At 40.1% G+C, this 72089-nt stretch overlaps 4 protein-coding genes across 5 annotated transcripts; 1 reads left to right on the forward strand and 3 right to left on the reverse strand.

The window, feature by feature from the left end:
- Nucleotides 1-15696: 15696 nt before the first annotated feature.
- LOC139213215 (claudin-7-B-like) lies at nt 15697-20002 on the forward strand. Its single transcript, XM_070843862.1, has 4 exons — nt 15697-16117; nt 18296-18460; nt 18555-18639; nt 18967-20002. Exons 1-4 carry the CDS (start codon nt 15895-15897, stop codon nt 19115-19117), a joined length of 624 nt encoding a protein of 207 aa, XP_070699963.1. The 5' UTR covers nt 15697-15894; the 3' UTR covers nt 19118-20002.
- A 3375-nt stretch (nt 20003-23377) lies between these two features.
- On the reverse strand, nt 23378-29782 carry npm1a (nucleophosmin 1a). The gene is made up of 11 exons (XM_070843861.1): nt 29646-29782; nt 28396-28475; nt 27789-27908; nt 27395-27488; nt 27086-27207; nt 26921-26991; nt 25989-26043; nt 25827-25904; nt 25527-25637; nt 25339-25413; nt 23378-24610 (listed from the first exon to the last, which is right to left on the reverse strand). The coding sequence occupies exons 1-11, from the start codon at nt 29692-29694 to the stop codon at nt 24560-24562; spliced, it is 906 nt and encodes a 301-aa protein (XP_070699962.1). The 5' UTR covers nt 29695-29782; the 3' UTR covers nt 23378-24559.
- A 2781-nt stretch (nt 29783-32563) lies between these two features.
- Nucleotides 32564-47457, reverse strand: kcnip1b (Kv channel interacting protein 1 b). Of its 2 annotated transcripts, none has more exons than XM_070843529.1 (8): nt 47370-47457; nt 34352-34476; nt 33989-34058; nt 33827-33897; nt 33595-33702; nt 33408-33512; nt 33057-33119; nt 32564-32628 (listed from the first exon to the last, which is right to left on the reverse strand). In XM_070843529.1, the coding sequence occupies exons 1-8, from the start codon at nt 47455-47457 to the stop codon at nt 32581-32583; spliced, it is 678 nt and encodes a 225-aa protein (XP_070699630.1). In that variant the 3' UTR covers nt 32564-32580. The 2 variants fall into 2 exon arrangements, with proteins under 2 accessions (XP_070699630.1, XP_070699631.1); XM_070843530.1 differs by lacking the exon at nt 47370-47457 and adding an exon at nt 38514-38571.
- An 11903-nt stretch (nt 47458-59360) lies between these two features.
- Nucleotides 59361-61478, reverse strand: hrh2b (histamine receptor H2b). The gene is made up of 2 exons (XM_070843959.1): nt 60858-61478; nt 59361-60603 (listed from the first exon to the last, which is right to left on the reverse strand). Exons 1-2 carry the CDS (start codon nt 61476-61478, stop codon nt 60124-60126), a joined length of 1101 nt encoding a protein of 366 aa, XP_070700060.1. The 3' UTR covers nt 59361-60123.
- Nucleotides 61479-72089: the final 10611 nt, after the last annotated feature.

Here is a 72089-nt window from a genome sequence, read left to right on the forward strand (position 1 = left end):
ACTCAGCATCTGCTGTCAGCATAAAGCCAGGTTTGAAGCCAAACATCAAAGCCAGAGGAGCCTCTGAGCTGGAGCACTTGTTATTCTGAGGACGTCTGGCAGCTTATCCACTCACTAGCTTTATCAAATCACCTTGGAAGAATCGCCCTCAAAAATGTAGCTGTCTGAGTGGATGTCGTTGGTGTGGTTGTGTTTTAACCCCCGTGTGCTGATGTCTTCTACAGTATGGATGCACTGTAAGATTGGGTGTGTGAATGAGCGCCCGCGCAGAGGATGAATAGGGATGCGGTGGGTAACCTCTACCACGTCCTTCAGATGGGACACGACATAGTGTCTTTGATATGTCTGTGAATAGGTGACGCTTGGGAGAACATCCGTCTTGCTTACCATTTTCACTGACTTCAGACAGACGTGTAAATTTGAAAACAGCAGGTGGGAGGATCTCTGCGTAACCGCAAGGGCACTGAACCCACAGAGGGAGCTTCATTTATTTAATATTTTGAGATGCAATCAAGTACTGTTTTCATTTGCACTGGGTCTTCTAATCAGATGCAATTTTAGAGAAAAAAAATATGGTACTACCTGAGAGAAGCTGAGGCTTCTAAATGGGAGCTGTCAGGATATTGGCTGTTGTCATGTCAGTGCTCTCTGCTCTGGTTCCCCTCTGAGAGGAAAAAAGTTCCACCACAGTGTTCAGTCAAAGTGAATGTCTGTTGCTATATCAGGAAGAGCAACGCTAGGAGACGTGGAACGCAAACTGTAAAAAAAAAAAAAAAATGCTCATTATATGGTAGCTAAAAAATCACAGATAATCTCTGGGAGGTTTAAAGCGGCGGGATGGTGTCTAATTTTAATGGCAACAGAATGTGAAGAAGGGTTACAGAATGTGAAACAGAGGCTTTCTGAATGTGTCGTGTTGAGGGTGAGAGGAAGTCTGAAATAGGAAATAGGGTGTTGAATTGTAAAGAGGTCAGAGCACGGAGGCAGTTATTTAGAAAAAGTGAAGGATTAGCAGGTGTATTCTTGAGGAATGTTGATAAGGAATTTCTGCAGTAAAGTAAGCAAAATTCTTGGCAGGGTTTTATGCGGCATGTGGATATGATAATTAATGTAAGACAAAGAGGCATGTAAGGCACTGTGCGCTATTTATGACAGGGGGTCTATGGAGGAAATTAGTCGGAAGGCTTTGCATTTTTTTTTTTTCATTAAGGCTTTAATTTTCTGGGCATTTCCAGAGGGAACAGCATTCAGTTCACATTTGGATTTTTTTGTCCTTGTAGCAGATTTTGCCAACAAATCTCTATTTTTGACAAGTCAATGCTCCCTCTCCCTGGTGAATCTGCTACAGCCTGGTATGGTTTCTAACTGCGCATTACCATCTTTTGTACGATATCAGAATGTTAGTATACCATGCTATAGGCTCCTTTTAGCTGTCAGGACTCATACAGTTCTAAATATTTGTGTTTCCCATCTGGGAGCGATTTCATGCCAGTTCACATTTCAGATTTGATTGTAAGTCCGGTCTATAAAAGGAAAGCACTTGGAGGTGCAAAGCAGTGGCTGAGTGACGGTAAGGGGATCTAGCATGCTAAAATGAGGCGCATTGGCAGTTTGTCGTCTCTTAGTCTATACAGTAGGGCTTCAACTAATAATATATCATTTTATTTGAGTTGATTTGTTCAGAAAATGGTGAAAATGTGTGTAATAGTTTCTCATAGCCTAAATGGACATCTTCAAATGCCTTATTTTGTCTGAAGCTTTTACATTTTCAGTTTACAACAATATAAAACAGAGAAAAGCAACAAATCATCACATTCCTGAAGCTGGAGCCAGATACATTTTGGGCATTTCTGCTTGAAAAATGACTAAAACAATTAATTATCAAAACAAAATGTTTCAGTTCTACTATAGAAAATAGATAGAAAATGACTTAAATGCCTGTTTGTCACTTTATCACTATATTATGTTAAACGTCAGAGAGATTAAAGTCCTCCATAGACTTCTGTCATCAAAAGCAACCAGCCCTTACTATCGTAACACTTAAGAACGCCGCGGTAAGTTGTCCGACTGTGATACTGCAAGTAGACGGACAGGAACACAGAATGTTAAGCAGTTTGATGTTGAATGTGAAGTGAAAGACGCAGTGGAATGTAAATCAGGCATCTTAGAACGGAACAGTACGTTTTTATGACGAATGTGAAGTAAGAAGGATGTCAAGTGGTTAAAGGACAAGTAAATGCAATTGAAGGCAAAAGAATGTAGGATGTTGGCCATGCAGCTATGAAGTGAACCTAGTTCTGTTGTTGAATGTAAAAGCTCTGGGAGAGAATGGTCACGTGAGGTCGGTAGAAAAAGCCAGCCATGGGGCGAAAGAGGTATTTAGAAGATCATTGTTCCAGCAGTTGAAAGATGTCAGATACTGTTCTGTTTTCCCATTGAAAACCCATTTGTTGTGCAAAGCTAACAGCGAGGTGGTAACACGGAAAATAAAAATACAGATATAGTGTGTGTGCCCACACATGAGAGATTTAAAGTCGTAATCCCTTTCCTACCCACAGCTTACAGCATCTACAACCCATTACTTCCCTCTTAACACTAAGTTGCCTGTGCAGGTGTATACTTACAGTGTGTTTGTGTTTCTGTGTGTGTGTTTGTGTGTGTGTGTGTGTGCATCTATGACTAAGAGTAAGGTAAGACAAGACAGAGGCAAGGAGAAAAAGAAAGGGCACGAGATTGAAACAGTGATCGATAAGACTCAATAAAACACGAACCAGAGAACAGCCACCCTTAGATGGGTGCAAAACTTTCCCCAAGGTCTGCCAGAGACAGCAAAATCCATTTGTTCATAATAAACTCAGAGGCCTGTTGTTTGATTTCTACCTGTAAACTCAGCAAAGAACCCAGTTGGACGACAACAGAAGGAACAGGTTTTCCTCGGGGTGGGGGGGGGGCTCTGCGCTGGGCCTGACAAACACTTTCCTTCTCGCTTGAAACAGTGCGAGCATCAGCAGCCGTGCCTATCCTGTGAGACAAGGATCTGCTAAAGGCGGTGAAGCTGCGTAACATAAACCACGACCCTAAACATGGCCCACTACGGTAAAAGCTACTGGAGAACTGGAAAGCACGTTGCACCTTACAAGCACTGGGCAATGCTTGAAACATTTAAAAGAGAACTCGCCGTCTTGGGAGGTTTTAAGAGGTTATAACAAAAACCAGGTAACTCCTCTGCTTTGTCAGAGTTAGTGGGTAATAAAACAGGCAATAATGAACATGAAACTGCAGCTAAGTCGTCGCAATCGTGTTTGAGCAGTGCAGTAGAGACTTAAAGCCTTGATTTCATATTTACCTTGGTATTTGACGTGTATTATAAAGAACCAACAAGGCATTTTTAACAGTGCAGAGCAATACCATGTTAGCATAAATTAATGTGTACAACACAAGACCATTTTGAGCTCTGCATCTTCTACTTTTGAATTTTTACAGAGTCAGCATGCGGGGATAGGTTTTTTAATCGAGATGGGAAAATGCAGTAATTTCAAATGACACTCTGGTACTTTTGTGAATTACCCACAAATCCACAGGATAATTCAACTTCAAATCAAACCCTTGTGATCATACAGAAGCTCATCCCTGTCCCACATCACACTTACATTTTATTTTCTCACCCATCAGTACATTGTCCCACATAATGCTGTGCCAACATGTTCTAACCAAAATGCATACTGAAATGTGTACCATGCAGTTTGTCAATTTATAGAAAACAAATCTGTGCATTACCTGCCCCCTCTAATGGAAGCACTTGGCTGTTCAAAGGTAACACTGTTAATGAGGAGCACGGAGAAACACGGTCTGGTTTGTGGGCATAATTTTCCAAAAACATCAAATCCACTCTAAGCTGCTGTGCTGTGCTGAGATGCACTGCTAAACATTTACACACAGGATTCAACAGCACACCGCTTTGCTCTTTGATTTGCTACGATTTACGACGAGCTTCTGTTGTTTACATCCTGCTGTAATATGACTGTATAACGCGCGCATTATGGCTTCCTGATGTGGTTGTGATGCCTTGTTATGCTTTATGTGCAACTCTTCCAAATGCAACCCTTCCGTACACTTGATTGGTGCTCTCCTATTGAATTATTTTATTTATTACAACTAAAATTTCACTGTTAGCTACTGATGGTACACGACAGTATTCCGTACAGAAGATATTTACCTTGTAAACATATAACAGCGAATTGGATGAACAAAACAGTGCTTAACATTATGAAATACAACTGGCAACTGAATGATACAATCCAATGAAAAATAAAATTGAAACCCTTAAATTACAGTATAGTAGTCACTATTTCTATTTTAAAAATTGAAAGCATTATACGGTTGAGTCTTGGCAGCAACACTGTGTTCCCATATAATTAAATAAGCATTTTTATCTATCTGGGCACAGCCCAGAAGCCATTTATTTTGTATTTGTAGAGTATTTTTGCTGCTGCAGCATCATATTTATCCTGTTTAAGTAAGCGGTGTCATTGAGGATTGCTAAAAATGTAATGGGTGTAAAAATGTCCCCCTTGATCTCTATACAGCACGTTTCCAGACAACAAAACCTGTCTGGATGGCCTAAATGTACGGAGTGCTGCCAGTTTACATGTATGTTTTGTCAATAATACAAATAGTGTATATCTGATGTACTATGTCCGGTCCGTTTTTTTCAGATATGTACCTAAAATAGTTGGTGTTGATTTCTTTATTGTCTTTCAGTTCTACCTTGTCATGTTTCCTTTTAACTGCAAACTCCTCAAAAGGAGGAAGAATTGTTGTTGCTCTCCAAATGTTCCCCCCTATTTGGTGTGTTTTTGTCTTTGGTCGGCACTGTTGTATCCACACTGATGTGTCCCCTGAGTGAACTTGACCCAAACTGAATCCCACTGTGCGACTGAGTTGTGTGTTCGTGAAAGATGCAATGTATTCAAGTTAAAAAAAAAAAAAAACAGCAGCACTGCAGCTCCTAAAGCCAACATGTGTCCTGTCATACACAGCAATGACCTTGGTGGTCTCAGAGTTACGGTCACGCAAGTCTTCCAGTAAGTTCCCACAACGTCTCTCTCTTGCTCTCATGGACTCTTGGTTTAATCCCAATCTTCTCGTCTTCCGAAAAAACTGACAATGAAAAAAAGAACAAAAAAAAGCCATAAATAAAAAAATGGGCCTTTGCACTGATTAGCCACAGAGAGAAGGCCTGAATCCTCAGGCACCTCCCGAGTGTTACCAGGGATTTAGACACACGTTGGACTCCCTACAGTAAGAGCCAAAGCAAGCGGCAGGTTTTTTTGACCACTTTGAGAAGCAGCAACAGCAATGAAGACCAGCAATATGCAATGAGAACTACCAGCCTGCACTCAAGGAAGGGAAACAAACTCACAGGCTAACAAACTACAATCAGGATTTGCGGGCTACAAAGGCAACCAGTGGTCTGCAATAATAACTGCTAAGCGTCTAGACTGACATGGGAATTTTTTTGCAAAGCATGCATACGTCACTGTTCTTTGGCTCATTAGGGATGACTCCCTCTCAGTACCTACAGACACAAGCCCTCGATTCACCCTCTCTCCATGTTTGCCATCAGACCTGTGTACATTTCTACAATAACTCCTACATGGATTGAAAGGAGATGTCTTATTCTGGAATATTATTCAATAAAATAACATATATTTGTATGATTGCAAGCAGTGTCCTTTGGTGTTTTTGTCTTCTTTTGCCCATTTCCTTTGTCCGTGCAGTCACCTAATGAGCTGCATGCTTTTATAAATGTAGTCGAGGCTGTATGACATCACAAAAAATATATCTGTTGAAATGGGGAAATATATTTTAGAGGTTATTACACCGAAGTCAAAGCTTTGATGGTTACCAAAAAGTTTTTCAGTGTTTTTGAAATAAGTGACCGTGAGCTGAGCTAAGAGAGACAGGTGACATAGACCGGTGGTTCTGCAGGTCCCAGCGGGGCAGGCCGAGCCATCTGACCTGCCCCGAGTCTCTCCTTCCTTCCTCTGTCTTTAAAGGGCGTGTGGGATTGTACTTTGTCCCTGACGTCCCTGAGTCAAATAAACTGCGCCATTTCATGCCTGTATGAGCAGTTTTAAAGAGGTTTAATAGTGAGCCAAGCAGTGCTCGTTTCAGGAGGTTTTGACTGCGGCAGCTGTGGCCACCTGAGAGAGAAGCTCATAGGTTTCAAGCAAAAATGAACTTGCATTCATTATCTCAATTACACCTAATTAAATGATCATTTTATTCAAAATCAATATTACAAATGTTCTTGAGAACTCGACGAGAGGCTCACTTGCCTGTACACACTGCTCAAATCACATTAATTAAAACGATAAACCAATCCAACAACCTTTCAGTGAACACGCTGATGTTTACACAGCTCCCTTTCTACACACAGTGTATTTGATTATCAGTCCATTCAAATTAGCCTTCTGAATTTATAATGCTGACACTCAACAGTAACACTATAATAATTCCTTACCTCTGGTTATGATTAAATAAAACTACACGACCAAGAGTGTCCACACACTGTAAATACAGTATCTATAGTCAAAAATGATACATAAGTGCTTAACATTATAAAAGCAGGAAATGCGGATCATTCTGTTTAGTGTGATGTAATCTGAGGATAGTAGAATAATCTGCTGTCACACACAACTATTGCAAAAAAAAAACCCACAAACGTCTATTTAATGTCCATTTCATGTCAGAGTTGGCTAGTAAGAGGTAAAGTTGAGATGAGCCACAGATTAAGACTACAGAGGCCTGCAACGCTGGGAGCATTCTGGAATTCATGCTGTTTCCCAACAAAACCCTGTGTATCTACATTTACATATGGAACCCAAAAGCTCATACAGTAATATTAGATGGCTGCATTACACGCACGGTTTTACTCATCGTCACCTGTGTGTCAATTAAGGGTTTAATCAGGGAAAGAAAAACAACTGTCAGTTGTAGAGGGACATGGAAACTGAGTTACACTAACACGCGCCTGCGAGTCATTCACTCGCAGTAAACTGTACAGAAGTTGGCAAAGCGTTGGTCAAACGACCTATGGCAACGTGAATAAAACCAGCAGTCATTTAGCATTAGCATAGTAGCAGAGCGAGCTGTCTTACCTTAGCCCAGGTGCTTGTTCTTACTTCAGCGCAGACGCATTGGCCACAGTGAGGCGCTAACATGCTAGCTAAACTTCTGCAGGCTAGCTGCTGTCACAGCTCATCTGAATGCTAGCATAATTATGCTAACATTAGCATCAGCTCCAAAATCGTGTCACCGTGTGAGACTTGTATTACATATTTACTCCCACTGCCTCCTCCTCAGAGTTTGTGCTTTCACTAACTGTGGATGTTGAAGCTTTCTTTTTCTTCCTTTATTTCTTTCCTACAAACATATGTCTCATTTCCACCTGCTTGTGTTTGGCTAGCCACCATCTAAAATGTGCCCTTAGAGATAGGCCTACAGGATATGTGCCACCCTATAGCAGAGAGGGTAACAGAAGAGGATGTGGCACACTTTACATGTTTGGGGGCGTTTAAACTACATAGGCCTACTTATTTATACTCAGTCTGGCATGTGTTTAGGACAGCCTATAAAAAAGCATGGTGGGAGTTAACTTAAACTCATGGCTGTTATGATTCATCCACTTTATTACCTTCCTTATTGTTTATACATGTTTCAGTGTAAAAAAAACCCTCCTTTGTCAGTCGGCCTTGAGACTCTGTCTGTAAGCCACCTGTAAGCCGCTACATCTTCATGTCAGTGTGTTCAGACAGCTCAAAGGGATGGATGGTGAGAGCCTCAAGAACTAAAGACAGATCCCAAGATGGTGGAAACATCTTGGAGATGAATAATAGTCTCTGCACTGCTTTCTTGAACTGACAAACCAGGGTATTCCCCTCTGCCATTTTTCTACCATATAGTCCATAAAATAAAATACCAACTGAACAGTGCAACGGAACATCCTGTTCCTCAACTCAGTGCTGTTACGGATGATGCTCTGACATTTTAATACAACTCTGCCATAGCCTGGCAGCCATAAGCCATAAAGGCAGGCCACACAGAGGAGCTGCCTCGCTTCCACTAGCCAATTCATGGACGGCCAGTGAGGAGCGATTAAAATCATGGCCATATAATTCTTTGGAACACTGGAAATATGGGTCGTTCTCACAGTACACGATGAAGTGTTGTAGTGCTGGAAAAAAGTGCTAATAGCTCCAGATAGTTGATATGGATGCATTGGAGATGTCTGCTCCATGGTTGTTGTGAGGAGAGTGAGCACCTTCAGATTTCCACTCCTGCTAAGACTAAGTCTTAGGCAGTCTCTCTGGGGGTCCTTAAGACCTTCTACTTTAGTGCAGTGGAAAGCATCCCTATAGTGGGCCTCAACAACTGGTAGCCAATAGGAACTACTCTGCTGAGGACCTTGGAGCCCCACAGGGAGTGGTAAGGTCAGCGGGTCATATCATCCACACTCACCACCCTACAGAACTCATACATCAGAAGGTGCATAAGCAGAGCTAGTAGGATTGTGAAGGATCCTCATCACCCCTGCAGTGGACTATTCCTTCATCCTATTTCAGTCTTTACACTTCTTTTGACCTATTCCTTATTTTTCACTCTTATTCTAATCAAGCATCATTGCACATTGGCCCTTTAGCACACCCCATTGAGTATACCACAACATTAAGAATATGAGTATATGACGAATAAATCTTTGAATCTTGTATCCTCCCTATCTAACTGGCGCCTTATAAGCTCTTACAGTCACGGTAGGCTGAGAATCTTGGGTGGAGGTGGGCTGTCACCAATGGGTCCGTAGACTGCTTGTCCATCCTTTCAAAATCCCTAGAAGACACTCTTTGAATAGGGATCTTGCTGGACTATGAGTTATTTTTCTGAGAGATGGTGTTTCCATCTTAGCTCGGGGCAGTTTCTTCACTGGTGGACCACGGAGGCTGTCAGGAAGATAATGTGCTGCAATGATGAGTGAAAGGAGCCCCTCTGGTTCTGCATCATATCTGTAAAACATGGTTCCGCATGGCCTGAAGGAAACCCATGTATTTCTCTTAAGAAAGAAAGTAGACTCTCTGTCCAGTCTACTGTACATAAACAACAAAGCGAGTGCCAGTGAGTTCCAGCAGGGTGAAAATGTTGAAAAAGGGCAAAATGCACAATCTTGGCTTTTATAATTAGCTTTGACAATGATGGGCCAGCAGTTTCTCTCTGTTTCATGTCTTTTAGCCCAGTTAGACTAAACACTTCCTTATCTCTGCACTGGAAGCAATCATTCGTAATGATTGTCATTACGTAGTGTCATGTGCAATTAATATGGCCTGATGGGATTTTCAGTCACGCTGCATACAGGCAGCGATCACCTCTAGAGGGGGGGTCCCCTCTGGTGAGGTTTCTTCCTTTTTTCCCCCCTATTAACGCATTCAAAACCATGGAAATGTATCATCCTGGACTTGTTGGATGTGCAGCTCTTGGTTTATCCTTTTTACATACAGATCAGTCTGATCTGGCCACCAAGGACGAGAAGAGTTAAAGCTACAATGAACAATTAGGAAAAGAGATTATTAGCGTTTACCTGCCCACCCACTATCAGGCATTATTGTGTAAAAATACTCCTTCTTACTGGCGTATTTATGTCTAGTGAGTGTAGCGTACTGCGTACCACTATTTGTGGAACAGTGGGGCTTACAAGTGTCACAGCATCCATAAGCTTGCCTGACAAAAATAAAACCCTACAAAAAAAATAAACGTAACATTAGAGACAAACTTGTTTTAAAGCTGCTTGTCACCAGCTTTAAAAAAGTGGGCTCAAATCTGGCTCATGACCTTTTTACAATTTCCATACCATCTTTCCCTCCTCTTTGCATCACCTTTGTAGATATCAACCATGAAATTAAAGCTCTTTAGCAGTAATATAAATGTCTAAACACAAATGCAGATGGGTCATCTGTCAGATAATTCCATGTTAAGCATGAAAGTGTTAAGCTCCATTAGCATATTTTACATTTTTCAACACACACATACAGAAAATGGCATGATGTATGAAAAAGTCGATGTAAAAAAACATCCAGCCCAGCGAATATTCATTGTTCATCTGGTCTGAGATTAACAAACTAGCATCCGTCTGATCTACTGAAGAGTCTTTTCAAACAACCAGGATTATTTAACCGAAACGTATCAGATGGATTAATTGCCGCAATTACTTCTAGTTCACAACCCAGCAGTCAATTAGACATTACAGTCTCTCAGTGATAACCGTGGTAAATGGATGATGGCTCATGTCCCACAGATTGGGATAATTAAGCTACAAGTCATACTCTAGAACAAGCTGAAGTTGAGCAGCATCTGATCACAGCAGATTATCGCGTGCTCTGGGCTGTCGCCGACTTTCACTACCAGTTCCCCTTTGAGACGTGACCTCGGTCAGGGTCAGACGGCCCTCTCTCCTCCTCTGATCCTCCTGGTGCTTTACTGGGGCATCTCAAATCTCATGGAAGCATGACTTGTGCATTTATATAAGATTATTCTCTGTAAACCCACACAGAGAGGAGCAGTCTGTGCTCAGACTGAATGGAGCTTTATATTTCTTAATGCAGCAAATAAGGATTAAGGCATTAAACCAAATATAGTTCTCACGATAGCTGGAGGAACCAATTACCCTCACTGTGAGCATGTTTCCATTATAGGCATCTACATGCTAAATTTGAACAGACGTGGGAAAATTGCAACCTTGGAGGTTTTATGTGCATGTGTTGCATTTAATTATGTTTTTCCAAGCACTGAATGCCAATGCTCTAATTCCTGCAGTCTTTCTTTGATATTAATATCAATAGCACAGTATCAGATGGAAAAACAATGACGAAAGAGTCACCAGGAGTGCATGCGGGTGAGGATAACAAATATGAAAATTATATCTCCGTATCCAAAATGAAAAACTACTGCAATACAAAGTTGAACAATTGACAGTTGAGATAATGAACAAAAGCCATTTGATATTTCATCATTTCTACATTTTCCAGAGAAATTACTGCAAGAAATATTGCCGTGAAAATGAACATTCATTATTCATGATTTGATTGATTCACATAAAATGAATGCCGTGTATCTTAAAGAGTGTGTAAAATAATTCACACGTCACATGGCTGTCAAGCTTTAAATTATATCGTGTTCCTGCAACACTGTGTATGATCGTCCTCTACAGCTGAAATGCTATTTGAGCTACAAAACAAGCAAAGCATCATTACAGGCACTTCACTGCTGCAGCTTTAATCAAGCCATTACACGCAATATAATCTAAGTTTAATGTCAATTTGGACATAATTCAAACTCTTGTAACTGTGAGATAATTGTTGATTAGATCCCATAGCTTACAATTGAAATGTATTTATTTATTTATTTATTTTTATTTACAAGTTTGTTTGTTTTTCATGCGTGACATGACTGTTGACAAGAGGAATGCATTGTTTGATCTTTTCACAATATTTCACTGTTTTGTCTTATTTGAAATGTAATAACCAGTTTCAGTATATAAAAAAGTTAGGAAGTTAGTCAATGTTAAGTGCATTTTTTTATTTTCATTCATATATTCATTATTGTCATGTTATTCACTGTTGTCATATGGATCATTGGTAGTCATATTCCCATTATCAGTATAATAGTTATCCCATTATCAGTACAATAGTTACTGCTGTAACTATGGCTGTAATTATGACTGTTCCTTGCTATGCAGCCCCCCCCCCCCCCCCCCCCCCCCCCATTTCTCATTCACCACCCACATCCAACATGGACCCCAACAGAAAGCTGCCCACCTCTGAATCAGGTTCTGTCTGAGCTTTCCTCCTTTTGATTGATAGATTGATGAATTGAGTGATTGATTGATACAGAGAATAAATTCTAGTAAGTAAAGTTCACAAACACCTATGAACCAATTAATGACACAAAAATGCATGTTGTCTGGTCCCAAACAAGAAATATAACGCTTTAGTCACAGCCACTAAGTAAGAGCTAAAGTGTGTGTGTGTGTGTGTGTGTGTGTGTCTATAGCTTTGTTTTGTATTCATAGTAACCACCAGATGACAGCATTGCACCTCAGAGTTCTATTTGTTACTTGTAGCCTCATGTAACCTTTTTGTCCCACGGCCTGCTCCCTAGAACGAAGCCACAACCTGCACACTCAAGAGCACAAGGATTACAGGGAGTCATTACGGTAACATCAGCACACGGGTGTCAAATTTCAAGGCTAAATCCTAATTGGAAAACATCTGATCAGAGAAAAAAGTGGTTAACCACTCAAATTTATGACTTAAAATATCAAAGGAATTTTGGGAAAAGATTTTCAGGTAGGTAACAGCTTATATTACAGCAGAGAGATTAACCTGCATCACATTAGTTTCTGGGAAAACTTCTTCATAGTGTGAAAAATCCTATGAAATGACATTGCCTGCACTTATTATTGATGATAGGATTGACCATCCTAAACAAAGGTTGACATCAGCAATAAAGGCTATATCTGTTGCTAGTTTTGGGGGCTCAGTTAGGTCAATAAATACATTAATAATGTATTTGTGTTGTGGACTTGGAATCACCTTTAAGTGGACTGTGGATAATAGTTAACCCTTTATCGGGCAAGGGACCATATTTGGTAACTGAAGTGGGAGTTCAAAATGCCGCCCCTTGCCTCACCATGAGGCAGTAGAACTACAAGATTTCTCCAAGCCAATCGGCGACAATCAGGCTACATGACAGACCGGCAAGAAACCATATATGGTAGCTTGCTATGCTACTTATGCTAACACCATAAAATTGAAATTTTTTTGGAAAACTTACATAAGAAAGAAAAGTGAAATTTTGAATTTCTAAGTATTTCAACGAGTGCCCTATGAAGGGTTAAACAGAGTGAGAGAGCCGAAACGGAGAGGACACGCCCTGTGAAGCAGGGGAAACACATTCAAATTGTTCCATTCAGTGTCATCCCTCTCTCCTCAGCTGAGTCACTTGATAGGTCAACAAACTTAAAAACATCAAGAGAGATGTTTACTCCTCACGTCCCCGTGTCTTACCAAAAGTATACGATGACTCAGAGGGTGCCTGCGGGTATCAGTCTGAAAAGTCTCAATGTTGCGCAAGTATCATCGTACTTTCAAAACCTGACAATCACTGTGTATATTTAGACATTATCATGCAATCTGGTAAAAGTGTGAGAAAAACTCACAGCTTGTGCTTGTTAGTCTTGCTCGTGCGTGGAAACTACCTTTTTGGTGGCATATTTTGTGTGTCTTCTTAGAACAGTTTAGACACAAGCAGGCGCCCAATAAAACCTGTTTGTCTGGTGAAGTAACAGAATCAGCTCTAACTGTAACTCTGAAGCTTTGGGGAGTCTTTGAAGAGTTGCCTGACAGCAACGTAGCTGCACAACACAGAATAAAATCAAAAGGGAAACTGGGATTCTGATAGGCGCCATTCAATCACATAGATATGTACTTAATTTCAATTTTTCACCATTACGCATGAATAATGTGCATATGCGATTTGAAAATCCACTTCTGGAGCAAACAGTGGAGCAAATCTGACATGGCGTACGAGGCTGTGACATGAAAGCACCGAGATTTCCTCTTATGTTGTCACAGTGAACAGGTCAGAGCAAACTGTCATGTGAGAACAGGTCTCCCTCAGGGTATAGTGCTGCTGAAAATAAAACCCCAAGCCTGGACCATTTCTTAGAGCTCCACATTTTCCTAGAGTGTCGGGAGGAAGGTGTTTACTCAAATAAAGGATTCTGGGGGCACGATTTGATGTAGTGCTGCTGCCCACATTGTTTCAAAATTGGAACATACAAAATAATTATTTACAGGAAAGACAAAAAAGAGGTTCTGTTTTTTTCTTCAGCCCAGACAAGTGACTGAGGGGAAGTGAGGGTTACAGATCCATAGGTGGGAGCTGACTAATACATTCTATTGACCAGTGACTAGATGTATTGGAAAGTGCCTCAATCAAGGACAATGTTGCCTTTGTCTGTCACTTTTGCTAGGTAATAATTCACGCACACATTCAGCTAGGCCACATTACCACTGACTGATATTCCGCTCTCCAAGTAATGCTGGTAACCGCTGATAGTTTAATTGAAAGTCTACAGTAGATCTGATGTATAATCATATGGCTGTACTATGTGTTGTCATAACACATGAGTGCTTGTACCTACAACCGTTTTTGCTTAAGCCGATTCACCCGGGTCAACATTTAGTTCCTGTGCCTCCTAAAATAACAAATTGCAAAGACAACATTATTCATTATATGTGTGAAACAACCTTTTTTTGAAACCTTAGAATTAGCATTGGTATTTAAATAAACAGATATCTACACATAAAAACATTCTATATGATATTTGCAGTACATATGCAAAATAAGATCAGAGAAAACACATAATCACAGGGTAATAACACTGTTTTATAGTGTTCTTGACAAAAGGAATTTGGTCCATATCATATATCATATAAGAGACGGTGTGTGGGTATGAAATGAAATTGGTAGTCAAGCCAGGTGCCTTGCTAGTAGTGGATAGCCCAGCTCATGGCTCCCAACTGCCATGTTTAGATATTGATTATTCAGGTTGTGTATATTTAGAAACTATTAAGTTTGAGGTTAAATCTCCCTGAACTCAGCAGTCCAAATGAGTACAACTAAGAGAAAAGTTTGCAATTCAAATAGTCCTGAAAATAGATGGTGAAATGGCCTGTGATCATTCAGATTACACAGTGATATGTCTTTTCTGACTCATGATAAAACAAGCAAACAAACAAACAAAAAAACATTGTGCTATGCTCACAGTTGCCTTGGTTTACTTGACATACTGTATGGATTCGCTTTATGTCTGGGCTTTAATACACAGCTATCCAATACACAGATATACAATATACAGCTATACAATGTACAGTTATACAAGAAACATGGATCTCACCTCGGTGCTTCACCTATTTATAACAATATGTGTACAATAAATAATGGTAGTCTAAACAGTTATAGTGTGTAGGCCCTAAACTTTCCCGTCTCATAGGAAACTTAAATCTACAATTCTGATCTAATCCACTATGTTATCCTGCATGTACTGTGTTGTAACATATTGTAACCATATCTGAAGTGTATTCTAATGGATAATGAATATACAGATATTATTATAGGCCTAATGCTGTAAAATGCCTTATGGTTTTGAATCTCTGTGTGTTTTCTTCTCACCAAATGTCTTTATTTGGGTGTTATCAAATAAGAGGCCATTTTAAAATGAAAAAGGTTCATTATGATATTTAAAATATTAACTTCAGATTATTATCATACATATTTATCAGGAACAAAAATAACCAAATCATAATAAAACAAATGAACATGACAACATATTTTTGTGGCCTAAATATACAATCAGGTTTGTTGCTCTGTCTATCAGATGATGCAGGGGTCTATTTCAGGAAACACTGACGTCATGAAACCTCAGGTGTTACAGCAGCGTCTGATGAGTCGAAACTGCGTGCGCGTCCCCGCCCACCTGCAACAGATACCGCGTAAAAAAGCTCGCTCCCGCTGTCCCCTCCCCATTCAAGGTGCGGCTGAGGAACAGGTGCGCGAGGCCACACTGAGGCACTGTATAAATTGAAACATCACCGCTGTCTGCCAACTTGTTGTCGGAAAAACCTCAGGAATACATTCATTATTAATAACTTTGTCAGATACAAGGCGAACTTAGCTAAAACTCTAAGTGGGGATTAACGCCTTCGGAGCAGGTGGACGTCCACTTTATTGATTCGACGTCAAGTCGTTTAAGAAGAAGAAGAAGAAGAAGAAGGGAAAATGGCCAACTCGGGTTTGCAGATTTTGGGATTCGCCCTGGCCCTCCTTGGCGTAATTGGACTGATAATTGGCACAATGTTGCCCCAGTGGAAGATGTCTGCGTATGTTGGGGACAACATCATCACAGCGGTGGCCATGTACGAAGGACTGTGGATGTCCTGTGCCTTCCAGAGCACAGGACAAATCCAGTGCAAGGTCTACGACTCCATCCTGCAGCTCAACGGTGAGTACCTTCACCACATGAGGGGCGTCGAAGACCTTGTTCTTTCGTGGAACAGAGACCCTAAAATTGAAGATGTGTTGGTCATGATAGTGGTAGGCCCGTTAGCTTGAAAGCCCTTGAAACCCTGTTAAATATTTCCTTGAGTTTTGTCTGTCTTGCTTTTTCTGTATAGGCCTAATAAGTTATGTTACACGGAAAGGCCTGCTGTTTAATTTATCACAATAGGCTCACCATGGCGATGAAAGTGGTTTTTAAACGTAATGTAACTACTTGTACTGGCTGCTTCCTTCACTAAAACCTGTAGTTAACGTGTCACAGGAACTAATAGAGCCTAACTATCCGGCATGCACCTGTTCAACACTGAGCCTAGCTTTTCTCTGTAGGCCACAACTGTTAGCAGATTCCTGTGGCCTGGACCGACCGGTTTGGTCACTTATTAACCCTCCCCCCTTTATTCACACAGCATGCACTTATTTTTCTCTATAAATCACAATATGAGGCCTCACCCGCAGTTTGCAGCAGCTCTGTTTGATGGCTCAGTGCCAGGGATCATTTTGAATAAAGGAGGGTGGGGGGAAAAAAAAGCTTTTTTTTGACTTCACAGGCCAGAATGTGTGAATCACTTTTACACTTAGCTAATGATTACTCTGCAGCTATTGTCCAGTAAATCTACCCCCACCCACCCCCTCCTAGCTCCTGCATGGAAAAGCCCATAGTGTAGGTCTTGCATTGCACAGCGAAGGTAGTTACAGGTTAAACACCTGTATGAGCCAGTGTTTAGCCAACAGGCCTAAATACCAGCCTCACAAACAGCTGCTTTGTCTTTGGCCTATAGGGCATTACATTAACATAAAAGTGTTGTTTGCTATGTTTTGGTGCCCAGAAATGTTGACTCTTTTATACAGAATGTTTGGGGAAAAATATATCAAGTGCAGCATTTGGTGTAATAGTTTGTATGCTTGAATAATGACCCACTTGAACAATTACTACAGGTGGACTCCTGGGCTGTGTTGTGTGGCAGTATGGGTGGTTCAGGGAAATGAATTAAAATGAATGTTCTTTCTTTGTTGGTCATGTAGGTCATTAGCTGAAAGAACATCTAAACGAGGAAGTTGGATCACTTTTTGCATCCCCCCCCCCATTTTTTTTTTTTTTTTTTTCCCCAAGTGAAAAATCACAAGACCATGCACTGTGTCTGTCTGTTTTACGACTATCGGTTATCTTAAAGCAGCGGCTAAATGGGTCAATGGTAGCCTGACAGTTCGTCATTATGCATGTTTCAGACTGATTGATAGACTGCCCTCAGGCCTAAACTGCCAGAATGTCGTATGAAAGAAGGTTTGGATTTTGAGTCCCTCCCTGTGCATTTATCTCGACTCACCATATTCACCAAATCACACTTACAGCTCTAAGTTGCTTGTCAATGAGTTCACGAGCCTGCCGTTTTCTCCAAATAGCCAAATATGTGTAGGATTTTATTTTTGCTTTATTTCTTTTCTATAGACTTATCAAAACGCTTGATAAAATATCTGCAGCACAATGAGTCTTATCGCCTCTTCAAACATGAACACAACCCAGCTTTGATAAACATTGTGTGGTTACAGCTGTGGTTAGATATGGAGCAAGTGCACAAATAATAGCTCATTATTCATTAATCTAATGAAACGCCTGACATTTTGATACCCATTGTATATTTGTGTTGAAGCCATATCAGGCATTCTTGACATTCTTTTTTTGTGGATGGTAGTCTGAAGCTAGGAAGTGTCCACCTGCTGAAAAGCAGGCTGAGAGTACCTGAAATTGGGAGTGGCTACATATAATGATATCTGAAACCTGGTTAGACCTGTTTCTCACTTGCACGCATACAAACTCGCCCCCCCCCCTCCTCTTCCGGTTAGAGCCAGTTTCTGTGGTGCGTTGTTATAGGGAGCGGCAATGACACACAGGAGACAGAAGCAGCTCTGTTGTGCATGAACAGTGTTTGTTTAGACTGCTGTTTTTCCCCCAAATGGTGGCTTTGAAACCCATAAACACAAACTATGGGTTAGACTTTTATTAGAAGTTTTCTCTTTTTCTGCTTTAATCCAGTAAAGCCTGTTAAGTCTTACCACACCCATGATCCTATGTACTGAGTTTTAGTAAGTGTTAAATAAAACCCTGTCCTGTTCTCTTACCCAGCTGCCCTCCAGGCAACCCGCGCCCTCATGATTGTGAGCATTATCGTAACGATTGCTGGCCTGGGCGTAGCCTGCATGGGAATGAAGTGCACCAACTGTGGCGGAGATGACAAGACGCGCAAGTCCCGCATTGCTATGACTGGTGGCATTATCATCTTGATTGGATGTAAGAAATTGTTGATGTTGGAGTTGTTGTTTTGTTTTTTCTCCTCCCTGGACTCTTGACAGCTTCACTGATGTTCTTCTTTGCTTTCCTGCAGCTTTGTGTGCCATCGTTGCCTGCTCTTGGTACGCTCACGACATCATCCAAGCCTTCTACAACCCGTTCACCCCCGTCAACACCAAGTAAGTACATGAGAATTTAAGCTGAAACTTCCCCTTTATGCACCGTTTCCGTCCATTGTGCCTGCACTGGATGTGTGTGTTTTTTTTTTTTTGTTTTTTTTTAATTGAATGAAATTTGCATCATCAACCAGAGCAGGAGCCAGCCTACTATTACCTGAACACCTTTTAGCAGAATACAGTGTCTCCGCCTTCTCTTCCCCCTTCTTTCTACACATTTGCATGTGTCCTCTTCTAGTGCTGATAAATGCATTGTCCATGCTTGTTTATTAGTGAAGCTCTGCTGGCATCTGTTAACCCTCTTACTTACTGTAACTTCTCTTCCTAAAGGTATGAGTTTGGTTCTGCCATCTTCATCGCCTGGGCTGGAGCCTTCCTGTCTGTAGTGGGTGGTGGTATGCTGGCAGCATCCTGCCCAAGAAACAAATCTACGCCAAAGTATCCCATCTCTAGGCCCCCCAGCAGTAAGGAATACGTTTGAACAGGACTCTGTGTTAGAGAGTGAAGGAACACTCTACATTCATACTAGTCCAGCTCTGAGATTGAACCAGTGAAAAAGATGTTTCCCAGGAGGTGATCAGTACCTGTTTCTGTTTTTATGTTATTTTATTGTATTTTATATTTTAGTTTCTTCAGGGCTACCCTGGGATGTTACTGTAATATTATTTTAACAAATTAAAGTTTTAAATAACGGCTGTTTACTCCTTTAAAGAGCGTATTGACCCTGTCTGGAACTACAGTCAGTGCTTACTGATTTGTATACTATGTAGTATACTATCCACTTAGTTGACACCTGTAAAGCACTAAGTTAAAAGGGGAAACACAAGATATTATACAAGTTGGTATGTAGAATATTTTTCACACGCAACAGTGTGTTTGGGTGAAACAGTTTGAATGCACTGAATAGAATCTGTTATGGCAATGGACAACTCTTGCACCATTTGTTACTGTATAGGCTGAATCCACGTCGGCTAATCATCTGGCCCCTGAGAAGCAATTTGCTCCCATTATTTCCACATACGTGTGCCTTATTTATATAAACACAGCAAATCATTCAGTTCCGCGTTCTTTCGATCAAGTGCCGCAGTGAAATTGTAACTATAGATTGCAGTAAACTGATTCCTTTAACTCAGATTGCCAATGTTTTTGCTGGCATACATAAAGCATGACATGTTGTGAGCTGTGTATTTGTTAGCGTGTTCTGTAATTACAGTTTCGTGTGAGTGGGCTTGGCTTTTTGTTTCTGCTGTAATCCCAGTAGCTGTTGCTGCACTCACATTTACAGTTTTTTAAAAACTTTTTAAATTGTGATTTATTTTTTTTTTCAAAGTTTGTTGTACATAAAATAAAAGTGGAAAATGTAGCATTTCTGGTTTGTTGAAATCCCTCTATGCAAAACAACTGTAAGCATGCAGCACAAGCTGCTTTATTAAATAATTACAGACAATTTAAAAGAGGGAAGTAAATTGATCAGCTACTAAAAAGTGGGTTATTTGCACTAACACACACTAAGGTACATGTAGTAGACTTACAGTATTGAAGAAAAGTTGTCAAACTGCATGTGCAGACATTTAATTCTGAGCACATTTCACTCAGACATGACAGGTTCATGTAGCAGATGATTTTCTCACTGAGGCAGTAATCCAAAATGATCAGGCCACGCTTGGCTCTGGCTAGAGGCCATCTTCCTTTGGGTGGATGGGTGCACAGCGTCATAATGACCAACAAAATAAAAGTTGCTTTGGTTTTATTGCCATCTTGTGGTGTGTTTAGGTGACTGCTTTTAGGTGGGGTAGACTGTGTACTGGGTGCATGGATGAATGTACTGTACATTACATATAGATTGTTATATTTCCATCTATCAGTAAAAGTATTATTTTACATGCTGGGTCTTTTTTTTTTACATTTTAGCAGTGAGGAGAAAGCTCCAAGTAATATTCCATCACAGTGGAGCACTTCACCTTATCCCTCCTGTCTTTTTACAGCGTCTCGTCTCCTTTCACTTTGTCATTTCATGCCTTCGAGTTATGAGTCTTGTGATTTATTAGACCCAGCAGTGTCTTGCTCCAGTTCTCCTTTTCCCCTGTTCTCAATCTGCCTGCCATTCTCTAATCATCATTCTTTCCTCCCCTCAGGTCACATCTGAAAAAGTAATAATAATGATTTTCACTCCTAAGTGGCCAAACCATCTGACCTCAGTCTGCCTCTGCCCTATAAACCACCACAATGCAAGCAAACCAGGAAGCTCTTCTTTTATAACCCAGCAATTTGGGATTGTAGATGGGAGGACTCCTCCCCTCCTCTTCCTTGCTGGAATTTATTTATTTTTATCTGAAAACATTTGCTTTCCTGCATACATTTTGACTGCAATAGACCTTTGGGCTCCTCAATCCTAATCACAGCATACATTTCTGTGCTACCTAATCGCTGAATGATGATGATAATGATGATGAATCACCACTGTCTGTCACTTTTTTTAATCACCCTGGCTAAGTAAATGATGCACCGCTCTATTTAAGCGGTCATTTATTGGACCATTAAAAGTAAAAATGAGCAGGAAGGGCTCAGTGGTCTATTTGGTAATAAGTAATAGTTGGATGTGCTGCCCAAACTGTCATCACATGTGCTGTCACACTTGAGGACGTTTTTAAAGAATCAAAACTTCAGGGGGAAGTTTTCTCCGGCCCCGTGGATAAGGATAAGCGGTATAGATAATATAACTCATATTTCAATGAGATCTGAGCAAAATAGGCAGAGGAAAACCTTTCCATGAGAGTAACTTGACATAACAAAAAGCAATAGATCAGTGTTTCCCAGTTCTATGTCTTGGAGGCCCACTGCCCTGCATGTTTTAGATGTTTCCCTGCTCCAACACACCTGATGCAGCGCAGTGGGATCAGGATGGAAACGCTGCACGAGTAAACATCTGCTTCCTCCACTGGCGATGGTGTTAAAAACACGTCTTTCAGTCACTTCCAACTCTCTAAATCTGTGTAAAACACAGTGCACGCTGATTCTGTTGTCAGCTGACTGAAGGACTATGATGATATTACTTGATCAAGGGTCACGAAACAGCCCAGCTATTACACTCTCTGTGATCCTCGACTCTCTAATCGCAGTAGATGTGTAGTTTTGTAACACCCCAAACAGAATATAAGACATTCTGAAACACAAACAAGCAGATCATAGACACAAAGATCAGAGTAATGCAGAGATGCGGAGGCAAAAGAAAATTGTCATCCTCTGTTCCTCTCTCACTAAAACGCCCTTTGTTACGGAACATGCCACCTCTAGTTAGAACTCCTGAAGCTGCTTGACAACGAGCTGATCATCTAAATCAGCTGTGTTGGAGCGGGGAGAGATCTAAAACATGCAGGACAATGGCTCCTGCAGGAGAGGATTGGCAAACACTAGAAGAATTTGGGCCCCTGGTGCCATAATTACAGTGGTATCAAAACACATTTTGGCTGCTGTGTCATTTCCAATATGCAATTTGTCTGAGTCAGTGTTGGTAGTGAGATGAAGGTACACTTCCTTTCGCTCATGGGACAAACGCCTGCTCACTTGTTTAGTCGCACAGATTCTCTGTAAGGGGACTTTTATTTTGTGATCTGCCCGATGTGAAGCAGGAAGACTACACTTCCTTGTTTAAAATACCTTTGTGGGTCATTTGTTTCTGCTGTAATGTTGTCAGTTCCAAAGGAGGAACTTTTGTATTACTGTGTGTTCTGATTATGCCTCTGTAGATACTCTTTATCGGGCAAGGGACCATATTTGGTAGGCAGTAGAACTACAAGATTTCTCCAAGCCAACCAGGGACAATCAGGCTACATGACAGACCGGCAAGAAACCGTATATGGCACTTTTATGGTAACTTTTCACCATGAAATTGAAATAAAAAAAATATAAAATAAAAACTCTCAAAAGTAAAAAAGTCTTGTAATGACCACCAGTAATGGTCTACGGTTGAAATTTTGAATTTCTAAGTATTTCAATGAGTGCCCTATAAAGGGTTAATTCATCCAGGTGTAGTGCCACGTGAACTATTTACAGAAACATGAAGACATCAAGTACTACAGTATGTGAGAGATCTGTCAGCTTTTGAATATGAAATACCGTCTTATTGATTCAACGGACAATAAGAAACCAGTTTCAAGTTAATGTTTCTGCAATAAACATTTTCTTAATTGGCGACATGTCGCAACAGTCATCGTGACCTCACCTCAGCGGTCGTGCAGTTAGTGTAGGATTACTTAACCCAGCATATTGGAAGGAATAATAGGAAACATTCACAGCCAAAAGCTTGGGGCTTATTTCAAGAAGGCTCATTTTCTGGACGAACATGAAAATCTATGTCCACTTAAACCAACCGTTAATGATATTATTCACAGACAAGTCCTACAAAATCAAGAACACATATTTGGCTCATTTCCTCATGTGGATTCTCAGGGTTTAAGTGTGCAGCTTTCTCAAACAATCACCTCTTGACTACAGCAGCACCGTCTGCCTACACACACTTGGAAAAGACCAAGCCCTCCAGAGAAGAGATAGCTGAGCACATTTTCATAACCAAGGAAAATTTCAAGATGTCTTGGATTCTACACTGGATGGCAAAAAACATGAGCAGTCTGTGCTTGAAACTTTAATTGTTGTTAGATTGAACATAAAGGAAAATGATCAAATGACTGCATTTAGCTCTGAACGTTAGTCTCATTGCAGAAAAAAAACCAAACAGTAGCACTTCCAGATTATTATTTTTTTATTTAAATCAATCTTGGGATAGCCCATCCAAACCCACAGCATATTTAAAGTCATACAAACGGACACTCGTTTCTTCAGAACATGGAATGATCTTATGCTAGAACGGGCCTCATGCGTCAACATTTACATTTCTAATATACTTTAACTGGTCAGATGAACTCCGATTTTGTATCTTCACTTAACTTGAACACTTTCTTAGAACATTCTAACATCTGCACACCCTGGTTTGGAAAGCTATAAGCAGCCCTTAATTAAGAAAAAAAAAAAGAAAAAAAAAGACAAACTCGTATTGAAATTCCTTCATGCATTCAGTCACTCTCACAGAGCAAGTAGTTAACATCTGACCTATCGGCTATCAGTAGTCATGGAAGTACAGCACTGACGTGTGTAGGCTGCTGCATTTGCATCACTAAAAGCAACTTATTACTTAATACCAAATGGTTGATTATGTCTGGACGGTAAAATACACGAAAAATCACAAGCAGTGTTTGAATTGGAAAATGAGTGGGCAGTTTGGTGTCTTCGGACATCAACCGTAGGAATCTCACATAGCATACACATTCGTTTCAAAAAAGTGCAAAGTTGTTTTTGTCTGTGTGGTGCTAGACACACCACTATTGCTCAAACAGTATCAGCACTGTAATCATCACTGCTGATGTCGGCCAAAGAATCGGCTTTAACCTAAACTGACAAACGATGCGTTTTATTGGCGGTTTAATGGATTTCAGGTTTCTTAAGATGCTTTGCTGTTGGTCTTGTGCGTACTTTTAAGAGTGTGTGATGAATTTTAATTGACTGCATGAGGCCAAATCAACCACAACTGTATGTATAAAATTCATGTCCTCCATACCCAGGTGCCAACAATCTAGCGAGAGTTTTATTTACACATTTACGAGGACGCAAATTCGTAAGTTAGACCTCCCAGAGTTTATTCGACAACACCAGATAATTTCTCTGCTCCAAGTAGAAGCGGATGGAGGAAAGACGACGCACCACCACGATGCAGTGTCTCTAGTCTTTTCATACAGGAGAGGCAAGTGTAGATGGACTGGACTGAGAATTAAACGACAAGAGTGAGGCACCAAGTTTGGCTTCAGAAACTTTTGAGAGGCGCTATGGGTATTAACAAGTCATAAAAAAAAAAGGCAATAAAACTACAGATTTATTTAGCATCCTTCACCGTCTGCCTCCACTTCCACAGCTCTGCAACAACCTAGAGAAAAACACAAAACTGTCTGAACATGGCGGCAATGTTCAATTTGAAAGATTCTCATTTTCTGTCACTGAAATATCTAAAAAAAAAAAAAAAAACATGCTATAATCACAAAAACAAAAAAATTTTGAACATTTTTAATCTCATTAGTAAGCTCCAATATTCATCAGGTTATAGCTGATCTGGGTGAATACTCAATTCTGATTGGCTGCTACCACATCCTTTAAGTTAATATAGGACACCTACCAAGTAGCTCCAGTGAAACTGCCCATCTAAATTAATGCACTGGCTACATCAAGTTAGAAACCACGGCAACAAGGACGCAGTCAAAGCCTCCAGGGAAGGATGTACACAGTAACAAGCTGGCTTGTTTACAGCACTGAGTATCGTGCTTCAGGTCCTCAACACCACAGGTCGACAACCTTAACACACAAGCTGCAGAAGTGCATCCCACTCACTATTCAGCTGGCTACATCAGGTTGTGGCCGACAGTAACGTTAAACATGGCCATTCATTTGTTCGGGTAAATCTTGATCGACTTGGGATTTGACACTGTCAAACTTTATGTTCCATGCGTCAACTGTATGCAGTGTTATTGACTTTGAATCTTGCTTGAACAACTTTAGGGGGTGGTAATATTGTTCCAGGTATTACTAAACCAGGGAGCAGTTCATTTTGGACAACAGTGTCTGATAAATATCGGCAGGCGCTGTAAACTTGTACTGTACCTTGGCATCCGTGACTCTATAACCATGTTTCACGAAGTTCTCAAACTTGGGCTGGATTTTAGGTAGTATGATTCCCTGTAAAATGAAGAGAATGAAAATGGATGAGCGGATTTAAAACCTTTTAGTTGTGCCACATATTGCCTTTGACAAAAGTGGAATGAGTAATAAGATTTAAAAAGGACACCAACCTTCTTCACTGCCTCCATCATCTTGGCTTTGACCTCAGGAAGTGTCAAAGGTACCTTGGGAGTTGGTGGGGTTTTCGGTGACTTGTCGCCTTTACCTTTGGGGGTCTTTTCCTTTAAAAAGAATATTAAGTGTAGACATTAAGAAAGGTAGAATTTTTGGTTGGTCTTGAGGATTGGAGAAATTGAATTTGACCGGAGAGCTTTACATGAATTTATCGTTTCAGAATATATCAATAGTGACAACAGCCAACGGTGGCATCAAGTCGAGTGCAGTGAGAGTTTGTGAAAGCCAGTCGTTACCTGCTTTTTGGCAGGAGTGGGGGATTTAGAGCTCTTCCCGTTCTGAGCAGGGGCTTTTTTGGATGGCGTTGGCTTGGCCTGTAACAGATAAGCAGCCGTTAGCAAGAGGACTGTGAGCTCATTCGGCCAGACCTGCCAACACTGTATGAATTAGGTGCTCGCCTTAACAGGTGACTCTTCCTCCTCGCTCTCATCTTCCTCGTCATCTTCATCACCTCTGAACAAAGAAAAATTCAAACGCAAAAAGGTTAGATTGTGAACAGTATACCTGGAAACATGTTTTTTTCCACAAATACATTTAAAAGTTATCTAAAGACTGATCCCACCATCTGTCATTCAAACACCAACATGTATCGTGCAAAAAACACTTTACATGCAATTAGAAAAAAGCAAAATGAGGTTCAATCTGTATGTTGTAGTTAGAAATTGAAGGGTGAACATTTTCCTGTTGAGTTTCATTTAAAACAGTTGGGGTCCAAACAGTTTTGGGTGATGAAACACCATCCCAGGAGCAGGAGCACCTCTACAGCTAACTCAGCAGTACTTCCAGAGACACAAAGGAAGGTGAACAAAAAGCACCCATATCTTCCAGTCAGAACTAATCATCATGAACGTGAAAGAAAACTCCGTTACACAGATGCCTGTTGTGCCTGCTGGCATCAAGATGAGCACAATCAGGTTCATTTCCCAGAAGGACAGTGAACTTAACACACAGCGAAGCTTTGCCCGTCTGAAGTCCAGGGGAAAAGAGAAGACAGCAGACTACATTTTGTAATACATACGGCTACTCTTTATAGTTACCACCTCTCAAAATCATTGAATATCCTTGGAAGCATATGGCAACAACACAAGATATTGTGTGCCATGGTTGAAAAACTATGGGAGAACTTGGATTCTCAAATGTGGCAAATAAGTTGTAAAATTGACACCAGCTGTTAAGCTTCTATAAAGACAATCAGTATCTGCTTAACTCTAGTTGAATGACATAATATGTAACATTTAGATGTATTATCATTAGATTTAAAATGGTTTGTGGTTAAGGTTAGGTTAACCCTAACTTTTGGACCCCAATGTGTTACGGTGCAAGCACTCACTCATCATCCTCATCCTCGTCATCATCATCGTCGTCGTCGTCATCCGCCTCAGTGTCCATTTTCTTTTTTTTCTGTAGTGGAAGTAAAAAAAAAAAAAAGTGGGTTATGGTCAGTTATGAAGTTGATCAAATTTGAAACCCGGGTGGGAAAGGATGTAAAACTAACCTGAGACTTGAGGGCAGGGGAGGAAGCAGGTCTCTTCTTTGATGTTCTGACATCTTCCTCCTCCTCCTCTTCTTCTTCTTCATCGTCATCATCTTCATCAAAAGACTGATCTGCCTCCATCACTTTGGGAACAGTTCAGAAATGTTAGACGCTTAAAACACCCAAAACAGACAGGCGTGCCGTGCTATAGGAAACTTGCTTATTCAAACTTTGATTAAAACGAGTCATTAATGCACAAAACCATGATGATAATCATATCACAACACTAATAAGACACTACACACGTGTTCTCTGGTAATAAATACTCACTGACGAGGTGTTGGCCACTGATATGGATTGGACCAGAACCTGACTTCAGACGGAAAAGTGCTGGGGGTGTGATTGTGAAACCGCCGAGACACACCTGCAAACACACACTCATGTTAGCACCCATGTCATAGTTATTTATTTATATTTTTTATAAAAAGGTGCATCTTACACTAGCTTGGTGCTCTTAACGTTTAGAGTTCAATATCCATAACATTTATATTCGTGTTACACACATCAAGGTATTCATTTTCTAAGATGATTGATAATGAGTAGCATTTTTTAACCAACCCAGAGCTTTCGACTAGCTGACAGGATACTGACAAGACACTTTGTTGGTGTACAGATGTACATGTACAGATAGTAAATAAGCATGGACACTAAGAAGTGTACTTACACTTGGCAGGGTAGAGGGCTTAAGTGAAACCAGTGCTGCCTTAATTTTCTGACCCTCCGTGTCTTGTCCTTCCACCTCCACCATGTGAAGTTCATCTTTGGTGCTGGGGTCCACACAGGCCTACAGAGGGCAGGGCGACAGCTGACTGTAACTCTACAGAAACTTTTAAAAAAAGGTGCTTTCATACTTAACCTGATCCATCAAAGTCTGGTGTGTTTGGCTGTATGGTTCAGTGTGTTAGAGGCACATGCATCCTGTTAATTACTTAATACATCAGAAAGTGGGGGTGTTTTAAGCTTGTACCTACAATAATGCTGCAGTACAAAAACGGTCTCTACAAACAGCGACAGGAGACAGGCATTAATCAGGCACATGATTGTTGTGTATGCTGTCATTATTTTGCCAAAGAATGTGTGAGAGTAATACCAAGCATGAGAAAGTGGAACAAAAAAAGAAAGAAGAAATCTTAGGACAACATATGAAAATGATAAAATTCATTTAAAGTGCTGAAAAAAAATTCAGGTGGGAATATGTAACAGATACATCTGACAAGATTGTGTCATGCATGTGTTAAAAGCCCCGTTCGAACACGTCAGATGTTACTTACCATCCGTAGGTCGAGCTGATGCTCAAAGTCATCGTCCTTGGGATTGAACACCACCTCCTTTCCAGCTTCCAGGACGCACCCTGATGGAAACAAGCAAACAATTTAGGTAAGTGTGGACAGCTGCAGTAGGGGAGTTGAGGCATAGAAATACTGAGTGTTTAACCTTTCACAGACTCCTTTGCTTTAAAGTGCTATATACGAAATGCACACAAGAGGGAGCCATACAGACTGATGGTGAATACTTCCACATGGCTTAGGCACAGGGAATCCCCCTTAATTAGGACACAACCATAAAATAATGTCATTGGAAACTATGTGATGTAAATTCAACAACACAGCTACTGTGTGTGTGGATCATCCTATCGATCAAGTGTTTTTACTGTCAGAATAATGGCAGATTGGCCATTTTACAGGCCTTTGACACATTTTAGTAAAAGTAAAGAGCACTCTGGTGTGCATAGTGGCCATACTTTGAAGACATTTCCCAAAGATGTTAAACCATTATTCCCAATCCGTTTTCACATGTGATTATTATTCCCCAGCTGTCTATTTAAACAGCACAAGAGTATGATCCTGCCTGTATGTCCACTCCTAGTTATGTCTAAACACATGATCCATCTCACAAAAAAGGAAAAGCTGGACTGAGCGGTGGGACCAGGTGAAAATAAAACTTGATAAATTCATGTTGATACAGTATGACACGAAATAGTATCCACTTCAGTCACGATGATATACTGTCATGGTTAGAAAAGCCGTAGGAAGCGTTTGCCGGGATAACGTGATGAAGCCAGCAGGTCCGCGTGTGTTTGAACCCACGTTGAGGAGGATTTCATCGACCAGCTTTCGACTTTAGGACCAAATTTGAGCTCAAAGTGCTCCGTTAATCAAAGAGATGTGTAGATTAAACTGACAGACAATCCTGAACGCCTGGTGGAAAGAAAATGCTTAAATATCAACATAGTTCATGAAACATGGGCGCCGCCATGTTGATAGTCAAACACGTGTGTGGCCCATTCAGACTGGTGTGAAGCCGCGCTCCTGCCACACTAATACAACTACTAACAACCCAAGATAACACACTAGAAGTGGTTTAACATGATAACAGGGACGTTATCGTCCATTATTAAAGGGCAATACAGTTGAATTCAAACACATTTTCTTGTTCTGATATCAGCAGCGCAACACGAGGACACGTCGCGTTAATGTTTAAACACCCTAAAGTCACGTAGGACATGAATAAGTTTTCTCACCGTAAAGAAAAGTCTGCGGCGCCATTGGTTCCTCGTCTAAGCCGTTCATTTTTTCACACTAAAACGCTGACAGCCCGCTGAAAACTGCGGAGTTAAAATAACCGACTACTACTGGTATCCTCCAACTACCCTGATGCTCCGCCTCCTCTCTTCTTCTCTGTTTCATGCATAAAGACGAAGCCAGCGAGACACGTGGGTGGGTCACAGCGCCACCTGCTGTCCCGCATCATGAAGAGCATGTCGTTTGATTTATACTGTGTATCTATAAAACTGGAATGATTGTTTAATTCCGTGTATTTAACTTTGAATGAAGGTGACATGGACTATTTGATTAGTATTTACTGCTGTATGTAGTAAATATTTTCATCATGAATTTTGTTGTGGACAATTAAGGTCTGAAATTCAGAGTGTGTAAATTAGATCTTCTCTGTTTGCGGACGTCTTTTCTAATATTGATAGAAAATGTATAGTTTATGCATTGTATATTGTGAATGTGACTTTTGTACACACGACTCAGTTATACAAATGCCATTGATTCATTGATTCATCGATTCATTCATTCATTCATCCGTCCAGTGTGTAGGCTGTAGAAAACCATTTAACTTTATGAACATTCTACAAAACAATGCGTAAGCCGACACCTTTTAGAATAAGTACAAAAGCACAATATATAGCAACTACCAGCTACACAACCTCGTCTTTTGCTCCCTTTCTAAACCAGAGGACGTATTTCTGAAGATGATGGAGTAAAAGTAAAAAGAACATGTAGTTTTGGTGTAATGGTGCTCAGCATGTTTTCAGTGTCTTCTGCCTGAATAGCTGACGTTGAATTGTACACATGGGTGAGAAATTAAAGGGGAAAGAAATGGTGTAAAAAGATGCTGGACCAACACGAGCTGAATTGGCCGGGATCTGAGTACTGCAAAGGTCGTGGCATTAGATTCATGCATATCAAAGCCATTTAGCGAGTCGTTGTCACTGTCACCGACTGTTTCTACAAACAGCAAGAGGAACATTTAAAGAAATAGGCATTAATCAGGTACATTATTGTTATGTAGGCAGCAATTATTTGGCCAACGAATATGTGAGAGTAACAGTAAGCATGAGAAGGCTGAACAAATAAAATGCAATAATCTCATGAAACCGGACACTAGCTTTGAACTAATGAAATTTCAAAAGCAGTAATCAGTTACATTTAAACTACAAATTAAAATTTGGTTTCTCCACTTACAATTCATTCTCATTCAGTTTCTTCCTCAGTCCCCAGATCTTGAATGGAAGCACCTGCATCTGGCCTGTTTCTCCACTCATTCAGTTCAAGGTTCTCTTTTGATTTATCACCCCTTTGTGTCAGAAATAAGTTTGCACACAAGAAAGAGCAACAATTTACATGTTTATTCTCATGGCTTAAAATTAATTTTCTGTTGGTGAGATTGAACAACTCTGATCCAAACCAAAATGTCTGAGACCAGAGGCTGTGATGTCACACGGATGTACCTTAGGGCAAAGAGCTGCTCCACTGACAGCAAAAAGAACAGTGATGAATATTTTAGTGCTTAAACTACTATATCCTAGTGAGTTTTCTGTTATAGTGGTGCTTTCAAACAAACCCTGAGTCACGGAAAACCATGTTCTCTCTGTACCTGTACGTCGGTGTGACATCACGAGTTTGGTTTGGCTGGAGGAGACAGTGCCAAATGTTCACTAATACAGATGGAGCTGTCCTCTATGTCGTCTAAATATCACATTCCAAAGCTGACATTCAGTGCTATTTCCCTGCAAGATCTAAAACTTTCTCATTCCAGGATTTCACTCAAGCGGCCACAGCCACAGCCACGGCCGTCTGACTGTTCATTCAGGAGGAATTACACACCAAGATGAGCGACATCAATAAGGTTGCACCATACAAATATTTCACCGTCGTCGCGGACGCCATCTCCTCGTTGATTCACCTGTGCAAATAAAGACATTGGTTTGATGATCACAAGCCTTTTCCTGACTAAAATATTCAATAAATTTGTTTTGCGGGCACTTCATTATGAGATCCAAGATTTATCCACTTTTTTTTTTTTTTTTTTTACAACACTTCTAATTCTTTTTTACATTATTGACAACACATCGATTCGACCACAAGAAGCAAAGCAGCAGGTGAAAATATAAAAGAAAAAAGTCAATTTCTTTCCACTAAAACCTACGTTCCAACATAGACAGACAGATAGACACACACACACACACACACCATATGAGACACGTGACATGAACTGTTTCCAAATTATTTGACTTTCTACTGGAAGCTTTGGACAGAGTCACAACAAGCATCAGACAGACTCAGCAGGCAAGCGACAGAAGGTCAACACAAACGCACAGGGGTCACTGCAACAGTCAAACCAACACATGACATTTGAAATGTGCCATATCAGTCAACCGCTAGATGCATGAGATAAATATAGAAGTCTTTATGGCCAAATTCCCATAACAAATATGGCAACTGTTTGGATCAAAACCTTTTGCAAAAGCATGCAATTACATTTAGGCAAAAAAAAAGAACATCTTTTAGCAAAAGAAAAAGAGAAGAAAATGTTCTATTGGTTGAATAATAGGTCTTTGCTGGTCGGGAACAGCCTGGTAATGTAGGAGCATCTTTGTCATCGATGGGCCAAATCTTCAAGACACGACTGAGAGCGGCGTCCTCAGTGTCCAAGTCTGTCACATCAGTCACTTGTGTGGCAAAACTCCACAGGACGGCTAAAAGCATTCAAGTCCGGTCCCTTCATTCGAGTCATTGTGGGGGGTTCTGGCCGTATCCAGACCACAGCTGGATGAGATGGGGAGAGTAGGAGAGACTGGACCTATTGCACATAATGCATCCACACACATGCACTCACACCGAGCCCTGCCATGCTCCATGTCTTTGTCTCCGGCATCTCCTCTCATCCTACATCACGTTTTCAAACAGCTGCATGGATCTCATCATGGTTTCATCCTGCAGAGCGAGAGAGAGAGACGGCAAGGAATCAGGGCAGAATGATGCAATTAACCAGCAACGTGCTGTACAGATGTACATTGAAATGTATGTTCAGCCCTGCTGCATGAGCTCCACGGAGACAGCGGCATCCAGATAAAACATCATTTTAATTTGCACATTAAACAGGACGTCAGTTTCAAACGAAATATTAAGATTATTATTTCCATGCTGAAAGTTTAAATGCATTTTTACATACATATTATGTACAGGAACATCTCTAAGTGACTGTCAGTGAACTCACGCATTTCATGATCTGTTTCTATTTTTCCCACTTTGGAACTTGAAAGTTGGCAGCATGTGGTTGAAGGTTTTTATCTGCTTTTTTATATATATTTTATTGTCATCACATATAGAAATTGACAACACAGATGAAGTACAACACATACCTCCTGGCAGGCTATGACAAACTCCTCTAAAGTCACCACCCCGTCTTTGTTTTTATCCATTTTCTGTGGAAGAAACAATGTAATATAATGTGAATTAGTATGAAATGAGCAAATACTGAATAATCAGGTTGTTGTGGAAATGTGATATCACAAACTTGGCATGCAGATATAAATAAAGTGCCCCAATAAACCCCTGAGCGGTTCATTTGGGAAGCCACTGAGGTATAATAAAAGACATTGAAAGTAAGGCTGTTTCCCTCGTGCTTTGTAAACTCAGTGGGTTTCAAATCACCTGTCACAGTTAACAAAAATAACTCTGATTCGTGTTAATCTTAGGTATTAGAGATTAACCTGAAAAAAGGCGTCCACGTGCTGCTGTGGGACGTCTCCCTTCAGGGCAGGGTAGGTGTACTTTCCCATCATGTCATAAATGGCCCTCACAATCTCGGTCATTTCCTGAGAGAAGAGAAGATTCACATTTTACATTTGACGTTACACCCAAAGCACTGCAGACGCTGCACGCGGGGCGCAGCCTCACCTCTCTGTTTATGTAGCCGTCTCTGTTGATGTCATAAAGGTGAAACGTCCACTCGAGCTTTTCTCTCAGTGTTCCTCGCAGCAGTATGGACAAACCCACGACAAAGTCCTGGCAGCAAAGGAACAGAAGACAAAAAGCGTCTGAAAGCGTCTCAGCACGTGGAAGTGATGAGATAAACAATATCTTACATAGAATGCAAACACAATGGTGTACAGCTATTATATTTTTTTACCTTAAACTTAATGGAGCCATTGTTTGAAGTGTCAAATGCATTGAAAAGATAATGCGCATACATGCTTGCATCTGCAACACAAAAACATGAATACGTGAGGTCTCCCGTTCTCAAAAGGCTTCACAGAGCACTGAAAGAGACTGGAAAAACATTTCCCTTTACCTCCATGAGGGAAGAACTGTGCGTAAATGTGTTTAAATGTCTCCTCATTCACCACACCACTCGGACATTCCTGTGGAAAAAGGAGATGAAGAAAAGTTAATCTCCTCAGTGACATCAGTGTTTTTTCCTGTTTGTTGTAACACTGTGCAGCCTCAGTCACGTAGCCCTAATCATATCATTAAACTCTGACATGTTCACCTTCAGCAGAAAATACATACATCATCATTCATCATTCATCAGATGTGTTTTTTTTTTTTTTTTTAATTAAGGGTGATGTAAATCTTTAACGCTGGATTATCTGGAACCCAACACTCTGTATGTACAAGAGCAATCTAATAATGAAACCAGAAAGTGTGCGATTACATTCTTGAAACCACGATAGAGAATCTGCAGCTCCTGTTTGGTGAAGTTAGTTTGGGCTTCCAGTTGCTCAAGACCCTCTGGCCTGTGGCACACCGTCGTCATCTCCAGCTCGTCATCTGCTTTATCTACAGACACAGACGGAATATTTATTACAGAGGACCGTGTCAGGACTTCTGCAATCCCTGTCCCGCTCTACGGAAATATGAAAGCTCTTAAACACAGGAAAGAGACAACTCAGCAAAGCATGAGAATGTGAAGTTGGCAAGAAACAGATAAAAAATGTGATTACACAGCAGGATAGAGCGCTTATGGGGGGTAACAAGTGAAACAGCAGAATAATGAGGCTCTCATGAAAATAGGCAAAAAATGGATTTTGAGAAGAACTACATGTATTTGACAAATAGATTTCCCCTCAGGAGTTATGGGATTTTATTAATGGTGACATGGAGCTTGGTATTGGCTGCTGTGGAGATGGATGGCAGTTAATGATGTGAAGAGTTCTGGTCCCGCTGGGGGCAAGCGTTTGTCATTACGACTGTCTCCAGCTGCAGGGTGAACACTAACATCCACTAACAGTGGATACAATCCACACACCAGTGGGTTCAAAAACATGAGCAAAAATTCAAGAGACAGCAGTCACATATAGTGCTCTCTCGAAGCCTTTATTGCATCCATTGGCAGCGGCAGAGCCTCAGAAGATGAAGAAATGAAATCTTATGGAGGCTGATCTTATATGCTGTGAATCCCATTAAATCCCACAAATGAAAGCTGACCAAAAAACATTCACATGTGCACATGAACCCAAATAAGCTCGGTACTCCATCTGTTTATGCATCAACTGGCCCATTCAGCCTGTATGAAAAAAGAATGAATATAATTCTCCTCTTTTTTTGGATGGTGGCAATGGCTCTTTCATTGCAACCCATTCAGCGGTGGTGTCAACATTCATCATCAGCACCAAAAAACTGTGTCTGGTATAATGCATCATCTGCCAGAGGCAATCTCAATTAGAATTTTCTATCAAACGTCCTGTTGGTCATCCACTTCCCAGAAGCATCAGCTGTAGAAGTTCTGGGAGTAAGCTCTAATTAGCTGCATTTGTATCATTGTGCAAGAATAATTGCTTCTACTAATCTAGAATCCATCCTCGTTTGGATCCTGTTCGTTACTTATTGGGTTTTGGTTTCAATCCACGCAGAGAGGTCTCAGTCATCAGTGCACCGCTTGCAGCTGTGCATGTATGTTTTGCACGGGTTTGCTGAGATCAAACATGTTCTCAGTGCTCACAAATATGTAGGTTACATACAATATTCACGAGGCTAATCTATTAGCTTTATGTTAATTTAGAATTTATAACAAAACATGAGTTTGAAAGTTTTTCTACATGCATGGAAAAATGTGAGATTAACCCACTATGCAAGCTTTGTTAAGCAATTAATAGGGAAATCAACACATTCTGGGACAGATTTGTTGCCCCTTCTCTCCCCTTTTTAGGCCCTATTTGCTTTAAGTTTTTGTTTAATTCGCCGAGTGCTGAACTAGTGTGGAATATTTACTGTCAGTTATCAGCTGAAGAAACAGCATGTGGTTCTGTGATGCTTTTCTTTCTATCTTCCCCGCATCTTCCTCTGAGCTCCTGTTGTGATCTCCTTGACTCTGGTTGTCATGGGGATAGACAGACGGGATGAACGTTAACAGCGGTGGCTATACCGGATCAAATGATTTAAAAAAAAAAAAGGCGTCTCACACAATTTGTTCATTTATTTTCACTGGATGTTGTTTTACCTTCCTGTTAATGCGTTAGCGTGATCACAAACACATGAAGGGGAATGAGGGTGAGAAAAGGAAACAGGCCGAGGTGTCGATTAGAGGAGGGGTGAGACGTGGCGAGTTGGGAAGAGAGAAAAAAGGAGGTGGCAGAGTGTGAAGGAAAAAGGTGACAGGAAGAGAACAACACAATATGTTTGTACGGGCATAAAAAAGAAACACGGGATTCACACTAAGCAGGAAAATGAAGCAGTTTGTCAATTTAAAATCCGCCTGGTGGTTTAAAACATTTACTGATAACAATTATCTTACCAGATGAGAAGATTATCTGATTACCAGATAATAACTAAGGGATTTGCTCAGGCAGAGAAATGCTACAGACTCTCTACCAGCCAGGAGTCTTGGTGTACATGGTGCAACAGCTGCTCTGCACAGAAGCATTCAACAGCATGTACTGGGAGGGAAGTGTTACACGATGACATGATGGAGATAATTAGAAGTGTGTGGTACACAGTCATTTTATGCTGAGATTCATACTGTCATACTGTTATGGACAATTTCTGCAGCAGCTTCAGGACAGTACAGTTCACACACACACACATGATTTGAGTGACTGTGGGTCTAAGTGTAACTTTTGGCTGTTCACTGTTCACAGGCTGGAATCCGTGTGCTTCTCTGGTGTGCACTGTGAAAACCCATCACAAGTGTTAACTAGGCTTGACATTTTGAGAAATACACTTATTGGCTTTCTTGCTGACAGTTGGATGAGAATATCGTTACTATTCTCATGTCTGCACAGTAATTATAATGCCACAGCCAGCAGTTAGCTTAGCATAGTTTAGCATAAAGGCTGGGAAACAGAAAGCCTGGCTCTATTCAAAGGTGACAAATTCACAAACAGCCCCACCGTAAAAACCACAATGTGTTTTACACTTACATTTTTACATGCACATACTATGTGAATTAGTGGGATTTAGCGGACCTTTTACACAGATTTTGTCACTAGAAAGAGTCAGGTCAACAGTTTCCCCCTGATTTCTGTCTTTGTGCTAAGCCAAGTGTCGTATTTTAGTGACAAGAGACACAATAGCGGTATCAGTCTTCTTATCTAACATCTAATATCTATCTAACATCTGAGAAGGGCAATAAATATATTTCCCAAAAATGTCAAACTAGACAACAACGTAGAAGGTTATTTCAGAACGACAGCGTCTCTATGTTCTTTTATTATATGTTTTTTTTACACTCATGTCATGGAACAACAGCAGCTGTTGCTTCAAATCTTCTAACTCTGATGCTTATCTTCCCTCCTGGGGATCAATAAAGTCTTATCTATCTTGTCTTATTTTATCTCATTTATCTCTGCACGGCTGACACACTTTAATGGGGCTAAAAAAAACCAGCATGACCTCGGTGCATTTATTTTTTTCAAAGGCTTTTGATAGGCTTTTATCAAAACAATCTCCATCTCATTTGTATAAAAGCCTTTTGTAAAATCCTTGTCTTGGATATTTTGGAAATCACTGGGATATTTTGTCTAAAATCATAGGGTAACTGCTTTGTTTGCTGGTTCATCTATTTTATATCCATTTCATGGTGCCATAAATTCATCATTCTGCCAAGCTAAGGATTGTTCACACTCTCTTCTTATGCCCCTACAACCCAGTCTCCATGACAACCCGAGGATCTCAAGCATAAGGCCAGGCAGAGGTATGATATGTGAGCTGCGTTTTAATTCACATGCTCTCGACTGAACCCTCATTCACTCCCCCTTTTCTCCTTCACTCACCACTCAGGCAGTCGCACATTCAACGGGCAAACACACGTGCACATCACACACACATAATCACAGAGTCAGGGGCAGTGATTTTGCTCTCTGGTTATTTTCAAGGGCATCCTACTTCATTGTATACTGTAATCTCTCCATCGTGACCGACCACAGTGCGTTATGACTCACACCTCACACCTCTTATCGCTTGCTGCTGCTCTCTTGTGTGAATACTTGTAAATTTTTATTGAAAAAATACTCTTGACTATAAAAAAAAATGCATCAATGCTTTTGGTTGGAGTACTTTACACGTATATGCCATTTGGTTACATGGAAGTAACATTTAGAAAATGCATTAGCTGGTCTATTTTTGTTGTTTTCTGACTGACTTCCTTGCTCAATAATTTATACTCACTCCACAGAAATATGACAATCACATTAATATTATTTCTTGTGTTGAATGTACATATGTGTGGCACATAAAATAACATAAACACAAACACATGGTATGAATTACATTTTGTCCTAATCATTATTTCTTTCTGTGAGTGTGCTCTCTCTCAGTTTAATCTAGCGTTCTACTGCTGTGTTGTCTTCTCTCCATCTTTTGAACTAATGTTGACGTACCTCTGGATGGTCTCCTCTGCTTGGTTTGCATGGTCAAAGTGCCCACCACTGCACCCATGTTGTCACCGTGGAAACCAGCCTGGTCAAACAACCCAGAGAGTAATATTCCACTATTTAATTCACGATGTTGTCAGCCTGTTGTTCTGTCCTAATCTGCCTCCACGGCTCGGTATCTTAAAGGGGCTCTGCCCCCGTTCTTTCCTCTCTCTGGTTTCAGAACTGTCACTGAGAGACGACTCTCTTCTGTGAACTGATTCCCTTGGATTTCTGATCTCTTTCTCCAAACACACACAAGCTGCTCCTGCCTCTCTGCGCCACTCCCTCCGTTCTGTGTCTCATTCCACTCATCTGTCAGCCATTCCCCCCCTTTTGTAGCTCCCTGCCTCTTCATGCTCTCATGTTATTGTGGAGCGCTGGTAACCAATGTAGTACTCAGTAATAACCCTGCTGACAAGTGAAAGGTAGCAGGTGAGGGATGCATTTAAAACTGACAGATCCTCATAACTTATTTCTCTTTTTACTGCCCCAACGCATACATTTATGCATGCACACGCATCCTTCTGTACTGGTGAGGACCATCATTGACATGTTCTCCAGCCCCTTACCCTGAACTTAACCATTATTACTAAATGCCTAACCCCAACCCTTACCCTAATGCTAATCGGAATCTAATTCCTTAAACCTTAAAAACAAATCTTTAAAGCTGAGTGACTAGCCAAAATGTCCTCACTTCCCAAAAATGTCCTCACCCTAAATTAAAAACTTGTTGCAGTCCTCACTATGTAGCAAATACAAGAATAAACCTGCGCACGCACGCACACAGATGGTTAATGATGACTTCAGTCCAACACCATTTCAAATTAGTGCTTTGCTCCCCGATGCATGGTTTAAACCATAATCAGCATGTTGATCTATGTTAGTTGTTAAGACTGCCCACTTGTGTGTGTGTGTGTGTTTATGCGTTAATTCACCACCAGACCTTTTCCTCTCTCTCCTTTATTATACTGTGAAAGGCAGCAGAGAACTACAGATTTTTAATTGTGGTACAAACAAGAACATTAGCGTTGTTAATGGTGTCAATTAATAATCGCAGGGCAGCTCTTAGATAAGAGAACGAGACTGGCTGCACTGGGAAAGGAAACAGCAGTGAGTGATCTTTATTTCCCTGCTTGTGTCAGACATTAAAAATCAAACAGAAAAAACATACATTTCTTATATCATAAATGCTTCTTCTACTTTAACAACATCCTTCAGCTGACGAGTAGAATATGTCTTGGACAGTTTAATGTAAGACATTAAAAAAGAGACATTCAAAAAGGGATTGGTCTATATGAAGTCCCACTGCTGAAGAGGGATAGAGTGAGGCACAGAAAATGTAGTTGTCTTTTTAAATATTCCGCTGGCTGCAGACCAGAAATGTAAATGCTCTCTCTGCCTCGCTCTTTCCCTGTGCATGCGAGCGTCTATGGGTTTACAGAAAACCTCTCTTGGTTTAAAAAATTCATGGACAGCCATTTTTTTTCAATGGCATTTCAGCTTTCCTCGTTTCTTGAAAGTTGCGTTCGGCTTTCTCTGTTACAGCCGTAAAGAGAGCTAAAGCCACGTGAAGGGAGTACGCTGGCATTATCTGGCAAAAGTACAGAAAACAAGACACACTACAGAGGCTACACTGTGTAGTCTTTCATAAACTGAATATTTCCTCATAGTTACATAAGCCCATAACTTGCCATAGGCTATCTGTCCTATATGAGTTTGTCTGTGCTGTTTGAATAGAAAGGGACTGCACAGAACTAGCGTGCTGTTCTTTGGTATACAAATCAGCTTCTGTATGTTTGTGTATGTTTGTGTGGCTTGCTGAGGGCAGTCCTGTGAGTGGTTAGAGGGGTTAGAATTTAACATGCGCTGATTAATTAAACATGAAGCCATGCATAATTCTGATAAATATACACCTCTCTCATGCTAAGCGCCCTACCTTTGCCTTATAGTCCTTTTCCTTTTCGCACCCCAAATTCCTCCATTTAAATATTGTGAGACTGAAATTAAGGAGTTACCGTGTCACCTTTACACACCATTGAATGCTCAGGCATGTCATGCTGTGATTCCCCTTCTTTTTTTTTTTTGGTTTTTAATCAAATATTTATTACTTTTACTTCCTGGAAATATCAGCACAGTCACTTCATCTCAGACCAGGAAGCTTAAATGCTAATTCTCAGTGATATCACAAATGTTTAAACAAACTTTGCCCTAAATTTTCCCCACTATAAATAGAAATAAGCGTCCTGACACAGATACAAAGACTTGTAGATGGAAAACTAAGTATTCAACTTTAACTAACCCTTTGTAATCCCCACGACAGATGTTTGCCATCTGGAACTTCTCTCTGCACCATGTTCCCCATGCGCAGTGACAACACCAAGGACGGTGTCCTGCAGTCAGACTTTGTAATCCCCTCATGTGGACCAGGTCATGTTCAACACAAATCAGCTCAGCCCCAATCTCGGAGCAAATCGTCAGATATCAGTTTATAGAGATTAGCCCAGCTCCGCCAACAGACAGGACGGTCTTACAGGCGCTGTTGAAAAGGAGAAAGATCTAAGGATGGAGACAAAATGAGCACGAAGGCATTTGTTGACAACAAACACCATGTTTTATAATGCATAACTGCACAACTTTCCTTTTCGCTGACTTGTTTCAAGTTAATTCTGAATTTCCCCTCTCTGTCACTCTCCCACCGCATCCATTTTTCATGCAATTTTGAAAAATACATAACAATCATTCATGAAAAGCCATTTAACTCATGCATAATTCCAGGTAAGCTTCTGACACCTGAGACTGTGTCCTCAATTACGTTTTTGTAAAACCATATTGGGTTGAAACTGTTCTTTAAATGATACAATACATTAAAGCGTTCTTTTTAAGGCTCAACAAACAAGCAAGGGAAATAAGGTTTGGTAGAGGTGTGTTTAAATAGACTCTTTAGACCTCAGGAAACAGCAATCTCTGTCTAAGCATGAGATGGCAGTTTCAGACCTGATTAGTGGTTCTCTAGTGTCATTATGTAAGACCCCAGTCATTGAATTATTTTGTTTCTACTGCTCTCCTCTCCACCTTAACTTTCCTCCACCTTAAGAACTACTTTAAGAGATGAGAAACATGGATTTGACAAAGGGGGAAAAGAGCAGCACGAATCAAAAACATTGTCTTAAAGCTGCTTTTCTCTGTTTTATATCATTCTAAACTTGATAGCTTCAGGTCTGCTTAACTGGTCAGACAAAACATGCAAACTGAATACAGCATTTGGCCTTTAGTAACTTATTAGTTGGTTAATTATGTCAATTACTGAAAGTAATATTTACCTGCTTCCTTAATTAGTAATTTGGCAACATGGCTAATACTATTATACCCCATATTTGATTATTTGAAATGTATATTGGATGCTGGTTAAATTGGATAATTGGAAGAGGAATATTTTTTTGTTTCATCTGTGCCGTGTATAAAATGTGTGACATTATGGAGAGCTAAAATATCATAGAATATTACAAAAGTGGGGAGCGCCTAGTGGTAATAAAGTATCCTTTTATTGTTTTGTGCTGTTGTTCTCCGAACAGCAGGTGGCAGCAGAGTACAACATTCCCTGACATGATCAGCCCTTGCCAGCCCATTTAGCTCTGACTAAATACAACATGAGTACAAATTAACAGAGAACAACAGCATATGGACATGACTGCACAGCCTATGGTACCCTGCTACCCCACCACACGTAGCCATCACCATACTGTTCACTGCAACAAACACTTTTAAAAGTCAATTATGTAAATGTCAGATAGTAAAACAATGAGGCTGGAGAGAATTAATTTGGAGAATGAAACACACAGAGGAGGCAAGAGATAAAAATAAATGTAGAAGAAGACGGTTACGTAAAAGTGTGTAGTGAGGTGATGTAAAAAATTAAAAGCAGAGACACACACTGTCAGCTCCGATCCACTGCTTTTACAGACACAGAAGAAGAGAAAGAGAGGGAGAGGAAAAGGAAGACAGAGACTTTTTTTTTTTTTACAAATGCAAGGGTAGTGCTGCCTTATGTTTTGGTCGTAGTAGAGGTATGGTGGAAGTACACGGGCCATAGATCTGAATCAGTCTCCGCAGTGGGGGATGATGGGACTCTGGCTGCAAGGTTATGCACGTAGAGGACACATGTGAGTCGTAATAGCGAGGGACAGGTGCAGCACGGGGCAGGGTGAATGGGTCTCTGTCCTCACCTGCACTCCTGCTGCTTCCAACAGCACCTTTGAAATGGTGTTGTCACAGGATGGCAGATATTAGAGTATGGACAAACACATCAGAAAACTCAACTTGACTCTTTAAAGAAAGCAGTGGCCACTGTGGCTACAAATGACAGTTACGGCGTAATGCTGAACTACTTTTTAGCATTTAATTAAAACGCCAAGCTGTATGTAACAATGGAACAAGTGGTACAACTGTCGAGATGAAAAAAAAAATCCTATTTGTTGCATGATTTTTAATCTGTTTCCCAAATTACCTCCCCAATTCATTCATCCAATCCTTTTGTCTGCACCCTGTTATTCTGGCTACAGCTGCTGTCCAATCTGCAATTGAAATGCACCTGCACATATACAAAGCTAGCACATAAATGAAACTAGGAGCTTTGCATGCATGGACATTGTCTTGATTGTGTTGTTCAGCTGTCATGAAAAAGAAATGAAGCAGCAGTTGCCATTTTAGGCTGTCTTTTCATCCTTTCGTCTCAGAAAACACAACAGTTTGGCCGTGGTATCACATTTCAAGATTTAAAACTTTGCAAAGCAGAGTTATGTGAATCGAAAGAATGAAGTACAGTATAAATGAACACTGAAAGACCACAAATACATTAGCCACTAGGGACCTAAGAATAACAGCGAGTGTCAGTTTAAGGCTCCAGGCGTATCACCACCCTTGCTTCCACAACGCTGACACTCTGGCTCGCAGTGTTTAAAGGTCTGAAAATGAATACACATGCTACTGCATTTGTAAGTAGAGCATTTTACAGGCTAACAGGCAGAGTTTTATGGTTCATGTCACTATGTATATAAGTGTGTGCAAGCAAATATGCATAAAAAAAACCAAACCACTGAAGTTACATGCGTGTTGGAGATAAGGAACTTACATTTTGCAGTCTAGCTGACATGCTTGCGTGTGTGAGGCTGAATATGCATGTGTGTGCATATTTTTATGTCTTCTTCCATGCATATGATAGCATGCAGGTCTTCTGCACAGTCTGCAGAGCGGAGATGATGCTCTGAGACGTGATTATGGATGAACTGTGCAGAGAAAGGTTTCCATTTGGAGCGTAACTAAAACATAATGAACAAAAAAAAAAAATCAAAGATTATTGTAAAGATGAACTCTTTCCGTGCTCTTCTTTGAATATGTCTGATATGTCGGCCTGTTCAAAGATTATGTGTTGCTTTCCACACATGACTCTTTTGATTGGGTCTTTTTTAAGTACATATACACCAGTACACTAGAAATCTACACCGCATGGATATCTTTTATGTACAGTTTTCTAAATTGATAGGGAACATGTACAGGAACAGAAGTACAATATGTGACCCAACCCAACACAATAGGGTTAAAATATATACTGAAATATATTTGTTAATGTTCGGATTTTATTAAGTCTACATCAGAAACATGTTAATTCAACGTCCCTTTTGAGGCCCTATAGGTCTCAGTGCTTTTGTACTAATTTGCATTGTTTTAACCAAATAGAAAATACCTTAGTGTGTCCACTCTTTTTAAAGGTATGTCTAAAAACAGGGGAGAGATTAGGAGAGAAAATTAGGAGCTGATATTGTTCACACACTGACATTACTCACACATACATTACACCAAGTGTTTGTTGTGCTACATGAGGAAACTATCCATATTTTCTCCCCCTGATTACAATCTCCACTGCAGTCTGAAGAGACAGAATCAATGGGCCCCATTTTAGATAATTTATTCCTTTGTATCTTGACTAGAGGCACTTCATTAACTCAGTGACATTCAATTATGGAACTGAATGAAGAAACGGCCCCTGTGCTGCCCAACGCACAAGCATCTCAACCTTAAGTGAGAAAAGGTTAGCGCTACATCCTGCAATGGGCAAAGCACAAAAGAACATTTCTGTAAACATTCACAGAGGCACAATATCAAGGGGCTGGGCGCTCTCTAGGATGCGCGCTCCATTTCATCAGCCACCCAGGGGGGCAAGATAAGTGGCATCTACATAATGACGGCGCAGAGCCTATAGAAAGTGTCACGGAGATGTGAAAGAAAGTCTTGAATCAGTCAGTCCTGCTCTGGATTTGATGTTTTTTCAGATGATGAGAAAGTAGCTCTGTCTCTCGCTCTCTCGCTGTCACGCTGCCCAAACAAAACCAAAAAGCCACCTCTTAATGAAAAATATACAACAACTACATAGGTTAGCTGCTGCCTCTGCACACAGGAGAACGTCTGAACATCCCCATATTCCCCATATTATTACTTTCCTTCGGCATATTAGCCTCTTACTGTAAAAGTCTTCCGTTATTCCTCTGTTGTAATACAATAGGATGTATAGTCCAGCATCTTTTAGTTTTTAGACATCACAGACATGCGGCTGCAGTCCATGACCCAGATTGTCAACTCAAGCAACCATAAGTAGGCTGTATTATTTCTAGAATAGGCACAGTAGCTGTCAATCCCACCAGTTTAGAACACATGGCTTCATTCTCAGCATGTTTTTATATTCCATTACGTGTGCAAAAACTGCAGTATAAATAAATTGAATATATTGTATTCCTATATTCCAATATTGATAGCGTCAGATACGGCAGTGAAATATATGAACGTATTTTATTTGAGGTTAGGCTGTTTTTAACAGTGTCCATTGGAAAACCACATCAGGTAACATAGATCAAATAAGACTGTTAAAGTTTTCATCAGTGGATCAGCAGGAAGGTAAAACAAATCACTGGATGGATTTCTGCTTAATATGAGAAGCATATTCTGCATATTCTGACAGGGAGTGTAGAAAATGCTTGGACAGAATCATCAAATATCATTTAAACTACAGGTTATTAAACTGTGTTTCTACAAACAGTGTTGAAAATGGAAAAGAAATATCCAAGAGTAAATTGATTTTGAAGTGTTTTAAAGTATGCAATAGTCCTATTAGTGAATTTGTTTCCTGATATGTTTGTTGCTTCTTATGTTTGCTTTGTCAGATTTGCTTCATTGCTCTGTAAGAAATCAATTCCTGGCAGTGGATATGCTTGCAAATGGTTTAGAGCTAGATATGATTTTTTTCTTATAAGCAGCAGGTGACCACATGCATATTGGAGGAGATACTACTATATACTGTAAAAATACCTGGACCTGGAATTCAGTGAGACTCTAAATGAGACTTTGCCTGCACCTGCACAAATGTGTGTGTGCAGGTTTCATTTTAAATTCAAATTAGAACAGAGTCTTTTTTTTTTTGGAAGTGAGACCAGTGCATTTTATCAGTCTTGACTGACTTGCAGCTGCGCTCTGACTTGATGACTCAGCATTTGCTTTTTGCTGTTATAAGGTGAAAAGTAACTTTCTACTAGAAGATGATGGAGGTCATGTGGAGAAAAAGGAGCAAGGGCTTTTAACACAAAGATGATGAACACGACAAGATGTTGAGAGTGCATCGTTACTGTTGCCTAAGGGGATTGTGCGAATGACGCAAACATGACCTCATCATTCAGCTCTATCCAGATCACACAGGAAATCCAGAACAGGCCAGATTTACTACATTTTAACAGCCTTGATGGCAGTTTACTGCATTAAAAAAACATACCACATGGAAATGTGTTTGTTTGCACATGTGGTGTGTAAAAAGTGTAAAAAGGTGCACTGGTAGTAGGTAAAATATAGATGGAAAAATTCTAAGCTTGAATTAGAGGTTTCCAACCTTTTCGGCTTCGGAGCCCTTAAAATGTAAGCAAAGTCTATATATGTCCTTTCATTTCTTGTTTCACAAGAAAAAAGGCAATGTCAGTCAGAAAGGGGTCCCGAGACAAACTGGGCACCCCTGATTTGTAAAACAGCCACAAATCATCTATAAATATGAAAATAATCATCATCTTGCCTGATGGCTCAATATAGCTGCCACCAGCGCAGTACCAGCTACAGTGAATCACACCGTTTCAGTGTCCAAAACGTTTACCCTCATAGACATTAGCAGCTTAAATTCAGTCATGCAGCTCTGATAGCTGGCATTCAGGTTCAGAAAAACCACGACTACATCACCAAATAAAAGCCACTTTATGTATATTCTTAAACTGTGAGCTGAAACTCTTACACACTTGGTAAGCAAAGGCTCATCCCTTTGCCCAAGGACAATGTGACAAGGAAACATGGCTGCTGAATGATGAATAAACTATAATTTTGTTGTGGGAAGAATCTCAGAATCTCCACCTTGACCACATGGCAGTGCACATATATCACATTATATCAGAACTCCACAGCGGCATGCAAATGGAATCTATTTGGAAAAGGAAAGGCAGATACTGTTTCATTGAAAGTGTTGCAAAGAACTAACAATGGACACCAAATTTGTATCTTATAATATATGTGTGTATTATGTATTATATGTATATGAAAACACCAGTCGATCACCTTATAACAAATGTCAATGGTTTTGGGATTTCAAGACACTCTAATATAGTGATTCCGTTAAATGGTAGGTGTATCCCTCACACAAAATCACTAACAAGTCATAAACTGCGTAAATGCACATATAAGATTGAAAGATCGTACAGTAAGTACACCTGTATTGACTTCATCAGTAAAGATCCTACATACCTTTTGTGAGGGTTCCTGAGACCAATCTCTGCAGGGACTGGATTAGTTTGAGCACCCCCTGTCTGCAGCGGCTGGTACAGCCAGCCATCCTGAGGTAGAGGCAGGGGCACACGGGCAGAGGCTTCACCGGGGGAAAACTGCTTCCGTCGATATAACTCAAAAAAAGAGGCTTTGAGCTCGCAAAAGTGTCTTCCTGGTGTCCTCTCAAGAGATAGTGCTGTTGTGTGGGGAGCGACCCTTATTACACAGGACAATCTGCCTCAGTAGTTTTTGTGATGGGACATCTTTAAAGGTCCTTTAAGGAGATTCTTGTGGAGAAAAAAAGTCAAAACAGAAGAAGATAACAATTCCTCTGCAAAATTAAACTTGTAGTGCAGCTTAAAAACAAAGCAATATATGTTTCCTCTTACACTTGAGTATCTGTTAACTTACCCACCATTCACTCTGGTGTATTTCACCCGCCCATTAAGAAACTCACACTCTCAAAGGAACAAACACATACACAGGCTGTGGTGAAGTTTAGAGGCAGGTATTGAAACGCTGCTAGAGTTACCAAAAGAGACAGATGGGCAGAAATGATTAGATGATTGGAAATAAAAATCCAGACCTGAATGTCAAACTTTTAGAAAAGCAAAGTTGTGTTCCATAGACCAAAATGAGGCAGCAGATAAATTATTGAATGGACTCCAAAAGTAGAACGTGGAGAGCCGTGTGCCCTGGAAGTTGTGTTCGTACGAGAAAAAGCAGAGGACCCCGTCCAATTCTTCTCACCCCGTGTCTGTATTTGTCTGATCACTCTTTTCTGCTCTCCCCCTTGGTCTTCCGTCCTGTGGTCATGCGAGGTAGCACTTTCTCCTCCAGTGTAGTTTTCTTTGTGAGGTTTTCCTCTGAGCTGCAGTGGGAGCCCTGCGGCTGTGGTCTGTGGAGGAGCTCTGCTCTGGTGCTCTCAGCAGCTCAGTACTGCAGAGAGCGCCAGCAGCCACCGTAACTGCCCTCCCTCCTCCGTGCTCCCTCCTCCTGTCTTGTATTTGTGCTTCCTCACTCTCCGTCTGGCTAATACTCTTTCTTCAACCCTTTTTTTTTTAAATGCTTACACAGTTGCATTATCCATAATCCAGTAAATAGTGAGGTCTCAATAAAGAAGGGGGATTTAAAGTGGCTTCTGGTTTAAAGGCTGGAGCCCAGATCTCAGAGGAAACTAAGTATAGTCAAGTTTTTATTAACATCTTCTCCCTATTGCTGCTTTATAAAAAATGCACACTCATTTGTAGCATTTTTCTGTGAAATGACACACTGCCAATGCTGTAATATTGTCTTTTAATTTTGCAAGTGGTCACTTCACAGCTTATGATAAAATACTGGTCTTTGGTATTAAATCAGTACATCTTTATGTCTTCTTTATGATATAAACATGTAGGCCTTTACTGCACGTCCTGTGTCGGTGTGTTTTTTCTACCCAAACCTCTTCATATTCAAACAAATCTGACTGTACTGCAGTTACCATGTTAAAGTGTTAATTAAATTATATGAGCTCTCTTACTATGTTCATAGTCATTTTATACTAGCTGGATGCGTCAATAGCCACATCACAAATGCAAGAACTACCGAGATCATGGTAAGTCAAAGTAATAAGGTGCACGAATGTTATTGTGCAGCAATGCGTACCCATTAAGTTTCTGCTTTTTGGCTAAAAGCAAAAAGAGGTGAGTCTGGGGATGGGATTAGAAAAGGCTTTGTGTTTCCAGTATGATGCAAACGCATTCTCACTTTGTATCTATGCATCTCCATGTAGACTTAATTATAGAAAAATGGATACAAAAATTATTTGCAAAAGAGAAAAGATAAGAGAAAAAAGCTCTAAATAATACATGAATGTCTTTCTATAGTAGTAACATTAATCGCCATCATCACCATTATCTTTACAGCTATGGCAGGAAGTGCATTCTGTAATCCTGAATGCACTTTTTTGTCACTGTGGAGATCAGGCAACCCACCACGACTGGGAAGCTATCATTTCTGAAATAAAAAGAAAAGGTCTGTGCCAAATCCACATATATGAAAGCAATTGCCCATAAACACACAGTCTACTCTATCATGAAATGACTCTAAGACAGGTTATGTAAGCCTGCGGGCTGCTTGTGGAGACAGAGCTTTTTGTTTCTCACTCCACTGAACTGGGGAAATGCTCGGGGAGAGCATGACGCAGTGCTTCCTCCGTCTATTTCTCTCCCCTCTCCCTCTGTCTTGTCTATATTTAATGCTCATAGATTCTCTTTATCTCCTCACAGTCTCCATTCACATTTTAGGAGGTCTCTATCTTACAGTATCTCTGTCCTTAATGTCACACGTAAAAAAAAAAAAAAAAAAAAACAGCAAAAGGAAGACCACAGCTTTCGTGACTTGAGGTGGTTGTTCGCACAATCCTGTTTAGATCCCAGGAGAGGAGCACTTTACTCACAGTGGCAGAGTAAAAATAGCAGCACAGTGCTAGCCACACTGTAGAAAAGAGTATATGTGTGTGCAGGCTGTTTGTAATTACAGTTAAGTTATAAACTCGAATTACAACAAAAGCAGTAGTGGTAGTGAACCTATATTTCTTGTTTTCCACACTATCAACTTATTTACTCCATTTTACTTTTGTGTCATACTTTGTCACAGTGGACTGTCACCCACATACTCTTGCAAGAAGCCTTTTTTTGTAGCTTTATTGTGATGGGATAAAAGGAGGTAGTGCAAAATATTGCTTCCGACACAGGCCTTTTGCATTATTCACCAGTTTTAGTCGCATACTATGAAGAAATTGTCGGCAAATTACATTAGATTTGTATGAATTAGTAGCAGGATGCATGAATGAGCTAACTCTTTTCAGGCTTTGTAAGAAGATTTGATTTAGCCATGAAAATCTACGTTGCCCCTCTGTAAAAAGTACTCAGATCTTGTATTTCTAAACTAAAAACTCCAATACGACAGTCTGAAAATGCTCCGTTACAAAATTTACTTTAAGGATCAATATTTTAAGTACTCAAAACAGAAAAAAACAAAGCTCTATCTCTAAGAATCTGCAGGTGCATGAATGCAATAGTGGGAGACAGCTCTGATGTGGAGGATTTGGCTGATTGTGATGCTGATGATCCTCATGTGGAACAACTGTTATACCCGGCTCATTCAGGGGCATAACAAAGAAGGGAGGTCCACACAGTTAACAGCTAATGCACAGGAATGGTTTATGATTACCGATTTGCTTAACATAAGCTAACTAGGAGTTGCAAAAATAAGTAATTAGTAGTGAGGGATGGGTGTTGAGTGCTATGAAACTGTGGGTCCTGACCTAACCTACTTTTAGCATAAACCCAGGCTAAACTAAAACCAATGGAAAATCAAACAAAAAGCAAGCGGAGGAGAGAGAAGGAGCCATCTTTGAATCACCCAGCTAATAAAGTCTCTAAGCAAGTGACACCAATCCCTCATTTGAGGTGAGCGAATGCCGGTGGTGTTAAAACATCCTCCAGAGCTGCAGCCACAGATGCCGTCTTCACCTCTCTCTCATTGATACAAGTAGTGAGGTGGGCAGGCGATGCACTTTTTAAACTCTTCCAACACAACTGAATCACACAAATCTTCATCATTGTCTACTTCAGAAGCAGGACACCTGCAAGCGAAATGAGCCAAAATATCTTCAAATTCAACACGGGTTTGCTTGTCCCAGTTCCTATTCCCTGCCCGTCTACTTCAGCTGCAAGTTCATATTCTTTTAAAACTGCTGCTTTAACCTTTGCATAATCACCACTGTCAGCTCTTTGGGCCTTGCCTGTGAAAACACACTGCAGCATCAAAGTTTAATGACTATCCGGCCATCCTCTAACCTCTGCTACACGCTCAGTGTGTCCAGTTCAATGCAAAAAATATGTATGGGTCTTTTTCATCAAATTAGGCAGAAGGCACAAGCTCTCATAACATTTAAAAAAACAAAACAGTTCAATTCAATTCAATTCAATTCAATTTTATTTGTATAGCCCAATATCACAACAGAGTGTCTCATAGTGCTTTACAAAGTTCACTGAAATAAACAAGTGTAAGCGAACAAACAATCTAATAAAGAGTCCAGCAGTCGATGAGGCCAATGGATCAGTCCGGTGGATCAGTCCGAGGCATCACCTGCCCTTTATGACCCTCCTTCTTCGGGAAGGAAAAACTCAAAAAACCCAGTGGGAAAAGAGAAACCTCCGGGAGCACCACAGTGAAGGAGAGATCCAGCTCCCAAGGACGGACAGGCTGTAGCCTTGGACAGACGCACATCCATTGGCTGGTGGAGAACCACATCAGCGGGGCCAGGACCAGGATCCATAGGAACCAGGGAACCACATCAGCAGAACCAGGACCAGGATCCACAGGAACCAGAGAACCACATCAGCGGGACCGGGACCAGGACCCACAGGAACCAGAGAACCACATCAGCAGGGCCAGGACCAGGATCCACAGGATCCACAGGATGGTGGAGCTACTGGAGCCTGAACTACCTCCAAGAGCTCGTCAGATACAGCTAGACCCTCAACAATGTCCGTAACCCACATTCAATCTTCTGCTTGGACACACAGCTTAAATGCAGCTTGGCACAACAGAAATCTAAGCCTGTCCCAAAAACAAACCTGCTGAACTTGAACGTAACCTGTCACTGCGCATCTCCCAACACGATCAAACCCAACATTTTTTTCACATTTTTTGAGTTCAAAGTTAGACAAGCCTCCATCCGTTATACACGGCTCATTCAAGAGCATAACAAAGGAGGGAGGTCCACACAGTAACAGCTTAAGTAAATGAATCATTTATTAAGATAACTTAACATAGGCAAACTAGGAGATGTAAAGTCAGTAATCACAAATGACGGATGAGTTTTGGGTGCTATGAAACTGTGGGTCCTGACCTAACCTAGCCCAAATGCCTAAGGCAATCAAATAAAGTCAAGTTTTTATTAACATCTTCTCCCTATTGTGATAACTAATGCCTTACATAATGTGCACACTTATTTGCAGCATTTTACTGTGAATTTACATGTTCTTTCACACATCGTCAGTGCCTTGATATTGTATTAAATCAGTAAATCTTTATGTCCTCTGTAAGCAATTGCCCATAAACACACAGTTGGGTTATGTAAGCCTGTGGGTTGCTTGTATAGACTTGTACTATTGACCAATAAACCAATAAGACCATTAGCAGCCATGGCGCTGTCAAGTTAGTTATGCAAGCCCCGAACAACAAGCCTGATTGAAAGCCTTTCTGTGCCATATTATGCGTATTATAGCAAATCATTTAGCCAATGTGTCATCCATAAATATGATTTACAATCCCAAAAAGATGTTTCCTAATCTATACTGTCATTGATTGTGACAGCATATCGGTGCAAACAATGTTACTTTTTCTTTCTATAACAGTAAGCTTGGCAGTTTTTTTTTAAGATCCTGTTGGCAGCAATATGTGCCATATGTGTCATGAAAAACATTGGAAAATCCAAAAAGAGGTGAAGACGAAGAAAAAAATCTCAGTTCCATGAAAAAAAAAAAAAACAGGTGTCCATGGTGATACAGAAATATTAATAAATAAACTCACAAAAATTTGCCACTTGTTTGTGGAAATATTGTTGCCATAGTGAAGCTAATTCCTTGGAAAGAAAATTTTAAGCGTTAGAAAATAAACTACATGTTATGAATTGCAGTGACTTTGCTTTGACACACCCAGTGCTCCCTGAGACCCAGCATTCATTAATTCATTTTCATTATCCTGCTGAGTGAAGCCTCAGATTTTTCATTTCCTCAGGGTAGGCTGTTCACTGCTGTCAGTAGAAAAACTGCTGCTGGGTGCAGGCAGCCACTAAACCTTGCAGGGGCACAGCGTTACCTCCCACACTCAGATGTGAAGTCTGCCAAGTCCCCCGCACTGAGCATGCTCAAACAAACCTGCTTCAGGATCTGTAGACAGGAGTTTTGCAGTCATCTGCACGAGGAAGGATGAGAAGTGACAAGAGCAGTGGGAGGCCACGGAGCTGAGATATCTGGCGGTGTGAGGCAAAGCCAGCAGCTGCTTTATTACCAGACCCACACACTAACACACACCCCCACACAGAAACACATACAGTGCAGCCTACAAAAGAAGCATACAGTAAACAAGCAAACATGTCTTGACTGCAGCACAAAAGCTTTTCACAATCATTTTCTTTGAATTCACAAGTTCACAAGTCACCGAGTAGGTGAGTTTCAGTAATTAAAGTAAGTAAAGTAAAGTAAGTTTAATGTGGAAACAGGCTGTAACAAGCTTTGTAAAACTTAAAGATCAGGTCAGAAGAGTTCTTTTACAGCACTGCACAAGAAGGCTCCACCTCTGGTGCAGCTGCCACTTATGTGGGTACAATAAAGAACCGCTGACGAAGCTGAATCAGCATAAAGAAGACAAGTGTTGCTTGCACAATACACCGTTACAGCAGAGTTGAAGGTATAAAAAACAAATTCATCACAGCCAGCTGGATGCAAACGCAATAAATCTACAGACAAGAAATGAGACACGTAATGTGACCGCTATTAAAACTATAAACTGGACTTAACAGCTCTTTCATTTGCTTGTGTTTAGCCCGACCAATTGGCAAACCTCCACAAAATTCACTCCCAGTGCAGCCTGCGGAAGAAATTTGTTTAATTATCCATGGCAACTGCTGTCCTGTTCAGGTCCACTGGGGACAATTAGGATGTGTGACTTAACAAACACCAGCCAGCACTCCAATCAAACACAGTGGCAGTATTTACAGCCTTACAATGCAGGCTCAAATGGGTTTTGGAAACCAGAAAAGTAATCTTTTTTTACGCTTCGCACCTCACCGCCTACCTCAACTCCTACACAGTTGCATAATGCATGAGGCTATTTAAACTCTCTCATCACCTTCCTATAGCAAGAAATAAATGGATAAACAAATTAAAGCAAATGGACAACGATGATGCATATGCAACACCCAGCAGTCCTACATAATGAACTCCTTTCCTTACTCACCTCCTCATTTCCTTTTATCAGCACTTTCTTTGACATATTTCCAACATCTCTTTCCTGCCCTGCTTGATCTTTGTGCAGAGGAGAATCCTTGTGGACTAAAGCCTATCCACCTTCACTGTGCACCACTATGCACCTTAATTAGATTCAAGGAAAAAAAATCACTTTTTAGTCATTTTCTACTCCCAAATCTCAAAGCTGATTATCTCTATCCGACATTAACATTTATGAGGGCTTTTTGTATTTAATGACTTGAGTTTCTAATGAATCAAATAGACCTCTTCAACTGCCAGTCAACCCTTAGAGGACACACAGCCACAAAGAAATGAGTGCTGTCTTATAGCAGATGGTGACTACACTGATGTTTTCCAGTGTATCTTTTAGAAACCGTGCAGAGATATCATCCAAGACGACGTTACCTTCTTCCACATGGTATAATCTTGTCTGCAAACTCTTTTTTTTGTGCATCTTGCATGGAGAAAGAATGCGGACTGGAGAAGTCCACGTCACATCTGGAGAATAAAAACTGGTTTATGTTGCCATCTGGTGGAGGCACATTGACAAAACAGAGCAATAACTGTCCTGTTTGTTTTTTGATGATGGCTGCAGAACGCCCCACAGAGACAACGCAGACTTAGCAGCATATGTTTGTGAATCCAGTCAGTGAACAATGTGGATGTGTATCTTCAGCCAGTCAGATTGAATTTACTCAAATCTATGAATGCCGATCCTGTGACGAGGAAGCAGCTTCACCATGACCAGATTAACCCACTAGGAGGCCCTTCAGCATATAATAGCTGTAGGCCCCCGTTTGAGAAAATATGCTGAACACAGTTTGCACAGGACTCATCTACAAGACAAGACCATACAGCAACTGTCTGCATCCAGTGCTTTGGGACCCTTCTCCACTTTTCACTTCAGAGAAAGAAGTTGACAAAATAATATAATTTGCTCCTTCAGAGGATTACTGCAGTGGACTCTTACACACAATGGCTCGGTTAAAAGTTACAGAGCAGTGGGCTTTTTGTCAGAGACTCCTTTGCTTCTGTGTTTAGTGCACTGCTCCAACTCAACTGTCAGTCACTGACAAAGCCTGTATTAGCCAACACAAGTTTATCACTGGAACAATTGTACATGCTAAGGCATGACTATAGTTCTGTACATCAGGGAATAGTTGCACATTTTGCGAAATACACTTGGTCACTTACTTGTTGAGAGATATAAAGATCGAGATCCATCTTATGATTGGACAGTAAATATGACGCTATGGCTGGCAGCCAGTTAGCTTAACTTATCATAAAGTTAGATGAATTTTGTTATCCCTCAACACAACAGTCTTTGTGCTAAGCTAGGCTAACCAGCGGGCTCTTGCTTAATTTTTACAAATGCATCTGACCTAAGTGAACTGTGTTCATTATGTCTTTAAGACTTGCATTCTTCTCTTAATAACAAAATGTTGATTATATGTAATTGTGCCAACAAATACATTAAGTATGACCTTAAGTATAATTCCCTAAATATACAATTATACAATACATTTTACTACATAAAAAAAGTTAACAAGCAAAAGTTAAACCTTCAATCAGCTGACATAGTTAATTGGTAAGATTCATTACTCACAGTTGTGCAATAAAGTTCCTTACCTGGTTCTACTCCTTTATTCTGTGTTTCTTTAGATCTGGCACATAACGTGCACTATGTCATAGTATCAATGTAATTTCTGCTGTCTGTTTGCAATGTCTGATATTGTAATCTCATTGCTTTGTTTTCTTGTGGTTTCAACCCTGCTGTTCATCTCAAATGCTATTGAATGAGGAATAGCATTTCAAAAAAGCCCCCACTGTTGGATTATTTAACACTGCAAACACTGCACCTCTGTCTAGCTGGTTCAATTGTCTGGGCACCATTAAGACGAATAAATAATTATTCACACACAGACACACGCCAAAACAATAACAATACAGCTATTGACACTGAGATAAAAATGGCTCTCTTTATACAGCAGGTGGGATTTTATTTACCTTTGTGTTATAGACATGAAACAGGAAATGACAATGTAAGAGTAAACAGAGATAACAACAATTAAAGAGAGAGATTCAACATCTCCAATCACAACAGGTAACGCAGCCTTCCGGCATTATATAAATAATGAGACAAGCACAATATTGGATTTACGCACTTCTGAGCCAGTGATACATATTCATAAAACAGCGGTGACGCACACCGGAACCACTGAAGTTCTGCAAGGCTCTTAATTCAGTTTTAACATGATTAAAAAGCACATTTTTGCTCCTATCGTGCACAACAACAATTAAAGACAGTTCTGTCATGTTGCTTGACTATCTTGGAATGGTGGGAGTCCTTTTATTTTTTGCATTATTCCATTTGCTTCTCTATTTTTCAGGCCAGGTTCAGTTGCAACACACTGTCATCAAACATTTACAGATGCTCAGAGCCCAGACCGATAAGGTTTACAGGAGTAGAGCCTGTTCACGGGTGGAACTTGCCATTATGAATGCATTTTAAACCCGAACAAATGCATGTGACTGTCTATACATGTGTAATAATCTTTATGCATTAGTTAAACATGCAAAGACATATCTATGATGTATGACACATATTAGTTATTATCTGTGTTTTGAAATACAATGTACAGGTAGATTCATGTCATCATTCATTTATTTTGGCAACCAAGTAATGACTTTTGAGGATCACTTTGATCATTTTACTGTGTGTTTTTTTTTAATACTCTGTAATATAACATCCCAAATGCACCCAAGCAAAAAGTTGCAAAAGCCTATTTGCAGATGTCACTCATTACACTCATTACTATTACTATTACTATTACTGTTACACGCTGTCCATCTTGGTGAAGAGTTGAAAATCCAAGCTTCATAGTTAGCAATGGCAGCAGTTGGTCGGACTAATGGTGTGCAGAGCAAGACTATAGATGCGTAATTGATTTATTTTAGTTTTAATGGCTAAATCTGATATAAGACCGTCATCTGTTTGTCACTCATCATTGCCAACCGTCACAAATATAAATAATTTTTCTAGTGTTTTCCAGGATTGAACACAAGTCTAACAGAGGTTCACCAGCATATTTTCAGACATACAAAGACTACAAATTAGTGCACCAGCCTTGTAAAGTCATCAAGAAGATGCTTGCTTTAGTTTGACTGTTTCATTAACAGACCTAAAACTTTTTTAGGTCTGTTTCCCTTTTTGTTGCTTCAATCAATGTTTTACTGGAAAAATAAAATCATAAAATGTGTATATTAATATACATGACACTGGATTCATAAATATATTTCTTGAAAACGTATAAATTAAACAATAACTTGTATAAAAAATTTATTTTTGTAACATAACGATTGACCATGGTGATATTTGGCAAGTGATAATGGTATGACAATGAGTTGGCATTCATGTTATTGTTCTTTGTATTTGGGCCCATCAGGGTAGTGAAATTACCAGTCTGATGGGACCTGTAAAGATATCAGAAAAAATACTGTCAGGTTTAACAGGGCTGTAAAATATAATCATTCTGTCACTCATCAAGAGCAATACTACTCTCATGCCTGTGCACCAGCTATGCAGTTGGAGCCAGGAGGCAATTAGCTTAGCTCAGCATCAAGACTGCAAGCAGGGGGAAACAGGCAGAATGGCTTTGCACCTACCACTATCTCTAAAGCTTGGCAATGAACATATTATATGTTTTATGTACACAACCTGTTTTATGTGCACAAGCAAAAGTAAAAATGACAATTTGTTACATGGAATTATGAACTGTAACTATTTCATGGCCTTTGACTTTGTGGAGTCTCAGTGTCTTTGTCATGTCATTTTTAACTATACAGTACCGTAGCAACTGCAGCATGTAAACATACCATTTCTTTCACTCTTTCCATGTCTCCAACAAAGTCAGACTAGATACTTGTAAATAAAGCCATAAAGCCTGTGACGGATTCCAGCAAGTTTTATAGAGGCAACCTTTAACTGATGATGTACTGAACATGAGTGGGAGCAGTATTTCAAATTCATCCACCACAGTTCAGAGGACTCAGCTGCATTTAATGATACCTATAAATGGTCCTGCACCTCCATTCTCAGTTTTTACTCCTGTGCCACTTGACCTGAATTAGGAGTTAATCATTTGCCATTGCAGAGCTGCTGAATTGGTCACTTCCACCTTCAGACGTTATATTTTATTTTATTTTAGATCTATATTTTCAAGGTGTGATCTACTGTCTCCTCCTCCTCCTTTACAAGGCTGTCAAGTCATCAGCTCATCCCATTGGGGAAGTTCCCTGCTCCAGCCTATCAAGCTACTTTAACTACCACCGGCAGTACCAAGGCTCACATCAAACTTTAATTACAAGCGCACTCAGCTTGCCTTGGTCTTGTTGCAATGCTTTAAAGCCATTTTCATCTGCACATTACCACTGCTAGTCTGCAATTGTTAAAAGGACCAAATAAAGCCGACACATGCTTCATTATACAGTTCTGTATCTGCAATATATTGATAGCCTCTATGCCAGTTTAAAGTTTTATCAGTATACAATGATTTACTGATTAATTCCATTAGTTTGAATAGGTTTAGAAAGTAATTAAAAATACTATAATAAATATGTTTGTTAAATACATACAACACTTTTTTTTATTCTAGTAATTAATTAAAGGACTCAAAGTAATATGAATTAAAGTCTATTAAATATTACTCGGTATCACATCAGTGTGCTGTCTGTCCAATTTTCCATTTCAGTTATCTTTCTGAATTTGCCAAGTAGGCTGCCTACACATTTCTTATCTTTTCTCATCCTTATCTTTTATGCTAATGAACACAAGTTTCAATGGCTTGTAGAGCCGCGATATTTTCGCTGTTGATGCATATGCATGAAAAGAATCCCAGCGACACATACTGTACATAAAAGTAACAAAGTTGTAATGACAATTTCACGGATGTAGATTTTATTGTACTTACTTGATGCGATGCAGTACGTGAGCAGTAGAAGTCAGACTTGCTGAGAACAGCTTCACTGTGACTCACGTGACTTCATTAATGCAACCCATATGCATAAGTAATAAAAAAATATACATTTTTTAATGGATGTCTTGTCCAGTTGCAGTTAATGAGTTGAAGCGTCCCTGAAGCCATTAGGGTCACGCTGCTTGGGTCACGTCAAACATGCACATATTGTACATATCAAATCAACTTGCTGGTCACTTATTCACTTTCATCGGCAGGGTTGAGGGGAGAGAAAATAAACTTTTAACCACTCGTGTCTCCATGTACCTTGTTTGGAAAATTACTGAGTTATCTATTCATTCCACTCAGCTCTGCTCTGCCTGCTCTTTATTTTTGAATGACATTGAATTTTACACATGTCTAATAAACAGTGCTGTGTGCTCCGTGCTGTGAATTTCAATTATTGTAATATTTGATTTAATCAGGAAAATAATAGATAGCTATTAATTAAGCTCACAGGCTTTCCTTCATGTACTTTTGCATCCAGCACACTAATAGACGTTCTGTACATTCACGCTGTTGTGCCTCTTGTTTTACACACATTGCCAACATCATCTTTGGCGTTATCTTATTCTCGACACATCTACCACATACAGTAAATGGTTAGTTAATCTGGTACTGTGAGTAGTGGAGCAAGTTTGCAATTTACATTTTGCTGTCTACAGTCAAGCAGTGGAACAACACGTTCACGGCTTTTCAGCTTGGCTCATCAGGAATACCGTTTCTCCCGTGGAGGGTGAGGCTTTTCCCCTCAGTTTCTTTTGTAACTGTGTCTTTATGTTTCTCTGACTGTTGGGGAACCCTTTCTCCGTTTGGAGAGGTCAATTGTTTATGCACAGACACGCGAGTAAGCTGCAGTTTTCTGTGAGACAGTCCTCTGCAGCGAAGCAGCTCTCCGTAGGCTCTGCGGAAATCCCTGTTGAAGGCTGGATACAGGATGGGGTTGAGAGCTGAGTTAAAATAGCCCAGCCACAGGACCACAGAGTGTAGTGTATTTGGGGGGTTTCTCTTTTCCTTCATGCCCATGCAAGTGAAGAAGGTGAAGTAAGGGAACCAGCAGATGACAAAGGCCCCCAGTACAGCTGCCAGGGTCACAGTAGCTTTGTGCTCCTGGGCTATGGCTGCAGTTGATGCTGTACGTGCAAACGATGGAGTGGCAGCACGAATACGCCGCGCCTGAAAAGATTGTTTAAGAAAAGGTTAGAGAGCCACTGACAATACACACACAGACACAGACGCAGACAATGAGATGTGATCACTCACTGATCTGATGATAAAGGATTTCATTTAGCAAAATTACAAGTGACTGCTGTAAATGGTTCTTTCCACTAAAATGCATATCCCTAAAATACTAATCATATTTTGTCTTTATATTCTAACCTTTTATATCCCACCATGGCATGTTTTACAAAGTGAAAATAAACACTGACCTGCTCTCGTGCCACTCTGCATATGCAAAGATACATTCCACACATAACCAGCAGAGGCAGGTAGAAACTGCCAGAGGTATAAATAAGAACATAGTTGTTATTCCATTCAAACTGGCAGTAGCGTCCCTCTTTGTCCTCGTCCCCCATGCCCCAGTCCAAGTGTTGCACTCTGTAGTCCGCTGTGTTCAAGCCCAGGTGGATGGGCACAAAGGACACAGCCAGTGACAAGGCCCAGATGGCGATCATGGCCAGTGTCACCCTCAGAGGGGTAACTCTCCGGGAGTAGCTAAGGGGAGCTGAAATGGCTAGATATCGGTCCACACTGATGGCCAGCAGGGTCAGGATTGAGGCTGTACACAGTAAGACATCCAGCGAGATGTAGATGTTACACAGGGCTCCTCCGAGGGGCCATTTTCCACTGCGCAGCTCCACAGTGGCAGACAAGGGCAGCACCAGCAGGCCTAGCAGGAGATCTGTCACTGCTAGAGACACCACAAAGCAGTTAGCAAGGCGCCACAGTCGACGGCTGAGCCCTACAGCCAAGCATACCAGCACGTTCCCACCAATGGTCACAATGATGAAAGACATTAGGACCAGCCAGCGGAGAGCCGTGGAGATCATGGTGACCTCCTCCCCAGACACTGGGTCACTGAGATAGTGCTGCTGCACAAACAGAAATATATAACAGGCACATCCACTTATCTCAAAGCTGTCTCAACTACTGCCAGCTCAGTTTTCCATCAGACGATCCTCTCCATGGCTTGCTTGGTATAAAGGTAATCAGGTTCAGAAGTAGATCAGAAGAAAGCACTTCCAAGCCATCCCTTTTATCACAGTGCCACTGCTGTTGGCCTCCAAAATAAGCACCTCCCTGGCAGAGAATAAGAACAACAGTCATCATTTTTGGCATTTTATCATTTGTGTGTTATAAAAATAAGATATGTTCATCCCTTTGACATTTAATGAACAATTGTCTAATTGTAGCTGCCTGTTAAAGGTCAAATTACCAAAAATGGTCACAGAGCTTTTTGTTACGGAGTTCTACAAAGAAATGTATAAAACCACATTTATTGGCTTGTAGGTGGTGTCATGTGTAGGTCAGTCCCTGTTATTATTGGGAACTCCATTCCAACATGACCATGTTCTAACTCATACATAGGTCTATATATATACTGTATTGACACCTACATCCATCTACTCTATAAAGGAAACTAAAAAAAACAGAATCAAATGAGTTGAGATAAGCTGAGAAGTACAATAAAAAACTACAACTCTATAATATTACACATGGTCAGTATAACACATGACCATTTATACCCAGTGGGTCTGGGGGGATTTCCTGTCCTACTTTTAGTGACTATAGCTGACATTATGCAGTTTATACACTATAACAATTACACTAATGGGACAGAGTCTATAGAGCAAACCAGAGGAAATACAAAGTGTTCAAAGCATGATAGTCGTTGGGCTTAGACTCGTCTGTAGGAAGCATGCACACACATATATATGAAACAAGTGATGGACCTGGGTGATTAAAAGCACACAGAGGGCTAAAGAGAATGTGCGTTTGTATAAACATATGTACTCTGAGGTTGGGGAATTGTCCCTTAGAGACAGGAAAATTTACTGGAGAGAGAAAGCATGACCTGTGCTATATTGTGCATCAGTGTCAGCGTAATGCAAGACAAGATCTCAAAAACAACCATAAAACATTCAGTCACAGTCTAAGGAGTAAAGTAAACAAATCCGAGCTTTGCAGTCTAAAAAAAGAGAAAAGATTCCTGTGTAACTAACCATACACAGTTTTAAAAAAAAAACTATTCTAAGAGTTTATCGGCTACTTTTTGAATGTTAGACATACATACTTCTTCACTGACTGGTTAGAATCCTCAAATGAAGCGATTCAATAAAGCTTTTCTTTTCGAAAGAATTAGATGGCTGAGTAAAATAAAACTAGAAAATACTGAATTAATGATCCATGTGTATCCCCAAACTTGAGGCGTTTTTCTTTGAGGTGTTCTTTCAAAGCCCTGGCTGTCTTGCCTTGCAGGGAATCATAGCTAAGACTGCATCCTAAAATGACTTGTCCTTTTTACATGTAGCACTTGTACTATGTGTTTCGTGTGCTTTTCATGTCATCACTCAACCCATTTGGAATTAAAAACAAATGAATAGGCACAAATATGTAAAATAATTCTGTGTTTATAATGTTTTCTATAGTTTGACAAGTAAAGCTAATGCTAATATTATTGACCAATACAGAGGATTACTCCAGCTCTAACATCACAAGACTGTTGTTTAACATTGTATACATTCTACATCTTTGATAGTGTCATCATTAAATTGTTTTCTGCTTCCTTATTACAGTAGGGCCATGTGCTGTACTCCAATAAAAAATAGATGACATTTGGCATGGACAGATAGTTCTCAAATTCTCTAATTAAGGTTTGATGATTACAGCAGTAGACTGGTGGCGACACTGGATATTACTAAGAGGCTGAAATAAATCAGCAAATGTAAATACCATCTTTTGTCATCAGACTATTTCTAAATTATTGTAAATATCACATGTAATCATCCGGAATACATCGAGTTAGGCTTTAAAACACGTCAGTGACCACCGTTTATTTTATTCTATTCATGTCATTTTTCAAACTAATTGTCATGAAACTTTGCTGAAAGAATATATGTCAGCATCTTCAAACATGAAAGCAAGTTTTCATTGTCTGCATATGTTTCATTTAAATCAAATCATCACATCACGGCTAAATCCATACAAGCACCCACGTGCTGTTTGATGGACAGTTGACCCTGAACTCTAAATTCTGTGTGTAAGAGCCAAGCTATTTTTAGCTCTTACTCAGGTACCATATGTCCATCAGGACTGTACCACACCTTAACTAAGCTATATCCAAACACGATTCTAATAAAACAATGACACACATGCGATATTCGCTAGTATGTACGGTCAACACAGATAACAGCATATCATTACCTTAGACTTTAGGACACCACAAAACAAAATGCTTTCTCATTTATGTTTAATATAAGAAAAAAAATGTCATATTTGTAGTTACAACAGATAAGCACACGTGACCTGGTTCTTTCAGGAACTGCTTAATCTTTTATTTTGTGACAGTTTCTATGACCTTATTCAGGGTTTTCCCATCATCCCAACTGTGACAACAGATATGATGACACGAAGTGTTTACAGTGACAATGATAAAGACAGCTGTTATATTTATGGTTGGGTGGAGGAAATTATGAAGGTGTGCAATTAAATGAAAACCATCTTTATGAATGCATGTATTCATGCATTCATGTATGCATACTCCATGGCTAATTTCCCAAAATAAAAGACGCTGACTGACAATGAGAAAAACACTAAGAAATCCACCAAAAAGATTTAATGCATGTCATATAAGGCTATGTTACAAAGATCGGGTACAACAGCATTATTTCCAACGGGGACTGGGGATATACCCCCCCTCAATGGAGCACTATATGTGGCCTTAAAGAAATACTATAAATTGAGCCTAGTAATGTTGGCATTTCCACGTTGACACGTTGTGTAAAAACAGGAGAAAGCATATGGAGCACTCCACGATGCTGCTCCAGAGATCTCTGAAAGCAGTACTCCTGTTAAAGCAGCCTAATATAGCTATACTTCTAATGGACTGTTTTACCAGATTACCAGGAAAAAAGAGGGTTTTGTTCACAATAGGCTTGAAAAAATAAAGTCTATCACCCACTGTGACATATGTTGTTTAGACACGGGAAGTTCCAATGTTTTCCCACCATAACACAATGTGAGTAAGTGAGTCAGTAAGCCTTACGCACGCTTAGTGGACACAAAGTCTGTAGATCTACTTCCTCCAAAGCAGGGGCTGACTCTGAATGAAATGAACTGATCTTTATCACTTGTTCAGTGTCTGGAAGTTGACTACCTTACAGAGGAACGAGGGATTCGGCCACAGTGTCACACCATATATTATAGGCCTTCAACCTCAAACACTCCTCACTAACAGATAAAGAGTGCAATTTGCTAAATCTCTTAATACGTTAAAAGATGTCCATTAACACGCCTTCTACTGCCTCATGAAAGAAAAAAAAGGCAACTGCATACATCTTAATGATGCTCAAAGCCCCTCCTTAAGAAACAATTGAAGGAAGTGCAGAACCCAGTGCGCAGCTCATGTGGCCGGGTCACTGACACCATTTGAAGAACACCTTTTGCTTTTGCCATTCCTCTTTCAACCACTGGTATATTGGCTGACCTGCTATCAGGTCCATATTGAGACCTAGTGAGCTTCCTACAACCTGCATTAAATTGCAGAGCACTGTGAGGGTTGTTCCATTCCTTCCGCAGTATCTGCAAATAATTCACTCTGCTGGAATGGATGGCTGAAACTGGGGAATGTCAGCCACAACTACAGGAGCTGAAGCCCTTGCCCTTAACCCCACAATCATTTTTGTACGAATTGTTTTTTGAGATGACATCTGTAGCTGTGCTCTCATCTCCAATGCTACTGCAGTGTGACAATACCTCACAAAGTGAAGGCCTGAGTCCCTCTTCCTCTATCCACAGACAGTCTATCATTCCCAAAAAGGGATTCATGTGCATACAAAGAAAAAACATCTCGTTGACCAAGCTTCTCCTGTTAAGAAGGCAGGCGATTGTGGGAGGACATGCCTGGCTCAGGGAGCTATAAGAAATAGGATGCTTTGCCACAGTTTGACTTAATCTGTCCTAAAGACTCTGTATGGCTGCCAATATCTTCAGCTTGGTATCAGCTTGGTATCAGAGTATGCGGTTTCCTAGAAGCAGGAATCCCTGAGCCCAGTTCGTGACCAGGATTGGGTTATGCTCGTGTCTGCACCTCCAAGAATGAGATTCAGGGGAGGTTGAGCTGCGGAGCACTGTGCAGACTGTACCATCTTCCTGGCCCTACGAAAACGCACCTCAAGGGGAACCTTGGTAGTAGAAGTAAATATGCATCACTCTGCTGAGGCTCTGTTTTTTCACATCTTAATGAGAATTAGTCCAACTCTGCCCAGATAATGAAAAACAAAAAACTCTTACTTACTTACTGAGCACGACTGCATGAGGAGAGGTTAAAACAAAAAGAAAATCCACTTTCGCAAAGTCACTGCAAACTTATCAAAGCCACCTAAATTGGGGGAAGGGGGTGAAACAACATAACCACTTTCTTCAGTACTTGTGGCGACTTAAATATACATTGGTCAACTACATACAATCCTCAGGAACACAATGCACCTGCACAAAAGTGATGGATTGTGGATTCCTAAATAAATAGTGGAGTCCAGAATACAGTTATGGTACTGATGGTACAGATGAGGTGAGTAAAGCAAAGAGACAGAGGCACTTTAATACCTATTCTGCCCAGATGTTCTTATAGACAGTGAGTCAAGCCTCCTCAGATCAGTCACATGACTAAAAAAATGTTTTTTTCCTACTTTGACTGATTATTTCATATATCTACAAATAGCATATGTTTTTCTAGTCCAACCAAGTCCAAACACCCTTTGTTTTGTGATTTTTTATTGTATCCTGCCATGTTGCTTCACATGATGTGATGCAAAAAACAAATGAACTAATGGTACATTTGTATAATAATGCATTCACTGCACTCACTTGTTTAATATCTCATCATGTCAAACAAATATTTTTATCATGTGTTTCCTCAAGCTATACGTTTATTAATTCAATAGCCATTGCTCAAGCTGTACCTGGCCATTCAGAGAATCCAGTTGTTTAATGTTTTCAATAATGTCAATAGATTTCCCTCAGGCATAAACACGCCTTGTTTCCATGGTGACTTTATTTGTTCAGCGCTGACAGAGTTTAGATCGAGCTGTGTCTCTGGTCAGCCTGCTGCTCTCATTTGGTGCTACAAGAACCAGGCTTCACTGGGCATAAAGAGTCATTTTACAATTCATTACATAATTAATGTCTTGCTTCCTACCAGCCTAAAACAAGCAGCAGCAAAAAAAAATGAAAAAAAGCTCTAATTTTCTTCACATGAGAAGAATGCAACAGAAGAATGATATTCTTGAAAAAACAAAAGTTTCAAATTTTGCTGATTCTTTTTTGAGTGATGTTTGGAGGACTGGTGTAAAATAAAACTACTGATTAAAGAGGCCTGTTATATGACACTGAATATCAATCCACGTGCCAGGCTGGTATACTGTATATTGTGTGCTACACTTGTATCTGCTGTATGCATAGCAACACAGCTGAGGGCCAAGTGCAAACCTTGACAATATACTGTACTCAGATTACATGAATGCACTACATAAGCAATTCTGGCTATTTTAGCAATATACAGTACATCTCAATGTCTGTCTAATGTTATAGCTTCTTAACAATTGCCGATTAAGAGTTATAGACTGGTGTCATCTGAAATGCATCAGTTCTACACCACTAATTATCTCATCTGCAGTAACTATATGACATCAGTTTTCTGTTTAGCAGCTGCGTATATTAGAAGAACATATCTTCATAGAGAAGTCAGAGAACCAAAAAAATCCCCTTGCAGATCAGGGAATATAAAAATTCCCAGCATCACGGAGCAAATGAAGTCTAAGCTGGTGAGGCAGATGAGTCAACAGTGTGCGATAACAACGTGGAAAAACATCCGGCACTGAATGACGCAAGGTGGGCCAAGAACATAGATTTATAATTTAACAACTTGTGAAAAGTGAAACCTCCAAGAGCAGTATGGTAAATCATTTTTGGCAATTTGCCAAAGTCACATCCAAGGACAAGTTATATGATTTGTGTACACTGCATTTGTGTCCTAGCCTTGTCCTAATGTGCTGAGTGCTTGCACTTTTTTCCTTCCACAGACTATAGAAAATAATTTTCATTAGCTTATCCAGAATGAGTTGATTCCATTAAGCAGATGATAACATTTCAGAAACATAAACTTAATTTCAATGTGGCTCACTGGAACAACTCCCTTCTGATTGTTTATAATCATATTAACTAGCTACACTGTCATGATTGTCTAAATCTTGAATGACTCAACTTTACTACTTAAAAGTACTGTTCAAAGGCAAGAGAGAGTAATGCAGTTTAATTATGTCTAAAACATTTAACTGTGATTTAAACATTTATTAAACAAAGAGCCATATTTAACTGTAACAACCTTAAACAGGTACAGCAATAAAAAGGAACACAAACATTAATGCAGCTGTTTAATCCAGATGTAAGTAACTTTTACTTTTACTTTCATACTTTGAGAATATTTTGCAGATGGCACTTTTAGTTAATGAAGGTTTTAAATGCAGGATTTTCACTTGTTGAGGAGTTTTTTCAGTGTGGTGTTGGTTCTTTTACTTAACTGATACCATACTGATGTATTTTAAATGTATACATATAACTGCACATATAAATACCTATTCTGTCACTCTGAATATTGATGAATATTAGCTATAAAGGAAAAAAACCCTGACCATCCAACATTACCAATATTGTCCAACATTAAATCCTGACACTCTCTCTTAGGGATAAAAGCCTACAGCTGAGAATATGCAGTATGCAGAACAATATAACTGAAACAACAAGCTAACTCAGATGTGCAAAATTGGTCTAATAACTTCCATACATGCAAAATCATGCAGCTTGCCCTCGGAAAATGCAAAAAGTGTACTTTGTCTTATGCTTGATCAAGACTAAACCAACCATCTGCATGCATGCTACCATGATGTGAATGTGTAACCAGAGAAAAGCACACATAAATGAATCACTAAGCAACACTTTCTTAGATTCTCATCTTTGTGACTGGGAATCTGAAAACATGAGTGTGTGCTTAGCTAACCTTTGATTCTATTTCTCCACATAAAACCTAAAATAAAGTTGTTCAAAACCTGTTGACTCACCTCACATGGTTTGTATTGTCGGCCGGGTCCCAACCTTCCTCCCAGATCATGAACGCTTTCCTCTTCTTCCTTAATCCTGCTTAAGTGCAAACTCACCCTCTCTGTCTTTGTCTCTCTGTCTCCTCGCTCGCTCTCTCCCTGTCTGTGTTGTCTAAATAAGTGTAGCCAGATAGCCAAACACATGTAACCTACACATGCACTTTAACTCCCTCTAGTGCATTCATACATTGTTTGCTCAGGAGCATTTTTACTGTTGGTTTAGCTCCTTGTACCTTCGACAAGTGAATCCAATTTGAAAATACTGTTTGTCTTATAACCAGCAGTATTTTCAAATTAGATCATTTTCCTTTTCAAAGAGCTCAACAGTATCCCAATAGATCAAGGCTGCATTTAACAAAGAGGGATTTCTTTACAAGCAGCCAATACTGCATCATTATGTCATGGCTTCATTGCATGTTGTTTTTTAGCCTCTCTCTCTATAGCCTCTAATATATTGTATATTCCTTATGTAAGTTACAGTGAGGACAAGGTTATGATGGGGGAGAGACAGATGAGTCACGCTTCAGTCACTTAAGAAAGGTGTTAACATTAATGTCTCCAATGCAGGTACAGTATATACATGTTTATATAACAATTTCCAAGATGTGTTAGATCACTGGTAGTTCATAGCTTATATAGTTTTGAAATAAACTAAAACCATTACCTCTGCATGGCTTCAGCATGCAGATATGTTGAGCTAAAGCAGAATCACTTTTGAGGATTTTAGGAGTAAACTACACAGATGTAAATCAAGCAACAAACATACATGCAATCACAAGATAACTATAGAAATTTCAGGAGTAGCAGTGCTTTGAGCTAACATGCTAACATGCTGCCGATGACATAAAAATATTCATCTATTTATGGTGGCAGTCCAGCCAATATTTGTTGTGATTGGATCAGTCTGGATCAAAGTGGTGGATGCTACCATGGCTAAAGATGAATTTTTGAGAAATCGAACCTCTATATGTACTCTAATCTTTGCCATTTTTATAACCAGTCATCCTAGCCTAAGAGTATCTGATTAATTGTGCTATGACTTTCCTGGATTCCAAAAACTGTTGTGTTGACTGACCATCATCATGATTTTAGTGTTTCATTCCATTGAGTACTTCTCTGTGACATGGGCATTTGCCAGCTCGTCCTCAGATAAACTGTTCAGCTTGTCCTGGTTCTCTAGAATTAGGATGTACCTCAACCACACTGTTTCCAAAACAACTTTGTCTGAAAGTATTGTATGACTGACATCTGAACCTGCTGCTGATATGTGACCCTACATCTTTCCCATGACTTGCAGACAGTTTCAGCTTTGTTTGGTGAGGTTTTGAGATACCTGCCAGATTGACTTCTGATGGTTTCCCAATACAGGGGAACTTTTGGGAATTTTTATATGATGCTTGTGCATTTTATAGACTCAACACCAAACATCATCCCAACACCAAAGTCCAAACTTTGAAACTTGCTTTGGCCATTCTTCATGGGGACTATTTTCACATTTTAACATGTTTTAATACTGCAGGCTCTATAATCACAACTAGTGAAGCTTAAATTGTTTAGTGAATAAAAAGTTGTGCCTTTTATTCCAGGTGTCCTCCTCCATTATAGTAAAATAATGGCTTTTCCAAAATGTGTGGTCGCGTGATAATATGTGTTAATGGTTTCCTTGAGACAAAGTGTGGCTTCGCCTTTCCCAGCAGCTAAAATCACACCTCTTACTCTTAAATGAAAATAAGTTAACAATTACAGCAAGTGTGAAAAATCATGCAGCCTAAAGAGATTGATCAATAACATGAGTAACTTGGAGGTTGTGTCACTCAGTAAGATGTGTGTGCGTCCGCATTAATAAAGCTATATCATTATTAAACTAAAGCAGCTTCATTTTTATTATCTAAATACATGATTAAATAAGGGTTACGGACGGGAAGATCAGTGTGGATGCTGACCGGAATGTTATTATCCTCAATCCCAAAGGGAGCCATAAAATAATATATTTAGGAAGGAGGAGAAGGCCTGAGAATCACAGAGGCTGGTAAGACTATTTGTTCAACTAGAAATAGCAGAGCGCTATGCTTCATATAACTGACTAGGTCAACAGGGGGAACAGGGACACATTTCTCAAGTGAAAAGCAACTTCAGCATTAGCTGCTGTTAAGTCAAAGGAAGGGGGGGGGGGGATTTATTGTTCCGCCAAATAAGTGAACTAATGTGAGAAATTTGGATGCGCTGGTCCAGAAATGAAAACTCAGTAAGCAAAGCCAGACAATGATGAAAATCTTCTTAATATAATCAAAAAATGGATTAATTAATGAAAAGTTTAATTACTTAAGTTTATGCTGTAGCAAGAGAGCGTTAGCGAGATTTATTCAATAAAAAGAGAATAGATAGATAGTCAGATGAAATCTGATTATTCTAATTATGAAAATGATTATAATTTAGCTGTTGGTAGTCAAAATGAATACAGTGCGCTTCATCTTAATAATGAAGCAGGTGGCAGTTAGCAGACAGCGTGGCACTGTAGCTGTTATAGGAGTCAGTGTTTCTGTTCAACTTTAACATGCAACATAATAACCCTGGAGGCTCTGCAGTTATATTATTCATCTGAGATGTTTCAAAACAATCAAGTAATTCCATCTTTATTTGTTGTTATGTTGTAGGTACTTTGGTGACTGGATTAAAAAAAAACAAAAAAAAACAACCTCTGACTCTTTTCTTCCACCTGCTGGACATAACTAGGCAGTGAACTGCAGTCTTTATCAAGCTCTGAGCTATGAGAGATGGAGGGTCAATAAAGCTTCACTGAACTGAAATAATTTAAAAGAGGTAGCATGTGTTTTCCATGCTGACACCTGTGTGTCCGTGTCTTCTGCCAGCTACGCACTGGAGTTGAGTGGTCAAATGCAGCTAGATACATTTACTTTAGCAGAAATTTCAGATACTTGTACTTTTAGCACTTACATTTTGTATACTTCTTTAAGAAAACATTTTTTCACAACTGTTGTTACTTGGCAAAACAGGATTTTACATACAGTCAATGCATCAACATTAATGATCTAATAACATGAGATATAATATGACATGGACTATTCTTTTGCATAGAGTACTTTTGATACTTTGTGACCGCTGTGTGTCCACCAGTAAACTTTGCATTCCGGTGATGAATGTGTATTTGTGCACTTCAGGAGAGCAGACTGTGCTAGATTATTCTGGCCGCAGAATATGATTCTTCTTGGCCATTAACAGGAATTAAAAAGGCCTTCAAGCTGTGTTGTCTGTCAATCATCTTCATTC

This window comes from Pempheris klunzingeri, chromosome 14 (assembly GCF_042242105.1).
Source record: "Pempheris klunzingeri isolate RE-2024b chromosome 14, fPemKlu1.hap1, whole genome shotgun sequence".
Classification (NCBI taxonomy): Eukaryota; Metazoa; Chordata; class Actinopteri; order Acropomatiformes; family Pempheridae; genus Pempheris; species Pempheris klunzingeri.

Excerpts from the sequence above, each read along its gene's own strand:
- LOC139213215 (XM_070843862.1), top strand. The coding sequence starts at position 15,895 with ATGGCCAACTCGGGTTTGCAGATTTTGGGATTCGCCCTGGCCCTCCTT. Across the intron at positions 18,461-18,554 it reads CATTATCATCTTGATTGGAT|CTTTGTGTGCCATCGTTGCC; the intron begins GTAAGAAATTGT and ends GCTTTCCTGCAG. Across the intron at positions 18,640-18,966 it reads TTCACCCCCGTCAACACCAA|GTATGAGTTTGGTTCTGCCA; the intron begins GTAAGTACATGA and ends CTCTTCCTAAAG.
- npm1a (XM_070843861.1), bottom strand. The coding sequence starts at position 29,694 with ATGAACGGCTTAGACGAGGAACCAATGGCGCCGCAGACTTTTCTTTAC. Across the intron at positions 27,208-27,394 it reads CAGTGGCCAACACCTCGTCA|TGATGGAGGCAGATCAGTCT; the intron begins GTGAGTATTTAT and ends CTGTTCCCAAAG. Across the intron at positions 25,638-25,826 it reads CCACTCCTGCCAAAAAGCAG|GAAAAGACCCCCAAAGGTAA; the intron begins GTAACGACTGGC and ends TTCTTTTTAAAG.
- kcnip1b (XM_070843529.1), bottom strand. The coding sequence starts at position 47,457 with ATGGCTGGCTGTACCAGCCGCTGCAGACAGGGGGTGCTCAAACTAATC. Across the intron at positions 34,059-34,351 it reads TCTATCGTGGTTTCAAGAAT|GAATGTCCGAGTGGTGTGGT; the intron begins GTAATCGCACAC and ends CTTTTTCCACAG. Across the intron at positions 33,898-33,988 it reads ACAGTTCTTCCCTCATGGAG|ATGCAAGCATGTATGCGCAT; the intron begins GTAAAGGGAAAT and ends TTTGTGTTGCAG.
- hrh2b (XM_070843959.1), bottom strand. The coding sequence starts at position 61,478 with ATGATCTCCACGGCTCTCCGCTGGCTGGTCCTAATGTCTTTCATCATT. Across the intron at positions 60,604-60,857 it reads GCAGAGTGGCACGAGAGCAG|GCGCGGCGTATTCGTGCTGC; the intron begins GTCAGTGTTTAT and ends CAATCTTTTCAG.